The sequence below is a fragment of the Rhinolophus hipposideros genome (assembly GCF_964194185.1).
Source record: "Rhinolophus hipposideros genome assembly, chromosome: 10".
Lineage (NCBI taxonomy): Eukaryota > Metazoa > Chordata > Mammalia > Chiroptera > Rhinolophidae > Rhinolophus > Rhinolophus hipposideros.
Window position 1 is genome coordinate 10439743 of NC_138056.1, and position 72089 is coordinate 10511831.

Genomic DNA, 72089 nt, shown 5'->3' on the forward strand with positions numbered 1-72089 from the left:
ATTCCCACCCTTCAAAAAACAAACAAACAAACAAACAAAAACCATCAGAGGGTAACTTCCCTCAAACCCTCTCCCTACATCTCCCATGGGCACCTCAGTTTCCTCAGGCAGGAGCTTGGCTCAGACCAAACACTGTGCCTGTAAATTTACCCCCTCTGGCTTGTTAAAAAGGAAGAAACCAGACTCTCTCCCTCCAAGATTGTGGTTCAGTATCTCTGGGGTACAGTTAAGGAATCTACACTTTAACACACACACCTCTAGTCCCCTCTCACCCCAGCTCTTTTCCCCCCTCCCCAGCAAAAACTGAGCACAGCACATTGGTTGCATCAGCTAGCTAGCTAGACTGTCTCCAAGGGTCTTTCCAGGAGTAAAAGTCCTGACCTTTGAAGCCGGGGAGCAGGAAGGGGATTCCCACGGTGGGAAGCTGCTATCCCTCCCTCCCCGCAAACCTCCTGGGCTCTGGGCTGAGGTCCTTCTGCCTGGTGCCCTCTCCAAACACGCCCTAAGCTCTCCAGGTCCAACTCAAGTCCAGAAGAACAACTCTCAGAGGCGGAGAGCCTGCCAGATGGTGCCGGTGACCGCCGCTCCGGGATTCCCAGGAGCCGCGAAGATGGCGCTCAGTGGGCTGGGACTGCCCGGGCACTTCTGCCTCTCAGCCGGTGATTGAAAACTCGCGCCGTTTCTGGCCAATGGGCGGCGAGGTTGCGGCAACACCGTGGCGGGGAGGGAAAGGACTGGCGGGGAGCCCATCACGCGGGCCGACGAGTGGAAAGGCTGGGCTCGGGGACGCGCCCGCCCACCGGTCCTGCGGTGGGGACCATCCCGCTGCGTCCCACTCATCCACTCACTGGGGCCACTCGGTCCACGGCCTGCTTCCGCGTCCAGGACCCACCCTGAGCAATCACTTCCCTCCATCTCTTCCCCGCCCACCCGCGTCCGCTGTCGTCGCGCGACTCGCTGAGCGAGCGGGGCGGGAGACTGAGCAGCAGGCACCCCGCGCCTTCCCGGGGCTGGGATTGCGCAGAGGGCGTGCGGGGCGCGCCTGGCGTGGCGGGGCCAATAGGCCTGTCCCCTGGTGCTTGGTGGCCCGCCATCGCAGCCCTTCAGGAGCTGCGCGGTGGGCGGTGGGCGGCGGGCCTGGGAAAGACATCCCGGGCCACAACCTGTGGTCGCTGCGGAGCCACAGAGACCCGCAGAGGCCCCGCCGGGCATCCCGAGGGCCAATGTCCTCCTGGTGAGCTTCACCAGCTTCCAGCTGAAGAAATGGCCCAAAGCAGACAGCAAGCAGCCTGCTCCCGCGGTGGGGTCTAGTGGAACCTGGTGACCCCCATTCGTTCCTTTCCCCCCACCTGCGAATGGGCCAGCTTCCAGGAGAGGCTGATTCACATCAGTCTGCGAAGAGGAAGGGGAAGAAGGCCCTACTGGCACTGTTGGTGTTCAGGGCAGGCATTACTAGATGCAGATCTTGACCCTTCTGATGGAGGGCTCCAGAGTCAGGCGTCTCCAAACTGCTGAGCAAAAAGTGCTCTGCAAGAAGCTTGAGAAAACACTTACTGTTTAAGACCCTGAATAGGAGCAGGTGCCTGCCATATTGGGTGCTATGTTTGAAAAGCTGGCCGGGGTGGGGGGATATAATTGACAGGTGATGATGGTGACCACCCCTTAGTAATTTATGGAAAACTAGATGTTCATGTAAAAGTGATGGTGATGTTGGAAAATTGTGGAAGTGTCTTCTAACTTGGCTTAAGGTAAAATATACCCTGAGAAGTACAATGACTGCTCTCATTCCAGGTGGTCTGTGGAGGTTGGAGATGGTATACTTTAAAAGTATAGTTGTGTGGCCATTGACCTCACCAGCTAGCCCAGGCCACAGCCAGCCCTTGCTGCCCACCAGGTCAAGGCTGGTGTCCTATAGGAAAGATGTTGAGGAAAATTTGCCTATACTTGTTGGTGTTAACTTTTGTCTATTAGCTTTTGTCTGTGCCTGCATGTGAGGTAATGGTTAGCTTAGGGTTAATAGAAGTCTGTGCTGTGATTAGGGGTTGAGTAAATCCCCTCTTTGGTCTCGTGTCCTCCTGAATATGGGAGATATGAGATGAGGTTGTTTTCTGTCTGTTTTGCCTGCATCAGCAGATGAAGAAGTAGCTAAGTTGTATCAGGATGACGCGACAGGCACATCGCCAGGCCTTGTTGCTTAACCGGATGAACTAGCCCTCTGGCCAGAGGGACAGTATTCATATCATTGACTGCCAGACCCTCCAGGAGCAGTCTAGTCCTTGAGAAGGGAGGACGGAACACAAAACTTGGCTCTGGGGTGCATCTAAAGAGAGCTATAAGACAGACCTCAGGTGGATTGGATTGGATTGATTGCTGTTTTAAGAGGTTACTATTCAGGAGATTTGCTGTTTCAGGACTGCTTTTCAGGATTAGATTGTTTCAGAGTAAGAGATCGGAAGTTACCTGAATGGACAGAGAGACTTCTTGTGTAGGTGAATTGTCATCATTTTAACATCTTTGGGAACTTGTATGCAGCTTGCAGCTTGCAGCATCAGAAGACTCCCTAACCTCTATCAGTAGCAACAGCAACAGCAGCAGCATTCTTGGGAACTAACATGCAGCAGTGGGAGATGCCTGGGATTCTCTCAGCTGCAGACCTGACAAGCTTTTGATTCCTGACTGTTCCAGTGCTGTTGTTCCTACGGTTTGGTGAGCTTTTGACATCTGCTGTAATAGTTACTATCCTATAAAGCTTATTACTGCTTTTTGGATACTCCTTACTGATGTTATTTGTGTATTTAGCCAAGAGATTTTTGACCAATAGTAAACATATGTTGAGATCTCTTAAACCTGTATGTATGTGTACTCCTTTGACATGACACTGATATCCATGTATACAGTTTAGTCTTAACCACCTTTACTTTCTGTCATTAGCACCTCGTTTGAATTGCCTTTGTCTTTTGCTATTGCTTATTGCTAAATAGATTTAGATATTGCTAAATAATCAATTAGCTCCTCTCTAGTGTGTCCTCCTCCCTCTTTCTCCCACTCATCATTACATGTCCACTCAGTACAGGGAAGCAGGCTTTCTTTGTTCTTCTTAAAATGGTTTCTCCTCCGATTTGGGAACCTTCATTTGACTGTCCTCCCAGAGAATGTGAAAATACGCATTCAGTTGGTTCTAATTGTGGGAGTAAAAGAGTTGGCCCCTCCAGGGCCTCAATGTGCCCTTAGCCTCCTGTGGATCTGTCGCCTGCCCCTGGTGTGGCATGGTGGGGCACAGCAGTGTCATGTATCTTGTTGTAGAACTGTTGTTAACATGTGACATCATAGGTCTTACTTTTTTACGTGTAAGGACGCGTAATGTCAAGTCCAGTCTTGCTGCTGTCCTGTGAGCAGTTGCTGCTAATCATGAAGCTGGCAGCAGAATGCATATTGGAAGTTCCCACCCCATGCAGTTTTCCAAAGTGGAGGGTTCTCCTGGTCCAGACAAATGGGAGAGCACTGTGGGGGGGACAGGAATCCCCCAGGCCTTGAGGCTGAGAGGGATGGGGGCAGGGGACCTAGAGTTGCCAGCACCAACTGTGATTCCCATTGCCTATTTTCTGTATTCCAGTAGAGTTTGACACAGAACAATAAATAAATAAATAAATAAATAAATAAATAAATAAATAAAGGTATAGTTGTGAATATAATATGAAAAAAAGAGGAAAAACTTTGATAGTTTTATCAAATCACAGTTGTTCCTTAAATCACCCTAAAGTGGTACAGGCGACTGAGTCCAACATATATCCATAGGTGGAGAACCAATTACTGCATTGCATTAGAGGACTTGCTGATTCGTTTTCCTTTGTAGGATCTGGAGATGTTAAAAATTTATGAGGAGCAGGAGGTGGTAGAGAGAGAAAGACGCTGTGCAAAAATCTGACATCTCCTGGGATAGAGTTTGCCCTGCAATGGAACATACCCTAAGGAAGGGTTATGCATGCTATGGGCCCTAAGTACCTTGTAGGACTTAGTAAAGAATCTGGATTTTATTATAAATGTGGCATTTATTATAAACAGAAGGCCGTGATAGGCAATTCAGATCCTCTTCCAGTGACACATGTTGATTGGCACATATAACACCAGGTGCAACGACAATCAGATGTATGACAGAGAAGTGACCTTGTAGACAGTTACTTTCTAGAGCTTTTCTTTCCTTTAGGTCTGACCTACTTCAATTTCTCTATTGGCTCCTAAGCCTCTGAGTTCACATTAATTTTCACAGTTGTCTACTGTGCAGCGTTTTGCTCCTGAAGAGAATGAGAATACTCAAGATTCAAATGAAGTCTTTTATTTTTAAAAGAATTTTAGTCTTTCAATCTAGCTAACATACTTGGTAAAGTATGCCTTCTGTGACATTTCTAAAATTACCATCATTCAAATTTGAATGTTTCTGAAATACATTTGCTCCTAATAGTAAAATATGATAAAACTCTAAAATTATTAGTAGTAACACTAAGGATAACAGGGTGTAATGGAAAGAGCTGCATGCAGCATTTGAATTAGGATCTCAGTGTACAGACTCAAGTGTCACTCTTTAGTTCTATGACCTTCGGAATTGGCTTCACCTGAAATACTTTTGCACCTGAAAGACGGATATCACCACCTTTCCCTCCCTCCAGGTGGCTGTTCACATAAAATGAGATAATGTACCTAGCACAGTACCTGCCACAATTGGATGTTATTATATTTGAACAGCCACCTGGAGGGGTGGTTCTAACACAAATAATAAAGTCACCCTCTTCCGCGTTTCTGAGAGATATGGATTAAGATGAGGGTCTTTGCATGTGCCTCTGCAAGACCTCCATTAAGGCTGCATATCCTCGTATATTAACCACGAAAACATTAACAAGAAAAGGCCACAGTAACTGTGCTATAACGTCTGGATGCATTTATGCGCTAACAGAGCTCACTCGGGGTACAGAAAAAAAAAAGGAGTCAAATTAGGCCCAACTCCAAACGACTCTTTAATAAATCAAGAGAGTGATGCTGTCTTATCCTTCCTTAAACGCAAACAGCACGGTATTAAAATCCATTTAAAAACTTCAAGATTGAAATATTACACAGCTAGCACTGATGCCGCTAATACTTTTTAGAAAGCCTGCGCAGGACAGCACCATTGGCATCAACAAAGATATGCAATGCAAGCCATTCGCGGAAAACACAGGCGAGAGGAGGAAAATAGATCCATTTCGGTGTTCTACACACAAGACGAGGCGAACCGCTTTCAGGATCGCGGCCGCTACCACCACCGACCCACAAGCATCTGAAGCAATTCCGGGCTTTACAATCGGATGTCAAAAAGAAGACCGCCTTGCTGGCATTAGGGGGCAGAGCCGGACGCTCTCCTGCTCCCTTTCTGGGGGTCATAGCTCCAACATCGGTGCTGCGCCGGGCGCGCGCACCCCGGGTCCTGGGCTCCGCCCCCCGCGCCCTGGGCTCCGCCCCCGCGCCCCTCCCCGCCGCGAGCGAGGGCCCCCCCCTAGGGTCGCGAGCCACACCCAAACCTGCACCGGCCCGGGGGCCCCGCCCCAAGCCCCAGGCGCGCGGACCGCGGCGAATCCCCGGGTTGGGGCGCCGACACTCACCGCGCTGCCCGGTAGGCGCCCTAGTCCATGTTCGAGAGTTAGTGTAACGCGGCCCCACGTGTAACACTTGCGGCGGGACCTCCTCCCGGCCCGCGCACGTCGCCGCCTGGGCGCTGGGCTGAGCTCCACGCTCCGCGGCCGCCGCTCGTCCTACGCCGCGCCTCCGGGAGGGACCGCGCCGCCGCCGCCTACCGGGAAGGAGCAAGGAGGAAACCACCCAGGAAAGCGGGAGAGCCCAGGGCAGCCGGGACGCACTGCCTGCCTGACTCTTGGGTAGTTGGTTAGTTTTTAAACATGGATTCTGGGAATTAATCCAGATATATTGAAGTTCAATAGGTCTGCGGTGAGTCACCTTTTAACAAGGGGAGGCATGAATAGACCTGCCTGAGAAACTCAGGCCAATGCTTTGCTAAGTTCCTGATGCGTCAGCATCTTCTGGCAAGCTTGTGGAGCCTGTCCTGAGCTCCCTCTGCTGACTCGGTGCGGCTGGACGGTTGCCCAGTAACTTGCATTTCTCAGGAGGTGATGCCAGTGGTGCTGGTGACCGTATTTAATGCTAATTGTTAATTTCATTGGACAAAAACTACTCAAAGTACTTTACAAATATGAACTCATTTTATCCTCATAAACAACCATAGGAGGCAGCTACAGTTACCCCTATTTCGAAGGAAACTGGCCATACAGATAAACAATTGGCCTCAAGACACAAAGCCATCAGCAGAGCCAGGATTAAACCCAAGCAGCCAGGCAGAGTGACCTTAGCCCCTAATCATAGCTTCTTTATTGTCCAAATCAGGCTTCACGACCGCCCACCCCAGCACTTCCCAGCCTTGCTCCCTTCCAGTCTCGCTTCCCGCCGCTCTCATCTGTTCTTCTGTAACCTCCCACAGCGCCTGAAGCTCCCTTATTCGCAGCTCCTGGGAAAGAGATCACCGCGGGTAGCCCCCTTCCAGAACCGCCCCAGCACTTGCGAACAGAGCCCCCAAGAACCGCGCCCAGCCCTGGGGCCAGCAGTATCTGCTGGCTTTTTTACAGCTGATGGAGTTCTGGAAGTGGCCTGCAGATGGGGCCAGAGGATAACCTTGATGTGTGGGTGGTAAGATTGACATTCATGGTGGCGAATGGCAGCACAAGTGTTGCTTTGCCCACTCTTTTCAAAAATATTTTTTTCATTTATAGTTGACATTCGATATTATATTAGTTTCAGGTATATAGCATACTGGTTAGACATTTATGTAACTTACAAAATGACCCTCCCTCCCCATAAATCTAGTACCCACTTACCCTGTGTCCCAGAAAATAAGACCTAGCCGGACAATCAGCTCTAATGCATCTCTTGGAGCAAAAATTAATACAAGACCCGGTCTTATTTTACTATAATATAAGACTGGGTGTTATATTAATTTTTGCTCCAAAAGATGCATTAGAGCTGATTGTCCGGCTAGGTCTTATTTTCGGGGAAACACGGTAGCGCCATACATAGTTAGTACAATATTATTGACTATATTTCCTATACTGTCTACTTTACATCCTCATGACTATTTTGATTCTCTGGCACCCAAGAGTTTCCTACCCCTTTAGGGGGCTACATTTGTGGCATAGAACGGAGACATGGACGTAGGAGATGTTTCATCATGTGCTCGCTGAAGGTGTACACTTTTGTCCAAAGTTGCTATAGCTCATGTTGGCTCAACCCTTTATTTCCAATTTACTTTCCTCTGGGCAAACCTGTCTCTCCATCACTCTGGGTTCTTGAAGTTTTTGTAAAAGGCATTGTGGTGGCAAATCCAGTGTGCCCAGGAAGTGCCCCAAAGGGTTGGGGAGGGAGGGAGAAAGCCTTGCCTAGTGCCTCCTGAAATCTCTTGGGCCTAGGGTGGGAGTAGAGGGAAGATGGTTCATGCTTCTTCTGGTTCCTACATTCTTGCAATCCTCAGGGCCCACCCTTCCCTCTACCCCAGTTATCTGCAGTCTTTCTTTGCCCTTTGTGATGAATAGCACATTTTCAGTCCCCACAACAGGTAGCAAAGGTAAAGTTCTGATATGCAAAGACATCCAGTAAGACTGAGTTATAGTTCAGAGAGACTCTGATGTTTGTCTCAGCATCTTTTCACTAACAGCATTTGTTGGGTTGGGGAATATATTTTGTACAGATATTTTCTATCTATATTTTCACAGCAACTAAGCAGTTCAGTGTTCATATATAACAAGATTGTCTGATCTGGCCCAAACTAAAAGTGTTACCCTTAGATATACTTCTCATGAATAATTTTAAGGAGGTCAGTGCTCAGAAAGGGATTCACAAAAGCTCTACAACATATGAGTTTGGGGCACAGGGAGATAAAACTTTGGGCTAAGTTTAGGTGAGGTCAGGGGCCAAAGAGGAAAGCAGTGTGTGTGTGTGTGTGTGTGTGTGTGTGTGTGTGTGTGTGTCTGTGTGTGTTGGGGTGGGGGCTGGTGGGCAGACTAAAGGCTGCTAGAGAGGTGCCACGATCTCCCCTGGGCAGACTAACTGCTCTGAATGGTTGGTGACCTTACCGGTTTTTAAACATTTTTATTATCACTCCTGGGCATCATTGTTAAAGTTTTTAAAAATCTCACCCCTTGACTAGGAGCCAGAAGACCTAATCTCCTTACTTGGATTTGCCTCCAAAGAAAGGAGTGAACAGGATAATTGAACACCCTGTCCTCACAGGATCGGAGTCAGCTCCTAGTCACAGGAGCCACAGGCACCTAGGAGTTGGGCACTAGGACCCTGGACTGAATTTCTTCCTGAACCCATTTCTTGAACTAATGCTGAAAGAGGAGTCTTGCCCAACTGCCAGTTTCTGTGTAATATAAGGACAACATCCTGCAAAACTGCACAGAGAGATTATCTGTTATATGATTTACAATGAGTGAGCCATTTACAGATCCCTGAAGAGCTAGTGTGACCAGCAAGGTATAAAGTTGGGTGTGCAGACAGACATGCACTAGCTTCTCCGTACTGAGGTGGTGCAGCCAAGCATGCTCCGTGTTAGGCCTGGAAGTCACTCCTGGATCAGTGCAGCACTCCTGATGAGAACTCATATGCTCTGCCTGCTCTTCGAAGTCCTCATTTTATCACCTTAGAGTCGAGTTAAGTCCTGTTTTATCCTGTACTTGTCATTGTTAATCCCCATTTGAAACCCCCATTGCTAATCTGCTTCTGATTAGCTGCATGACCTTGAACAGGATACCTTCTTTCTTTGAGTCTCAGTGTCCTCATGTGTAAAATAGAGAAAATATAATTTGGTCAGCCTAAAACGTGGGGTCCCTGAGGGTCATTGAAAGATATTTGTGGGTTTAGAAGGCTTCAGAAATCGTATTGGCAACATACTCACATGTAGAAAATAGTGGAGAATTCTAACCAAACATCAAGTGAATGGGAGCTGAAGGCCTTAAATAGGAGCAGATAAAAATGAGAGGAAAAAGATCGGGCAAATTATGTACCTAGTTAAATCTAAATGGACAGTGATAGACTCTTTGAGAATGTATAATTAAAGATTTAAAGAAGGATTCTTTAAATAGAAGTGACTCACTGCAAGGGAAATTCTATGATATGGGAACTGAAATATCCAGAGTTTGGGCTCAGAGGGCCCAGGGTAGAGAAGTAGAGGCATTTTGTCTCACTCATCACACCCTCTCTCTTCTGGATGTGAGGAGGGAGAAAGTAGGGGGATGAATCTTTTGGGAAGATATAGTCTTATTGGGGTGCAAGAGGGAAGCAGAGGGAGAATAGCTGGTACTTTATTTCGTATAAGAGTAGAGAAATTTGAATTCAGCTATGAGCACTAAGAAAAATACTACTGACTGAATAAAGAGTTAATAAGGGAATATGATAGATAAGTGAATTCATACGATTTCTGAGTTGAGGCAATATCTCTTTATACAAAACACATTATTGCTTGAACAGACACAGCGTACTTTTCAAAAGAAAAAAAGAGTATACACGGGAAGTCAATTCATTTTCACCACATTCTCTAGACACTACCTTTGCAAAGATGACCTGTGACTATACGAGCATGGTGCATAGTCACACTGTACAGTCACCGAATGGACATCACTCAGAAGCTGGAGCCCACTCAATGGCACATAACCACAACAAACAGGCATAACTCCTTTTCAGTATATTTTCACAGCAATGGAATAGTTCAGTGTTCATACATAATAAGATTGGCTAATCTGACCTAAAATAAAAATGTTATCCTTTCTCATGAATAATTTAGGAGGTCAATGAGCATGCTCAGAAAGGGATTCACAAAAGCCTACAACACATGAGTATGGGGCACAGGGAGATAAAAATTTGGGCTAAGTTTAGGTGAGCTCAGAGGCCAAAGAGAATAGCAGTGTGAGTGTGTGTGTGTGTGTGTGTGTGTGTGTGTGTGTGTGTGTGTTGGGGTGGGGTTTAGTGGGCAGACTAAAGGCTGCTAGAGAGGTGCCATGATCTCCCCTGGGCAGACCAACTGCTCTGAATGGTTCGTGACCTTACTGGTTTTTGAACATTTTTATTATCACCCCTGGGCATCATTGTTAAGGTTTTAAACATCTCACTCCTGGGCACACAGGCTAGGTGACAAGGCAAGGCTTGGCTGCCAAGAACTTCCATTTGACTGTCCCTAAATTTTCCCTGTGGTAACAGGAACTCCTTCGGGGTAAGGAAAGAAGAAATGGTTCCTTTTGACCTACTGTTTCTTCCCTGTGCCCTAAAAAGGCACAGCAAGTTCACCTTTAGAGACAGACCATTGGGATCAGCTTTAGTGCTGCCCATACTCCTGAACTGAGGCCTTCAGTCAGGTAAAAAAAAAAAAAAAAAAAAAAAAAGACTGTTTTCTGTGTCAAGAAAGATGCGTATGGAAAGCCTGAGACTTGGGTAATATTTCAGGGGACTTAGTTTCCATGCTAAAGCAGGATTGGCCCCGGGTCATCTGATTGCAAGGGCAACTGTCTGAGGCAAATCCGAGGGAAGTGATACAACGTGAGGGGTGCGATCAAGGTAGTGACCTATACACGTCTGTCTCCTTCACAACAATGATACGAAGTAAAGAAAAAAATGAAAATGAACAAGAACAAAAAATATTTGCAGCAGTACAGCAAAAACAAACAAGCAAACTACTATCATTGGGACCAACAATTTTGAGCAGAAAGATAAACCTGGAGGAAACACTTGAGGGCATAGACTGCTATGGAGATAGGAACCGAAAAAATCCTTCAAGTTTGGGGATGACAGAAGTAAGAAGTGGGTGGGCGGTGGCCTAGGATATGCTTTTATTGTGGTCCACCTAGTCAGCCCTCTTTCTTCCATCCTCATGGCCCCGGTTGTCCTAAGCCACATGACAGCTGTGGCATTTATCCACAGGTTAAAGTGGCGAGTGTCACCACTGGGGCTAGAGATGCAGAGCCAGCCCAAGAGATAGCCGATGACCACAAGAAGGGACCGGGAGCCTCTAAACTTAGGAACAAGTGCCCACTTGTGGCAGCACATCCCTGCCACCCCCCATAGTCCCCTGTATGTTTGTAAGCTGTGATAGACAAACATACAGATCAGCAGGCGTTCTCAAATACAAAATAAGGAGATAACCCCAAATCATCAAAATATCAAGTCATAATGATATTGTGTAAATCCAATTTTTTCTAATCTACCTGATCTGTTGCTTTGTATCCTGAAAGTATCCTGAATTCTCCCACTATGATTGTGGATTTACTAATTTCCCTTTTGTAGGTCTATATATTTTGTGGGTGCTTTGTGTTAGGAAGATTCATGACCTCTCGTTACCATGGACTCAAAGGGCCGCTTGCCCGCATGCATCCAGGCCAAAAAGGACACACATGAGCAGGAGTTTGTAGCGAAGAAAGTAAAGATTTATTTAAGGAGTTGATGCCAAGTCTGGAGACACAGGTGAGCTCGTGCTCCGACCCGGCTCCCCAATGGCCTCTAACAGCTGGGTTATAGAAGGGAATCATGGAACCATTAATCATGCTTAATATTGAGTTGGGGTCATGGGCTGTATGGATTGGTCGGGGCTAAGGCTAACTGATCATGGCCCCAAGTTCTGGTGTCAGTCATGGCATTGTTCAGTCCGGTTTCCAGGAGATGCAGTCTGTGGGACCATTTTGCTTTCATGAGTCTGGGGCTGCAACATAACTGAGGCCAAGGTGTTATCTTTGTTTGACTAAAACTTTACTCTACTTTGACGTTTGGTGATTACATCTTGGTCATGGCTGATAGACCTGAAGCTTTCCTCTTAAGTGAATCTGACGCTGATGAGATCCTAATGTCCTCAGGGCTTCATGATGAAAAGGAATGGACATACATTATAAGCACAGGTAGGAGGACCTGGGGAAAGAATGGAAGTGAGTCATAGTTCTACCCGGCTAAACGAAACTAGCTTGGATTAAAGCAGAATGCATGCTAAAGAAAGGAAGTTCAAATGTGGTCACACTCCCTTGTGGGAGGCCTCTGTATTTATCAGATGTTCATCTAAATTCTGTTTTGTCAGATATTGATGTTCTTACCTTGTGTGCAGTTTTACATTGTCTGGCGTATCTTTTTAATCCATGTTGTTTGTTTCAGATGAGCCTTATTGTGGACCTGATGCTTGTATCCCTCCCCAGTTTTCATATTGAAGCTCTAATGCCTGAGGTGGTGGTATTTGGAGGTGGGGCCTGTGGGAGGTGATTAGGGTGAGATGAGGTCATGAGGATGGGGCCTGCATGATGTCATTGCTGTCCTTCTATGCAACGGAAGAGAGATCAGAGCTCTCTCTCTGTCCACCATGTGAGGACATAGCGAGATGGCAGCTACCTACAAGCCAACAAAGACACCTACCCTGCTGGCATCTCGGTCTTGGACTTCACAGCCTCCAGAACTGTGAGAAATACATTTCTATTGTTTAAAACACCCAGTCTATGGTATTTCGTTATGGCAGCCCTAGCAAACTAATACATGCTTCTTGGGTTTTATTTTTAACTCAATATACAAGAGACCAGTATTTTAAGAGGTAAATGAATCAATTCACTTTTATTGTGATTATTATATTTGGGTACTTATTTTTGTCACATTTAAAAGATCTCCTTCCTATTTTCCATGTTTTCTTGTTGTTTCTTTAATCCAGATACATGATCAAGTTTGAGACTCACTGTCTTCTTGATGGAGCCATCTAGAGTCAGGTAAAGGAAGCTGCCAGGGGATTTGTGCTAAGGTAGCCTGAGCCCCAAACACTGGATGAATATCCTCTTCTGAATAGACTCCCTGCCTGAGGCACCATTTTTAAATAGGCAAATTTTATTTGCTTTCTCTTTTTTCACTTCTATATTTGCTCCTGCATTTTGAGTGCCAGGATATAACTATTTGCATTTAAACTGAATCTCCAGATTTTATTTTTTATCTACTTCTCTATCCTTCAAAATTCAAAATGATATCTTTCCTTTCTTTCTCAGACCATGCTTTCATTTGGTCAATATAACATCAGTCAGATCTTAGGAGTTTAACAATCTGATTGGACCGATTTTTACTAAGGTGTGAGTGACAACCCATCACAGTCTTTTACGGTGAACTGGAGTTTTTTAAAAGCTCATTAACTTACATAATTCTTTAATTGCTGGAATTGCATCCTTTAAAATCATTTCAAATATAAACATTAAATTCTGTGGCAGTTTACTTTTTTATGAAGAGATAGGGGCAAGCATTGGTTAACCACCCAAAGCCAATTTTATTAAGATATTTTTGTTTTATGCAATAGCTGCAGTGTCCACAACAGCCTAAGTTCCAGAGGCAGGATTGCAGGGAAGGGCCAAAAGAGGCCATTGGTATGTCTGTATTCTTCCTGATGTTTTTTCTTTCTTTCTTTCTTTTTCAGATCAGGAATTCTGAATTGGTAATATAAGTTTTCAATAATAAACTGCTTATAATAAGTTCCTGCCATGTGTTCTCTCTTTCATCTGGAATTTCCCACCACATTTTTTTTGGTCTGGTACATTCTTCCAGACTCTTACATCCTCACCTTAGTTGTTACTTCTTTTAGGAACCCTCCTGATACCAGATCTTACCCCTGACACAACCATGGCACACACAAAGGACTGAACCAACAACTAGACTCACAGGAAACACCTTCCTGAGGACCACGCTTCATGAATGATTAGCAAAGGATATAAAAAAGGCACTGCAGCAAATACCACCTCCGTAACAGAGGCCCTGAGGCCATCAGGCTCACTTCTCTAATTCATTTTCCACATGGCAGTTGTTGGAAACTAACTGTCTGAGTGGGTGAGGTCAACCTAGGGAAGCCATTTGTTTGGGATTTCACTTTTTATACCTTGCTGGTCACAAACTATGAGACTGACTTCCAGTCTTCAGTGTATTTGTGCATCATCAATCCATAAATAGCAGGTCCATAAATCCATAAATCCATAAGTAAGCACCCATACAGACTAAGTATATTCTATTGACAATTGAAGTTCCTCGTTTGTCTTCCAGATAGTATATTCAATCAATCCAGCTTCGTAAAGAGTTCTGACTCCCAGAAGTAAGAACTGCTTCTGGCTTCCCAGTTACAGGTTTCCTGGTAACCCCTGCCTTCCCCACAACCCTTATCATACATTTTGAAAGACTGAATTACCATCACCTCTCCCTCCGCCAGACTGTAAACTTCTCAGGATTGTGGCAGCATCTTTCAAAATCCTATCTGCATGTTCAACAGTTCCTGGCATATCATAAATGCCCAAGAACCACTTGTGAATGAAAGAAAGCTATATTGTGACTTCTGCTTCAATACCGAGAGAACTCTCCCAAGATGGCTAAACAGCTTCACAGGTCACAGAGGACTCATTTCTTTGGGTAGCAGGTCCATTGGTGCCATGCACATGAGGCCACAGAGAAACCAGACCGCTTTACCACTCTGTGGGATTTTTCATTCTTGGCCTGCACAGAGAGGTAAAATGGAATATTTTCTTGACGCAGGTATGTCACATAATGCTTCATCATCCGTCTCATGATGCCCTTGTTTCGGTATCTCTCCAGGGTGTGGCCCATTACTATTTCACTGGTGGCGTCCATGGCGCTCCATGTGATTGGAGTCCCCTCCGGGCCCAGCATGCAGTAAGCTGGCAGGGTCTGGACGCAGCGCTGGATGTAACGCAGGCTCCTCTCATTCTGCCCCAGATCCCAGAAGTCATTGACCAGCCCAGAATGGGACACATTCAGCCGGGAAAACTTCCAGTTCAGTTCCTCACTGTGGAAACAAACCAAGACGAACAGAACTTTGATCCCTGCTCCTATAATTTCGGGATACCACCCCATGCTAGAGCTCTCGAGCACTCATCTCCTTGATTAAATCCCCACTTTTGCAAAGTTGCTGGCTTTGACAATTGACAACCTTTATTCATCCCAGTGAACACATTTGTCCTCTCCTCACTCCAGAACGGATTTATGGAAGTTAGAAAAACGTGTACGAACTAACAATGTTGAAGAAAAGCCCCGGGATCGGGTAGCACACGTGTTTTGTACCTGTTAGGCGCATCGTCTGGGTGCTCTGCCTCATGCCAGCTTCCAGGCTTGCTCTCATTGGTGGCATTGAGTTTCATTATATCTTCCGTTACATACAGGATTAAGTTCAGATACTCCACTCTTGCTGACTTTGAAAATGCAGCTATTCTTATTCCCTCACCCAGACTTTCTTGGCAACCTGGGAAGAAAGGTAAGAAAGCAATACTGGCAGTGATTCCAAGTTCTCTGCTTTTGTGGAGTATTTGTTATACCACCGATTGCTGTCCCCTCCCAGTCCCCAGGGTTTCTGATTCAGTAAACCTGAGAATTTACATTTCTAACAAGTTGCCAGGTGATGCTTTTGGTTGTGGACCCACTTTGAGAACCACAGCTGTTACCCATTACCTCTGACTTGTTACCTTCGATTTGGAACATTTGTTTCCAGTTAATGACCCCACAATTTTTCAGGACTTCCTGTAATTTTTGAGGCTCTTTGGAGAATATACTGTATCTGTTTATGTATAGATCGTTGTCATCAATCATCTCCTGTATGGAACAGTGAAAGGTGAGATCATTCCCTTGAACGTTTTCTTTAGTTTTCATTTATCGAGAATCTCAGTGTCAGAGGCATGGCGAGGTACTGCAAGTGTTAGAGGTTTGGCAATGAGTGTATTAGGTTGGAAATTATATTGTTAAAGAATGAAACATAAAGTAGTATAACTAATTTAAAAGTATCCTTCAAGAATTTGAGAGTGCTTGTGTAAATGCAGTGTGGGGCCAGAGTCCCAGAGAATAGTTTCCAGGCTCTTGGCTTCACATGGAAATGTGCTGGCTCGCTTATTAGATGGCCATCAGCTGTAATCAGATGACCATCCACTGTGGCTGGGAGACCATCAGCTGTTACCAGCTAGCCATTAGCCACTAATATAACTGCCATGGTTATGCTGGGGGGTTAGTTGGTGGGTTGGTTGGCAGGGAGGCAGCCGGAGGATTGTGGATCCTGTGGAGCTTGCTTCCTGTGTCTCCAACCCAGCCACCAGCAAGAATATAGTGGTATGACTCCCCTGTCTATGGCTCCGTTGGTGTTCCTTTTGGGCCTCACCATGTCCTGCGTTCTTGTGCGGGGAGCGGGAGCTGAGACCCTGCTTGACATGCAGGTTACTGAATGTGGTCCCAAACAAAAACTTACTGTATTCAGGGCAATAGATATTTTAAGAGGCCTGATTTTAAAAGAATGACTGGAAATAGGAAATGTAAATATTCAAGGAATTATGAAAATATAAAAATGAACCAAAATAAAACAAAGGCAATGGTGAATAAAAATTAAAGCTGAAAATAATGAAATGGAAAATATGATTTAGTACAAAGGATATACAAAGTCATAAGCTCATTTCCCACCCCATTCTTCCACCTCTCCACCCCCCGCCCCCACCACTCCGATTCAAGCCATTGTTTCTCAGTCTAGTTGTGTAGGACACAGCTCCCTGGCCCATGCTGGTATTATGAGCCTTGTGCTCCCCTGCCAGCTGCCGGCTGCTGGCCACTCATGGAAGCCCACTGCAGCACACAGCAGCCCACAGCAGTTCATGATTGCTGCCGGCCACTCACAGTAGCACACAGCAGCCCGCGGCAGCTCACGCCAACCTCTGGCTGCTCACGGCAGCCCAGCTCCAGGGAGAGCTGTTGTTCACAATCTCAGCTGTAGAGGGCACAGCTCAGTGGCACATGTGGGAATCGAACCCGTGACGTTGGCGCCACCAGGTCGGCTCCATAAGCTCATTTTTAAATGGCCCCAAAAGGATAAACTCCTAGTAAGACTTTTAAGGAAAAACAAGAGAATAAAAGCGAAAAGCATGTACTAGAGATGTACTAGAGTACCAGTACTACTACATCTCTAGTACTAGAGTACTAAAGATGAGAAAGAAAAAGATAAGGGAACAAGAGAGTTGTAAGAGAAAGTCATAAGCTACTTCAAGGCAATATATTTACTGTTAAAAGACATGAATGATTTCTCTCAAGAATAAACTATTAAAACTGACCTTCAAATAAATAGGAAAGTCAAAGACTAATAGAAATGACTAAAACTAAAATGAAAAATCTGCCATTTAAAAATTGGCCAAAATCAGATTATTTACATTTAAATTCTACATAAACCAAAAATTACCACACAATTTCAATATAAGGCCATGGCAACGTGGGAAGATGCCCAATTCAAAATATACTGAAAAAAAGGAATAAAAGATATTTATTGAACATTTTCACTTATGTATGCAGATACAAAAAATCTGAATAAAATACCCACTAGTAAATCAAAAGAGGAGAAGATGTGAACAAGTAGAGTTTTAGAAAGGCAAGAATGGCTTAGAATCAGAAGATTTTTCAGTGTAGTAGTTAAAGGAGAAAAACTGCATGGATATATCAATTGCTAAAAAGAAAAGTAATAAGTATGAAATAAATGAAAATAATAGGAAAATATTTTGAATATGTAAAGACAGATTAAATGTAATTCCAAATGTGAATTGTTAAAGCCATCTCATTAAAATCAAGAATGAGAATGGAAACATTACTGTTGTTAGTTGGTATTATTTTCTTAGGTTCTACTACATACAATAAGGCAAGAGACTAAAAAAAAATACAAATATGAGAAAAGAAGAAACAAATTATCTTTGACTATTACAGTATTATGTATTTACAAAATCCAAGAGACTGACAAAAACCACATAAACCAATAGGATCTTAAAGAATCTTGTGGCATGTTTTGAAATTTAGAACATAAATAAAAATCAATAGCAAAGTAATAATACTCAGAAATGGAAAAGGAAAAACAATTCTACCAACAGTAGCGACAAATAGCACAAAAGATAAGTTTAATAAATAAGTTTAATGGAAAGTCATTTGGCTTACCCAAGAAAAACATTAAAATTTTACCAAATGTATAAAACAGGAACTGAGAAAATTGAGACACATATCATGGTTTTAGATGAAAAGATTTAGTGTTATGAAAATATTAACCCTTCCACAATTGTTTTAAAAAGTTAATCCAGTTCCAGTTACAATTGCAGTAGGTAGTTGGGATAGTTTGTGGGAAACTGGAAAACTTAGTTTAAGTCCATACAGCTCATAAGCCCATAAGAAAAAAAAAAAAACACCAAAATTAAAAAAATCAACAGTGGAGGGAGATTTTCTTTATCAGGCATTAAAACTTACCATAAAGCCACAGAAATATCATAAGAAATTACTAGAAACAAATAGATACAAAAACATTTAAATGTGTTATGTGACATAAGAGATGTTTAAGTTTCAGTGGAATTATTTATTTAATAAATAGTACTAGCATAATTAGCTAGCCATATGGAAGAAAGCTATAAAAGCTTCTTATTTTTTTATTATTAGTTTCAGGTGTATAAAACAACATAATGATTAGATATTTACACCCCTCACAAAGTGATAACCCCCCCAATCTCCTACCCCTCTGAGATCATATATATCTATTACTATACCATTGACTATATTCCCTATGCTGTTCTCCACATCCCATGATTATGTATTATATATATAAAAATATATATAATTATAGTTGACATTTGATATTATTCTATATCAGCTTGAGGTGCACAGTGCACTACAAGGCAGCTACACAATCTATGAAGTGATCCCCCCGATAAGTTTGTCCAATGCTATGCCCAAATTTTTAGTCAAATGAGAACAGTTCTCAAGGCCTTAAAATGTATGTTTTGTTGTAGAACGGTAATATTCATATGAGTGCCCCTAGTCTTTCTTCCTTACCTGAAGATTAGACTCAACTTCACCTCCTTTGTTTCTTAGCCTTCCTGCCCTCCAACTCCCATCCAGGAGCTCTCCGTCATTGCCATAGTATGTATTTTTTAAAGTGGGGGTCAAAACATTGAGAAAGTAGAGGGAAAATTAAATTATAGCAGAGTAACAGGAAAAAAAGAGGGAGCAATAGAAACATAAGAAGTGCCTGGGCTAGGGCTAGTTGGGGGTATTTAGGGAGGGAAATGAATAAGGAAGCACCAGCAAACTGCACAAATGAAGAAATGCAAAAAGAATGTGATTTTTACATGAGGGCTGTACATCCCCTTCACTGTGTTTGAGAGACGTGTGCAAAGACTAAAAGAATCTTAATTAATGTTATTTAAAAACATATTCCAGATGAAATGAAGATTAAAATGTTAAAAGTAAAAATTACCTTATTGTAAGAAAAAATAGGAAAATATTTGTATAACTGTGGAGTAGGAAAACCTTCCCAACTAGAAAAAGGACACTCAGAAGTCATAGTGAAAAAGATAACATTTGATTACATGAAAATTAAAATTTCTGCTTGTCAGAATCTCCATTTATGGTACTAGACTTACGGGTGACCACTTCATAATTATATAAATGTCTAATTACCATGTTGTACACCTGAAACTAACATAATATTGTATGTCAATTGTAATTGGAAAAAAATTGTAAAAGAGCTCTATCTAGAAAATAAAGATAATTGTAAATTGGGAAATTTTAGCATATACCTCAAGTGTTCATATCCCTAATATTCAAAATATTCTTGTAGAATTTTAATAATCATGCAAAAACCCAGTATAAAAGTGGTCAAAGGATATGACAAGATGATTAGGAGTAAACCCCAAATGCCTGAGAAACATATGAAAATGTGTTTAATCTTTTCATAGGGAGACGCAAATTAAATCTAGAATAAGATGCCATTTTTCATCCATGAGTTTGGAATAAATTGAGGGATAACACCCAAGGCTGCTGAGAATGTGGGGAAATAGTTCTTCCGTTTACTGCTAACAGAAATAAAATTGGAGCAATCTTTTGGGAAAGTAATCTGGCAAGAAACTACTGGACTTTGAAACACAACATGCCCTTTGACTTGTTTATAGACCTTCAGTCCTATTGAGATATATTCCAGGATGTAAACATATGTGTGCAAGGATGTTTACTGAAGCATGTTTGTACTGGAAGAAAACTGAGCAATTTGAATAGAGTAATAGGAGAATAGCTAAGTTACAGTGCATTCACTCTATGGAAAATTACACAGCTATTAGAAAGGAGGTAGTGCTATATTCATTGACCCAAAAGGATGTCCATGCTGAATTAAAGGCAAATTGAAAAGTTATGAAGAAAGGGAGTTCCTTTCTAGTTGCTAGATGGGATGCTGCTCCATTCATGAACTGCTTAATAAAGCCAATTAGATCTTTAAGAAAAAGTTATGCAACTATAGATAACAAATACGCTGTATTTGTCAGTATGAGCAAGACACTGATTATCTCAAGCAGTGGGAAAAGAGGAGAAAGGGGGAAATGAGAGGTTATTAATCTCTTAAAACAACACTGGATTGTTCCACTTGTATCATCGGCATGTATTACCTTGATGATTAAAAAGTAACAAAGAAAAAGTTTAAACCTTGTCTAGATCCCCACCCCCACAGAGTCTTATTCATTACATCTGGGTAAGATCTTAAAACCTGTAGTTTAAATGATCATCCCACTTGACTTGAATGCAGGGTGAACCCTCTATTTTTCAAACAAGAAAACTGAAGTTCAGTAAAAAGATTGTGCCTTTCCAAGGTCAACTAGTAAGTGGCCAAATGAGATATAGGGCTAGCCCAATGTTAGTTCTACTTTTCCTAGCTACTCCTCCAAGGTTTTGAGGAAGTTAACAGACTTTTTGGTTACGTGGTGATGGAAGGAGAACTGACTCTGGGTGGTGAGCACACAATGTGATATATAGATGATGTAATACAGAATTGTACAGTGGAAACCTATGTAACTTTACTAACCATTGTCACCCCCATAAATGTTAATTAAAAATAAATAAAATAAAATTTTCTTTGAGCATTTTTTAATGGAAAATGTTAGTTACACAAAAGCAGAAAAAGTTTCATACATATATAAAATTAACCCCCCTATACTCATGACCCAGCTTCAACAATTTTCTATTTATGACCAATCTTGTTTCAATTGTACCCTCTGTTGTACCCTCCAATGGATTATTTCATCCTTAAATACTTCAGTTGTTCACAGAATTTTGACTTTTTTTAAAAAAAATAACACCCCTGATATTTGTGGAGAACTTACTTGGAGCGTCTCTGAATAAAGTTTCTGCATGTAAATTTGAATTTTTGTAACACTACAAAGTAATGTGGTATTTGGTCAGATGAATAAAGGAAGATAGTTCAACTTCAAAAGACAATTTGGGATCAAGTGATTTTCTATGTACCTTATACTTTGAAGGAAAATTTAAGGAATGTATAAAAACTGATTTGGTATTAAAAAAAATCAGTCATAATTTCATGACAATTGGATTGCTTTTTAATACTGAAAGGAACATGGTATGCTATGGAATTAAGAGAGGTGAATATAGTTCAAAATAAATTGTATTATCTTACATCTTCCCAATTTTTGTCATATAGATATACCATGGCACTTTAATATATTTAGTATTTTTATTTATTACCTCACTTTTTAAAAAAACTAGCCTTGCTCAAAGCAATGAATATGTGACATTATGGGTTTGAGGCTATAGTTATATTTCTCCAATACACATCGTAAATATGAAATTAATTGAAATAAAAAGAAATCTTTGACCATATGTCACCTTTTGACCACATTTAGCATACCACACTTTGAAGAAACTGGGCTATGGGATTTCATATGCTGAGTGTCAGTCCTCACACCCAGATTGCCAGGAAGCCAGGAGACCAAATGCACATCCTTAGGAAAAGTGTCAAGAAGGAAGATGTGGAGCGCGTCCAGCCCAGCCTGGTTCCCTGGTTTCCTCACCGGAGGTCCCTTCATTACTTTCTGTACCCCAGGCCTAATTCGGATTACTTTATTATTTTCAGACTCAGCTTCCGTACCCACAATAAAGCCTACTGGCCTTGGAGCGTCAGTGCACTGACTAGATGTCCACGGCACTGGGAAGTTCATAAGCTTTAGGGCAAAAATAGATCCAGGCTTGCAACTCTTTCAGTTTAATCACTCTTTGTATGACCTCAGCCATTAACAACTGTAATATTTACAATCACGTGCTGTATACTAAGTTTTTGATATACAGCCTCTCATTTAAACTTCGTCATTCTATGTCGAAGGTACTCTTTTTTATTTAAATTAATTTATTTTCCAATTAGAGTTGACATATATGAGTTTCAGTACAACAAAGTGATTAGACATTTATATACCTTATCAAGTGATCACCCTGATAAGTTTAGTACCCAGCTGACACAATACGTAGTTATTACAATATTATTGATTATGTCCCCTATACTGTTCTTTATAGCCTCATGACTATTTTTATAACTGACAATGTATACTTCTTAATTCCTTTCAAGGAAGGTACTCTTATTATCCCCACTTTACAGATGATAAAACTGAGGCTCAGAGAACTTCCTGTGGTCACATAGCTAGTAAAATTGGCCGTCATTCAAGTTTGAATTCAGGTCATATTAGCCAAAGCCAAAGACAAATGCATAAGGGGTACTTTTGTACATGATTGTTAGTTTTGAGGTTATAATTGTTTTAGGATAGATTTCTGGAAATGGAACTGCTAGTTAAAGGGTAAGAATAATTCTGAGATTCTTGATACATGCTGTCCAATTGCTTTCTAGAAAAAATGTAATTATTCTTATATCCATAAAAAGTCCATGGGAGAATACATGATAGTGGTTGTCTTTATTCTTCATAATTAATAGTAGCTGAAATTTGTTGTTCATTTCCACTTGCAAGTCATTGTGCTAGTTGTTTATATGTGTTATGCCATTTAATTCTGAGAATAATCCTCAGACAAGGTATGTTGTAGCGAACTCTTTTTTTAATTTTATTTCTATATTTATTGCCTTTATTTTCTGCTTTAACTTATGGTCTCTTGCAGCCACATGACGTATTATCGCTCGGCATAGTTTTCTCATCTCTAAATTGGAGATATTCACTTGATAAGGTTGTTCTGAGGACATTCGCTAACAGGAGAAGTGTCTCCACCTGGTTGACACATAGTCCTTACAAGTCCCTTCCTGATTCCTGTGAGGCATTTTTACTAGAGGACTTCTGCCTGGTTTTTGTTTCTAAGTGGCTGTTCTGATGTCCAGGACACCTATGTCTCCCTCTAGGCTGGCCTTTTTTCAGCCCCTGTCACTGACCTCCCAATCAGCCCTTAATTTGCATCAGATCAGAGGTGAGCTGCCAGTGCCAGTCTTCTTCTCTTCCCTCTCCTTTTCACGCCTCCCTCCTCTTTCTCCTCCTCCCCCTCACATCCTGCTCTTGTAGCTGAGTTCTATGCTTTGACAGGAAGGGTGGGGATATGGAGCTCATCCCAGGTACCAAGTACTGAAGGCGTGTCTTTAAACTATTCCAATTTCTCTTTTACCTTACACAAGCAACCATGGTGTCTTGGAACTGGGTCGGCTCCCCTTTGGAGCTGACAGGTCCACCTGTCCAGGTCTGTGCGCCTACCTGCTTTTGAGGCCGGACAACGACTGTCCGATACTCAGGCCAGGAGTCTACCAGCACCTCCAAGTTGAAGGGGTTTCCATGGTTGATGTGATAAACAGTGCCATACACCTGAAGGAGGAACAGAAGGGACTAGGAGAGACTGGGAAGGTCGCACGGGCATCCTCAGAGATGGGCACTTGGATGAGATGAGGAAGAGAGAAACGGAGGCTAGGAGAGGGTACCCGGACCAAGTCAGTGATGAGATACATGAGCCCTGTCCCCAGGACCATATCTATGGAAGTGAAGGCACCAGCAAGCAGGTGGAAGAACTCACAGGCGTCCTCATGATAACAAACAGCCAGTGTGCACTAATTGGGTACTTGCTGTATTCTTAGTACATACATCATATGCAATTTAGTGCTGACAATAACTTCAAGAGGAAGGTGCTCATATTATCTCTCTTTCACAGATGAAGGGACCAAGGCACAGAAAGGTAAAGTAACATGCCCAAAGGCACACAATTAGCGAGTGGCAGGGTTGGAATGCTACCCGTCCAGTCTGTCTGCAAATCCTATGCCCTTAGCCACCCTCCTCCACTGCCTCCCCAAGTGAATGACAAAACCTGCAGAATGGCCCAGTTGCCTCCTCCTGAGAAGAAGCAGCAGCTCTAGAGGTGCCTTCCCCTCCATCCTCTTTTGCAGCTCCAACCCCCTTACAGAAGGCAGGAGGAGAAGCAGAATTATGAGCTTGGTATCTTCCTGTCCTCAACACCCCATTTCCCTTCCCCAACCTCCTGCTACCCTCTCACCTTCAGGGATTCAGGGATGCTTCTGGCCAAGGATTTGTATAAGGTCAGCAGCTTTGAGGAATCTCGCAGCAGAAGCATTTTGTGGGGCACTTCAGTCTTTGAGCTCTTCAAGGAGAAACCTTGAAAAGATTAGAAGTAAAGGGAGAGGACCAAAGGAATTACAAATGCACTTTACACATATTCACCAAGTAATCCTCATGTGGATGTCATCATCACTCTCCTTTTGAAGACACCAAAGCTTAGAGAGACTAAGTAACTTCAAGTTCATCCACAAATGAGAGAGGCAGAGTCAGATTTTGAAACCACAGATGAATGAGTCTGAAACCCCTCCACCACCACCATAACAATCCTTTTCTTATATCTTGGTCACCAGATGCCTGACAAGCCTTCTTTTATCATGGATAGAGAATATTAGCCCTTCAAGGACAGTTAGGAAAGGAAACTTAGAGCAGGGCTTGACAAAGATTTTCTTAAAAGTGTTTTAGACCATTTCAGAAGTTGTCTCGGTTTCATTACAAGATTTTAAAAACAAGGAAAAGTTTTGACACGAAACCATTGAAGTTCAGTTGAAACGACATTCGCAATTCTCAGAAATGGGCCAAGAATTTAACAATCATTTGGAGAAGGTCATCAGCGTTAACTGATAGTGGTTCAAAGCTCAGGCTGGGTTCGAATTTTAGCTCTGCCTCCGATTTCTTTGTCAAGTTGGTCTCAAAATGTTTTCTAATCAGTAAACTGGAGATGAGAGGGCATGCTTTTCAGAGGTATGGTATTACACCATGTAGTGCCTATGAAACACTTAGCATCATGCCTGGCACAAAGTAATTACCATATGTTAGTTTTGTGTGTTGGTTAAATTATCAACATGCTATTTTATAGATTTAGGCTTTATATCCAGTGATGTGAAAAATAAAAAATGTGAAGAACTTATCAAGTTGATTAGTGTAAGAGGAAAAACCCATGAATCAGACATCTGAAGCAGTCATTACCAATTAGCTAATATAGATGTTTACATTTTTTTTATACCCATGGAGATGAAAATAGTTAACAAATATGTTTGTTACATATATATTTTCTTTGCTTGGGCTAAAGTCTTGCTAAAGATACACTATGTTCTATAGCTTCATGAAATAGTATGAAAACGAAAGCTTCCTATTGCCTGAACTCAGGATTTCACAATGTTTGAATGTTTAAGTAAACAAAACTGTGTCTCTGACACGAGTCTTTTTTTGCTGTTCTTGTAGCTGTCAGACAAATCTACTGTTGTTTTTCTTCACCTGCAAATACTTTTCTTGCTCTTTGTTTCTTCCCCAATTTATCTAAAATTACCCAATCTCATGTTTTTCACTATTATTTTCTCCTTGAAACTTTCAGTCAAGGTTTTTAGAAGTTTTAATTCAAGATTCACTGTGCTAACTGGTTGTGTCTCACCTAAGCAACAAAGGAAAATTAATTTTCAAGATGTAGGATAGCTCTCAGAATTCAAGGAAAAACTTAACTCCCAAACTTGCTGAGGAATCAGGCAGCCTTGTCTAGCTGGGTATGGAAATCAATGGCTGGTTTCTTTAGGACATTGTTATAAGGATGAATCAGTTCCATCCTCTCCATACATGTGCCACAAGCCTCACGATTCAGCTTCCAAAGGTCTGATCAGACTAGTGTGGGACTCATGCCCACCACCAGTAGGTCAGGGAAGGGTAGAGAACCGTGACTGACAGGGCCACTATAACTATAGGCAATGGGAAAAATGAAGTGTGTTAACAGAGAAGTGGAGAACAAATGCTAATGGCAGGCAAAATTTAATTAATTAATTAATTAAAATAAATAGTTTGCTGCAACATACCTTGTAGGAGTATTCTCAGAATTAAATGGCATAACACGTATAAACAATTAGCACAATGACTTGCAAGTGGAAATGAACAACAAATTTCAGCTACTATTAATTAAGAAGAATAAAGACAACCACTATAAAGTATGCTCCCGTGGACTTTTTATGGATATAAGAATAATTACATTTTTTCTAGAAAGCAATTGGACAGCAAGTATCAAGAATCTCAGAATTACTCTTACCCTTTAACCCAGCAGTTCCATTTCCAGAATTCTATCCTAAAACAATTATAACCTCAAAACTAACAATCATGCACAAAAGTACCCCATATGCATTTGTTTTTTAATAATAGCAAAATGTTGGAAGCACCCTAAATTTTCAAAATATAGGAATGGTTAAATAAATGATGGCATATTTACATCATAAGATAGATACAGATCTTAAAGTTAGGTTTAAAAATATTTCTTAATGGTAATGAAATTTGCCATTATATAATGTTAAAAGAAGAAAGTAGTAAACAGAATTGTTGACTCAATGTGATTGAAGTTACATATGATATATAAAGATGTTAATAATGCTTCACTAGGGCAGTAAAATTTTGGGTAATTTTAGTTTTATACTTTTTTGAATTTCCAGTATAGACAATAATCCTGCATTACTTTTATAATTGAAGAAAACAATTTTATTTAAAAAATGTTTTGACTCTGTATTCAGTGAGCAAGACACGGATTAAATATGATAAAGAGGTTTTTGTTTTTTGTGGGTTTTTTTTTTGCTCCTGATGCCCCCTGCCCCCCACCTCCCCTGTTTTTAAGCCGTTGTTTCTCAATCTAGCTTTAGGACACAGCTCCCTGGTCCATAGCGGTATTATGAGCCTCGTGCTTCCTGGCTGAGGGAGTCAGTCTCCGGTCGTGCTCCAACTTCCTGAGCCACCGGGCTGCCCAGATAGAGAGGTTTTATAAAATTTTTTATGGTAACATTTGCCCTTAAGTACAAAAGTTAGGCTATCCTTCAGGAAAATATTATATATTATATATAAAAATATTATATACACAAATATAACACATGTATATTATATAATGTTACATACATAGATCACGGAAATTTTTCCTTTTAATGAGCTTTCCTCCAAATCTCTATTATTAATATCTTAATCCAAGGCTCTGAGCAAGGTTATGGGTCTTGGGCCCTTGTCATTCACCTTGGACTTGGGGCTGTCCCAATTCCAGAGGAAAATCCCAATTTCTCAGCCTTTCCTCCCTCTTGCCAATATACATACAGACTCTTGAAAAAGAATATACTCAAAACAGTTCTTTTTCTTACATCTACACTTTAAGTTTCTTCAAAGACTTTTTGGAGTTAGAAAAGATGTTGAAAAAAATAAACAAGTGGCATACATTTATTTCTGCATACTGTCAGGCGTATACATACAAGGTTGACAATTAAGTTCGTAAAGTTGTTGCAATGATGTTGCTAACCAGCAGGATTATTCATTATAAATAATGACAACTAGACAAACGGTTAACCAAGTTTACTACTTGGAAGTGCTGAAAAGGCTGAGTGAAAAAGTTAGCCGACCTGAACTTTTCGCCAACAATCATGGGTCTCGCATCACGACAATGCACCAGCTCACACAGCCTGTCTGTGAGTTGTTAGCCAGTAAACAAATAAGTATATTGGAACACCCTCCGTCCTCACCTGATCTGACCCCAAATGACTTCTTTCTTTACACGAAGATACAGAAAAACTGAAAGAGACATTTTGATGACATTCAGGACATCAAGGGTAATAATACCACAACAGCTCTGATGGCCATTCCAGAAAAAGAGTTCCAAAATTGCTTTGAAGGGTGGCTCTACGCTGGCATAGCTTCCCAAGGAGAGTACTTTGAACGTGGCCATAGTGATATTCAGCAATGAGGTATGTAACACTTTTTCTAGGATGAGTTCGTGAACTTAATTGTCCGACCTCCTGTATTGCCCACAGGTAATGTGGCAGACACTGTTGTAAATTGTTTTTCATATCTTAAATTTCTTAGTCCCTAAAGCAACCTTATGAATGAGGTACTATTATTATCTATAAATAAGGAAATGAGGGCAGAAGAGAGATTATGCCGCAAATTACCTAACCAATAAGTAAACAATTTAGGAATCAAACCTGAAAATCGAGTTCTTAATCCCATGCTCTTAGTCACCACACTATACAGGAGAACACAGAAGCAGAAAGTAGGTGTCGTGCAGAGTGTCTTGCGGGGTCTCATCTCCTGCTCCCCACATAAGAACGCAGGATATGGCGAAGCCAACAAGGAACATCCATGGAGCCATAGATAGGGGAATCATACCACTATAGTCTCGCTGGTGGCTGGGTTGGAGACACAGGAAGCAGGTGTCATACTATCGGCAACCTGCCATCCGTTTCTCTCTGCCAACCAACCTCACTTGTTAGCTGCAATCCACCGTGCTAACTGCAATCTGCTCTTGCTAGCTCAGCCACCATCTTCTTGCTAACCCCCATTTTCTGCTATCGTAGCCATGGCTCACTGGTTTCAGCTGACGGCCAACTAGCCACAGCTGATGGCCATCCAATCACAGTTGATGGCCATTTACTATCCGAGTGAGCAATTTTCCATGTGAGGGTGAAAGCCTGGAAACTGTACTCCTAGCTCTGTCCCCACAGCAAAATAAAAGATGCTTTGTAGAATAGTGTATAACTTTTGGGAGTGGGGTATGTTTATTGGTTTACCACATCCCCTTCCTGCAATGACTTCTTTTAGCCACAGCTGTATGCAGCCCAGTAGCCATACTTTGTACCACATTTCCCTGCTATTCTGGCATTATTGCCTGGACAGAGGATGAACGCAATCTGAGTTAAGGTAAAAAATTCTATACCTCAGGGATTTAAAGTAAGATTCGGGGTGTCCTTGTGGTCACAATTTCAGGGGTCTATACCAAAGGGGCTCTGATGTGAGGCTTGTTAGATGTTAGTTTTGGACCAGCAGAGAAAGCAAGTCTAGAAAGAGGAAAAGGAAACAAAACACGCAGAGCGAAACTGAGAGGAGACCTAGGGAAAGCATGTCTTGGGTGTAACTTGACAGATTTGTAGGCTGGTATTCCACAATTGGGCTGGCTGTCCTTGGGTTCCGAATTTCCTTCCAAACTAAGAGATTCCTTCTCAAATATTTCTTCTTTTATTTATACTAAAAAGAAAATAAAAAATAAAGGCTTCTGCTGCCTATAACCCAAAGAATCTTAACTAATGTGCAAAATTCCAGAACCCTCAATAGCTGCTGAAAATTTTTATGTATTTCCTCCAGACTTTCTTTCAGTTATTATCTTTTTAATCATGATTGAGAACGTCCTCTGTTTGCAAGTTGGAATAACTTCCCTTTGCATTTATAGTGGTAATAAAAGACTTTCTTCGTGTTGCCATCTAGACTTCATAAGCATCTTTTCTACTCCTGATAATATTTTGTGGCTTCTTTATTTTCTACATAATTTTTCTTTTCTTCTTCTTGAGTGTCCACAGGCTAGTTAGACACATTCTATTTATTCTTGGTCCATTTAAATAGTCTCTGTCAGTGATATTCCCTCTCTCAGATCCTTTTTCTCTTCTCCTTGCATTTTACAGGACATTGTCTGAGTGTATAAGAGGAGGGGAGTGGCTTGTGCAAATTTATGGCAGGAGATAAGACTTGGGTTTGTTTGGCTGGTAATCCTGTGGTATTTCAAGATCCCATTCACCTGATAGCTTCTTGCCCTTCTGGCACTAATAGATGGGGTACTGATGGACCATCTTTTGAGTCACACGATGCTCCTTGGGAATAGGCTACCTCTCTCTTACTGACATGGTGTACCTTAGGTCAGACCCCTGGCTGCAGACCCTGTAGTTTCCACCATGTCCTTCCTTAGCCCCTCTTACCTAGGATACCTGTCCTGTCCCAATCGACACCGTATCCTTAGCACATGAAAACTGAAAACTGCTGGGGAGGCTGTAAACTTGTTCATCTCCTCTCTGCAGCACCTAGGGCAAGGGTACTGATGGAAGCCCATTAACAATGTCTATTTACCTGTTCTAAATCAGTTATCAAACTACTAGATAATGTTTATGTTCCTACCTTGACAAATATACTTGTATAACAGCACAATTAAAAAAAAAATCTAGCGGGCTGGCTGGGTGGCTCAGGCGGTTAGAGCTCCATGCTCCTAACTCCGAAGGCTGCCGGTTGGATTCCCACATGGGCCAGTGGGCTCTCAACCACAAGGTTGCCAGTTCGATTCCTCGAGTCCCTCAAGGGATGGTGGGCTGCGCCCCCTGCAACTAGCAACGGCAACTGGGCCTGGAGCTGAGCTGCACCCTCCACAACTAAGATTGAAAGGACAACAACTTGACTTGGAAAAAAGGCCTGGAAGGACACACTGTACCCCAATAAAGTCCTGTTCCCCTTCCCCAATAAAATCTTTTTAAAAAAAATCTAGTAAGTATGTTTTAATATGATTAAAAGTTAACAATGTATCAAAGATGCCTGGATTTAATTATGTTGAATATGATTGGCTGTTCTGTATGATAAACTAGTGATATTTAAATGAGTGATAAAATAAGGGTCTATGTAACTTATCAGTTATTATATAGTTATATAATAAAATGCATTTTCCTTACGTTCATTTAATCAAAATTAAATATGGTGTTATAAGCAATTTTTCACATATTTTGTGTTCTTTTGACATTATTGACAAATGAGATAAACTTTCTTGAATCATTATAGTTCTTATATTGATTTTTACTAATTTAAATTTGGAGAAACCTTGCTCTGCTGAGGCAATATCAACTGGTATTAAATTTTTAAAATAAATACCTAAATTTAAAAATCAATCATGAATTTTTTATTTATTTAAAACTTTGTTGGAAGTCATTTTATTATATGACTCTTTGAACAGATGAATCCTTTTCATTAGAGACAATGCTTTGTTCAACTGCTTGTTTTTTTCTTTATTAGTTTCAGGTATACAAAACAATGTAATAATTAGACATTTACACCCATCACAAAGTGATAACTCCCTCCTCCAATCTACTACCCTTCTGACATCATATATAACTGTTACAGTTCCACTGAATATTTCTTATGCTGTACTCCACATCCTGTGAATATATATGTAATATATATATAATTATATGAATTATATATGAATTATATATATATAATTATATATATGAATATATATATATATATAATTATAGTTGACATTCATTATTCAGCTTCAGCTTCAGGTGTACACTGTAGTTGTCAGGCTTTTATATACAGAGGATGCCAAAAAAATTTATACACATTTTAAGCAAGAAAAAAACTATCAAAATTGTAATACTCAATATATGCCAATAACAAAAGATGAATACAAGTCATGTGTATACATTTTTTTGGCACCCCCAATATATTTTTCAGACATTGTAGTAAGGTAGGTTATATGAGATAAATTATTATTGTAGAGATATCTCAAAAGATTTTGATTTTATTATACAAATCACAATCATATTATTATTTTTATATTACTATTTTTACCATCTTTAAAGTAAGAACTAGATTCTTAAAATAAGATAAAAAATTGATGTCATACTTCATGCATGTTCCTTCTACATCTACATGAATACAAATTACAGAGCAATATTAATTATTTAATATTGCAAAATGTGTCTTATCTCCTTTATGCAATTGTTGCAAATACGGTAGTAATTCATTAGACCCTCAAGAGTCATGACTTGGAATACAAAGAAAATGGACACTTGGAGCTTATGTAATAATGTATTGCATTCAAGCTATCTGAGAGGAAGGATTTAGTAAGTTAAGGAATTTGCCTTTTTTTCTTACAGTGTTTCAGTAATGGCACAACCTACAAAACCTTCATGGCATTTGGATGGTAGCCTTTCATTTAAAAAATGTGGAGAAGCAATTTCCAGGGCCCTGAACAGTGTTAGTCCCAAAACAGAGTTTTAAAGGTGTACATTGTACTTACTATGTCAGCCCCAAGAATTGGCCCAAGTGGTGGAGGAGCTCATGTGTTGTTAAAGAAATTTATTTTTGTGATCCCTCTAAAATATGGTGCCCAGGCCTGGGTTCCGTTTTTTCCGGATACATTAGCTTCAAGGTCTCCCTCTGATTTTGATGTACCAAGTGCACTCGAATGGTCTGCACCCCAGGTTGTACAGGGAGTTCCACAATAATCACTCTCTCACAGTTACCAAGTGAAGTGGAGTCAGGAATCTCTCACCTGTGGCACTACCCTTACTCATCTAACACTCCTTTTCTTCTCCAAAGCAAAAACCCACACGGGAAAAATCACAGGTCTGATGGCTAGGCTCCTCCCTCTCCCTTTTCCACCTTCTCTCTCAGAGTCCTAGACCACTGAAAGGGTCTCCTCCTTGTCATATCCCCTTTTCTTCCATTGCGCAACCAATCACATGGCTTTGATGACATAAGCAAAGGGAAGATGTCTATGAGAAGAGTATTCCAAGTTTGGAATTTGATAAGATAAATGGGGGAGGAGAAAAAAAACCTTAGCTTCACAGTCCTGTTTTTGGAAACCAGAAACTAAACATTAATTCCTTCTTCTTTATTGCCTTTCTTTTCTAACAAGAGCCATATCTCTCCCAAACATATGGATGCTCCAGATTAATACTATTTAATAATGACACATATTCATATGGCCTGAAATCCTGCGAACAGTCTTGCAGGGTTTGTATAATTGCCTACCTTTGACAGATAAAGAGGCTAAGATTCAGGTTAATTTGCCTAAAGTTACCCAATGAGTTGAATGGTGGAGCTAAACTACGTTTGAATAAATGACTAAGTGAATGGAATTCTTGAAAACATGTATAAATCAGATGAATACTAAATGGATGACTAGCAAATGTACTGCTATCATATAAAGACACTTCATCAGTGAGGGTTATTGGTGGCAAGCAACTCTCTGGCTAATTAAAGTTAAAAAAAAAGAATTCATTGTGGTGGAAGAGATCTTAGAACAAGCTTTGGGAACAGAGAGTAACTAAATAAAGTTCTGGAGGCCCAGGAAGCAAGAAGTATAGCATCACTCCCTCAGGATTCAGCATCCCCAGTAAAAGTATCTGGCTGATCTTGCCTGGATACCAGGGGCTTGGAGGAATAAATTATTTTCTTGAACAAGAACTTGATATTATTAGGAAAAGGAGATGGATGCTGAGCAACCAGATAAAACAATAAATACTGACGCACGGACAATCATGGCAGAGAAAATAATACTTTGAAAACATGCAATAAGTTTCAGAAAGTGTGCTTAGTACTTCCCTTGTATTATCTTATTTCATCCTCACAATAGCTCTATGAGGTAGAAGTATTATTGTTTATATGTCATAGCTCTGTAACTTGAGGCCATGGGAGTTGAAATTGCTCACTCGACAGTACATAGATCCTGGGCTGCAACCCAGGCACAATCCCCCAAAGTTCTATGTTTTAACTATGATTTTATACTCTCTCTCTACCAATGGTGGGCAGGAGAAACTCACAGGAGAAGGGCGGAGGCAGCAGCCTGGACACCAACTTCCTTTCAGCTTGTTTACTAATCTCCCAGAAATACTGGACCCAGAACCTTGTGGAATTCAGTACATTTATACTAACCTAGCTTGATTTGAAAATATTTTTCTATTTCTCACCCCTTGAATGAAGCACTGTCTTATACTTTTGGGAATTCATTTTCAATAGGAATAGTTGAACAAAAATATCTCTAAGTATTTATCTACTTATACCTTTGGGGGTTCCCTGGTCATTCAGGCTTCCACATGAATGAGGAAACTGGCAGATAAGTGGTCCTAAACAGCCGATGGAAGTGACAAGCAGGAAAATATTGTTTGCCTTCACACCTCCCTTGGAGGCTCTTGGCAAAGGTTTTGGAGCCATGGTCCCTGGAACCAGACTATGTAGATTGTGATCTTGAGCAAGCTACTTAATCTCTCTGTATCTCAATTTCCTTTTCTATGAAATGTGGACAATAGAAATTTTCTATGAAATGAGGACAATGCTTACTACCTCAAAGGGTGGTTGTGAGGATCAAGTAAAACAATGTTAATCAGTTCGAATGTGCCTGGTATATTGCTAGTATAAGTGTTAGCCATGGCTATTCGAAACCTATAGTCAGGCAACTTGGGGACATCTTTGAATTTCTGTCAATTACATTCTCACTGTCTAGGAATTGCATGTCCATAAGTAGATTTAAAAGTCTTCCCTGGCAAATAGCAAATCCTTCCTTATGCAGCATGAGGGGAGGGTAGAGATAGGACTGGGCATATAATAAAACCCGTTGCAGAATTTGTTATTGAGAAATATATTTCATTTTATGGAAAGAATAGGGTTGAGGGAGCCGACTTTAGAAGGTGAGAGACCATGAGAGCCCAATCAAAAGTAAGTACATTCATTAATAGAGAGAGACATTTGGTTTTACAGATGCTAAAATGCCATAATGAAAACCTCAAGTGAAATAACAGTTACCAATTTACATATTTTTCCCTTAACATAATTAAGATTATTGATGTATCCTCCAGTGGGTCAGTCCATAAACCTAGATCTCATCCTTCATACTTCTCAACCAATCACCAAGTTCTGCCAATCCTACCTTTGAAATATCTCAGATCTATCCACCTCTTTCCATCACAATGGCTATTGCACTAGCTCAGAAGGCCATCATCTCTTGTGTGTATCCCTCCAAAAGACGTCTGCCTAACTTGTCAATGGATTCCCTTCATTTTTGTGATTAATTAGGAACTTCTTCACAGGGTTGATAAATCCCTTCCCACCTGACACCCTCTTTTACCCTCCCATCTAGACTCCAGTCATACTTGAGTTCCTCAATTAGGTCCTCCAAAGTGCTGTACTCTTTCTTGCTCTGAGAAGTCCCAGATGCTATCCCTCTGCTGGGAGCGTGGTCCTCACCAGCTCCAATATCCCAACTCTCCTTTACTGGGCTGGCTCGTCAAGAGATTTGGCTTAATTATCACATTTTCCAGGAGGGCTCTCTTGAACCTCACAGCCTAGGACTGTCTAAATGAGTGGGTACTCAACCAGTATTTGTTAAGTAAATAAAGGAACGGCAAATAAATGGTTTATTGTATCTAGCTACATTCAATAAAGATCTAAAGGCAATTATTTCTATTTGTCTTTTTCTGCACAAAAATCAATACAGTTGACTCTTGAACAACATGAGGGTTAGGGGTGCTGACCTTCTGCATAGTCGAAAATTCATGTATAATTTTTTTCTTTTTTAAAAATTTTTATTAAATTTATTGAAGTGACATTGGTTAGTAAAATTATATAGGTTTCAAGTGTACATTTCTATAATACATCATCTATATATTTCATTGTGTGTTCACTACCCAGAGTCAGTTCTACTTCCATCACCAGATATTTGACCTCTTTTTACCTCGTGTATAATTTTGGACTCCTTCAAAACTTAACTACTGATAGCCTACTGATGATCAGAAGCCTTACCAATAACATAAATAGTTGATTAACACATATTTTGTATATTATATGTACTATATACTATGTTCCTACAATAAAGTAAGCTAGAGAAGAGACAATTTATTCAGAAAACCATAAGGAAGAAAAAATACATTTACAATACTGTACTGTATTTATCGACATGTTATCTATTTATAAGATGAACTGTCTGTCAGTCAGTACCTACATCAATATTGTCTTACAGGATACAAAACACTAGATGTTATACGTATTACAGTGTTTCCCTGAAAATAAGACCTAGCCGGACAATCAGCTCTAATGTGTCTTTTGGAGCAAAAATTAATATAAGACCTGGTCTTTTAATGGCTTGAGAAATTACTTATGCAATACTTAGTGTGGGATACAAAATTGTGTCATCTCAACTACACACAGTGCAATCTCAACTATGTAAAAAAAATTGTGCATTTACTGGAAGAAAGTAGAGCAATATTTTTTAAAAAGAGAATGACTTAATAGATGATATAACTATATGCAATTTTATGAACAAATTACTCATATAAAATTACAAATCTGTAAAAATTCTTTGATAGATTGTGTGAACAATTTTTGGTTCAAAAATCGGAATTACTAAAACTGTAAGGCCCAAAGCCTTACACATCACACACCTACATAGTTAGTGCTAAATCCTCAGTGATGGTTTTTAATATGTAATCTGAAGGAAATGAAATAGGTTTGGAAGAAGATATAATGGCCAAGGGTAGGGACTCACTCACTGAAGCATCATGGTGTCATTAAAAGAACTTGGTCTTTGGCTTCAGATCGAGGCATCGCTGCTGGCTAGTTTTGTGACCCTGGGGAAGATGTTAATACTCTCTCAACATCGTCTTCTTTATCTGTGTGAAAATAACTTGCTTTTCTCATTTAATGAATGATGAAAATGTGTGAAGTTGCTCCACATCATTTTAGAAAGTGAGTAAAATTTTGATAACTTATTTTCTCTTTCCTCTTTCTCAAAGTCTCCAAAAATGTTAATGTAGATCAGACTCTTAGGTAGCTTTTTATAAACTATAGATTCCCAAGCATTCTGGGAGAGGCTGATTCAGTTCATTTGGAGAATTCCTGTATTTTTAACAAGCAATCCCAGATGCTCTTGATGTGGACGATGTGAGCAGCACAATTTAAGAAACTATTTCTACCTCTATACCTCTCTAAAACTAATTCCAGCCCCTCCCCAAATTTTGTCTAGCAATTGTTTATTTTTCCTGTGTTTACAATTACCCCTCCCTCATCTATCTCCATTCACTTCAAACAACACAAAGGACAAAATGTATGAAACTCAGTTTTTGTACTAACAGCAAATTCGCCCATGTGTTCTCAGCTTTGCCCAGTCATATGGTTGAAGGCATCGGGCCAGCATTTTCCAGTGAAGTCAAATTTTTCAAGTCTTTTGTTTTCCCTAATGATACTATTTAAATAATGTTGCAGCTGGGCAACTGTCACCAGCTCCTTAACATGGCTTTTTTACTACTGTTTTGGAATAGCCAATCAGGTACAAGTGCTAATGTATAAGTTAAAAACTTCACATGGAAATGTCTTATAATTGAAGAGGTTGCTTAATATAAAACACATTCCCAATCTTCCTGTGACCCCCAAAACCTCTGACTTCATATCACAGGACAGAAGCTCAAATTTGCTCTAAGAAACCAACTACTTCTTGGATCTTTCACCTGACTTAGTTCAAGTTTAGTGTGGATGAGAATATAAGTTGGTGGTAGCTGAAGCCTCTCCATTGCCACAATGAATGACTGCCGAAGGTAGTATGCATACAGGTCTACAAAGAAACTTCAGGTAAGTAGAATTGTTTTGGACAGCTAAAGCCTTGTTTACTCTAAGCTTTTCAATTAATTAGGTTCTAAAGAATTTGTACTTGTGAATTCATTTTTCTTTCTCTTTGCAAACCCTTAAAAGCAGCACTCACCAGAGTCCCAATATTGAGAACCAATTCCTCAAAAAACTGTAGGTCCTGGAGTGAAAAACTCCTTTAAAAACCTACAAAGCCAGTGTGTGTTATTTTAAACTGGTAAGCTATCCAAATCCTTTCCTTGAATGATAAATTATTAACATACATGTACTTTTCCCTGCCTCCCTCCAGATACCCATAGTAACACTATGAGTAAAGATAACAATCAGCATTTAAAAAAAGATGGAAGAAGAAATGACTCTGGGTGGTGAACACACAATGCAATGTATAGATGATAGATTATAGGATTGTACACTTGAAACATAATTTTACTAACCAATGTCACCCCAATAAATTTAATAAAAATTAAAAAAAGGTAAGAATCAGCATTCTCCCAGCCTTCAATTCATGGTTCTAAAGTGTAACTTGTCCATTTGCGTAGAAAACCCCTTCCATCTTTAAATGCTGAACCATATGGCTAAGATGAAATTTTACCCTTTCCTGTTGCTCTCTGACAAATTTCTCTCCGGTCAGCTCTTGTGCCATCCTGGTGATGTCTATGACACCTGCAACACCCAGTCCCTTATTGACTCCTCTATTGACCTGAAGTTGAAGCCAACAGCCATGTATCCAGAACTGATATACTTCTGAAATCCTCACTTCTAATAGGCTAATTTCTGAAGCTAATCTCCTATTCTTTGAATACATTTCCCCTGTCTATTACCATTGCTGTTCTTTGACCTCATAAAGTGCTTTCATCCCTTTCTCTCGCCAACTTTTCCCACTTGATTGGTCTCCATCTTCATTTACTTCCTTCTCTCCCCTAGATTCCACAATTTAAATTCAGTTTAAAATGTTTCATTCCCTTTTTCTCAAATACTTTGCCCCTTATCTTCTTTGCTGCTCTATGACTGGAAAAGTCTAACCCTGGTTCATTTCAATTTGTCTTCTATGCTACTGGTATCTGGATGCTGAGCTCATACATGTGGATGAATATTACTCCCAAATGATGGTTTCCATCTGCCCCTGGTCCTAAGCAATGCCTGGCATTCTCTCCATATATTCGTAGTCTGTATTTTCTCCCACTAACACCAAACCCCATTCAAACCCTAATAGTTTCTCATAAAACTATTCTTTTTTTCTCTACCCTTTCTGGCACACTCTCTCACCCTACTCATTTCCAACAGATGGCTTGCCATTCTAGTTCTTTCAGAAAATAGATTTTTAAGGATAACTTGTCAACTTCCTGCTCTTTTTTCTAACCCCAGGTGCTCATGTACATATACCTAGAATCATACCTAAACTAAAATATTTCTTTTCCATCTTGTAGAAGAGGTATTTCTGTCCCAAACTGATCCTAATAACTACACTTAGAGACATGGTTGAAGATTAAATGAGTTAATAAACATAAATGATTTGAAGCAGTGCCTGGTTAGCATACCCATCATCCCAGACGGTGCTGCAAACATACTGGCTTGTTCTACTATAAGAAAAGGGCATGCGGACTATTTTTACACAAGAAGAAACTAGGAGGTTGGATTCCAAGCCTACTGCTTATATGCTCTAAGAAACAGAACTCAGGGAGACATTAATCAATCACGCAGAACAAACCATCCAAAGGCTTTACTAAACAAAGAGATTCCATTATGGCACAGGTTGTGCCTTACAAAGGTTAAAGACAAACCTGTCCCTATTCTTGTGTCTTACAGAAGTTAAACAAAACTTACCATTCTTCATCTTTTCTCTTTTCTCCCATACCAATAAATTTTCCACAGAAGCAAGAAAACACATGTAAACTCTAGTCTGGGAGGTGGAGGGAGTCTCTGTTCCACAATTAATTAAAGACAGTCATTCGGTTTGTGGGGTAGCCTTTCTTATTTACTCTCTGCTAAATAAACTTACCTTTACTCTAACTCTGTATCCAAGGACCCTCTTTTCCCTGTAACTGTTCTAGAGCTCTGGTTTGCCTGAAAATGTCAATGTTGTGTTAATAAATTTATTGAAGCAAGTTACATATAGCAGCATCTTTGAAGCTGCAGTTTTGTTCAGTTATGTTCCCGTTCTATAGAATCGTCCCCTTGATTAGTTTGAGAGTCCTCAACATTTTCTTCAGAATCACATATATACACAACCTATCATCACACTAAACACTTCATACATTCATGTTGTGACTTGAGGTAATAATCCTCAGGAAAACCTACAAAAAAGGTATTATTAGCCTCATTTTATTGATGAAGAAAGTGAAGTTTAGAGAGAGTCTCAAGGAAAGTGACCTATACCTAAAGTGACCCAGGTAGCAAATAGAGGAGCCAAGGTTTGAGTTCTGGTTTATTTGAATCCAAAAACCATGTTCTTAATCACTGTCCTTCGTTTTGATTTGATTCTGGCTAAACACACACACACACACACACACACACACACACACACAATGGGTACTGGATTTTCCAGGATTGTTACGATGGAAAAAAAATAATGGTTCCCCTATAAGCCATCAAAATTACTTTGAATTTCTTGTATTTGTTGGTGTTTTAGAATATATGGTACCCTTATATAATGCTTTTAAGTATCATATACTTTAATCAGATATATGTAATATAAATATATACTATATAATTAGATACATAGATATTCATGTGTATAAGATTAGAAGTTCATATGTGTATCTTATTTATATACTACTTTGTTTCAGAAAGAGTTTGAGTTGGGTATACACACAAGTATTTATACACAGCCATTCACCTATCCATCTTTATATTACTAATTTGGGATTAGGTCATATATTTTCTTGACTTTATAGCATGAACATTTTCCTATGTCAGTAAGTATACTTTGAAGACATAATTTTAATGGCTGCCTGGTAGTACATTATTTGTTCTATAGAATGGTCATTACCTTAACCATTTCTCCATAATAGATTTTGGATCATTTCTAAATTTACAGTATTATAATACTACAGTGGATTTACTTGTGTTTATATCTTTATAGATGTCTATTATTTGTTCCTTGGGATGAGTTTCTAGAAGTGGAATTATTGAATAAAAGGATTTTCTCTATTTTTAAGGTTGCTAGGATATAATTCCTAGATTTTGACAATTTATACTTGGGGAGTATCACTGCTATTCAAACTTTCCCCTCCTGTGACCTCCTTAGGAAAAAAGGACTACACATAATATGGTTCTTAGTATCTTTTCCAGAAGATCTTTCTTTTATGATGGCTAAAAATACTACTAATACTATGACAACATTAGAACAAGTGTTTCAATGCCTGGGGTGCTTGAGAGGCACCAGGGACAGTTTCTGAAGAGATGCATTATTTTTCATTTGCATCTGAACAGCTGAAGACATTCACTTTCCAGCTCTTGGCTTGATTTGAACAAATGGGCCACGTGGAGATTCATTTCAGGGTACTTCTCACCATGGCATTGTAGTGAGATCCCCAAGGAGCCCCGAGGTCCAGTTGCAGCCCTGGGCTTTAGTTTCTCATTTGTAAAATGTAAGGTTTGGACTAGATAACTGCTAAAGCCTTTTACTTCTGACAATGTGTGGTGTCCTAGGTGATTTCTCCTTCCTCCTCTTGCTGGCACCTGTCTTATCTCTCCAGGTACTTTTGTTTGTGTGTGTGTGTTTTTTCTTAGATCATCTTCCTGACGGAAGGGGGCTGAGGTACTGCCCAAGATGTTAGTGCTTCACGAACCCCAGAAGCTGCAGCTTCTGTATGAATCCTTGGAAAAGCACATCCCTGAATCCTTGAAGGTGAGGGAGTAGGGGGTGATCTGGAGCGAGAGGGATGCTGTACGAGAAGGATAGATCCAGGGCTCAGAACCTTCCCTGGGCAGATGGGAGTACAAGTCTAAAGTCAGAGAGTCTTTCTGCAGGGATGATCTTAACACCCATATCCATTCACCTACTTCACTTCTTTTAGGGCCTCTTAAACATCTTTTGGCTCCCTTCTAGTGCTATCTCTAGTGGATTTCCTTTTCTGCCTCAGGCTATTGCAATGTGTCCCTGTTTTCAATATTACCGTCCTGCCTGCAGCTTGGTGACCGGCGTCATCTATCTGACACAAATATGATCGTATCACTCCCTGGCTTTAAAATGTCAGTAGTGGCCCACGTCCAAGGCTTAAAGTCTATAGCCCTGAGTTGGGTTTACATAGGTTTATCACCAAGTACCTTTTCTACTGCGTCTCCCAACATCCCCTACCATATGCCACATGCTGCAATCACCGAGCCCCTCACAGGTCAGCCGGTATGATAAATTCCACCGCACCTTGAAGTATTCACTCGTGCTTCTTCTCCTACCTGAAATGACTTGCCGTCCTTCTCTCTTTATTTTGCCAGGAAAAGACTTTACGTATGCCTCAGGACCCAACTCAAACATTGTTTCTTCTGTACGCCTCCCACCATTCCTAGATAGGTGGTGCATTTCCTGCTTGGGACGCCACACCACTAAGTGCATACATGTCAGAGCATATGTCCCATTATGATCAGACTATCTATTTCTCTATACATCTACACTTAACTTGAAGGCAGTGACAATTATCACATTCACTTTTGAATTCTCTATACTCGACACACATCTGATATAAAATAGATGCCAAATAAACGGTACGGTATCGTCTGAAATGAAAAAATGGGGAAAAATTGTATGAAGTCTTAAACAACAAAATGAATGAATGTCAGGGTACCCAGTTCCTAATGACTTGGCTATGAACTTGGACTTTCATGGACCCCTACTGGGCCTTTGTACAGCATACTTTCCAATAAATAGTCCAATGAACCATTTTGGAATCACTAGTTCTATTCTGTCAAGTCTTCCTAACCCCTGGTTTTATTTCCCATACCACATCCAAGATTCTATCTCCCAGAAAATCTTTAACCTCTCCTGTTTTGTTTTGTTGTAGGTATATGGTGCCCTTTTCAACATTAAAAATAAAAACCCATTCAACATGGAGGTGCTGGTAGATGCCTGGCCAGATTATCAGATAGTCATTACTCGGCCTCAGGAAGAGGTAAGAGCACAAGCTACCGAATACCAGGCCAGTCACATTCAGGATGTTCAGTGTGACAATGAGAGAGCTGAAGCTGGGGGCTGGGGAGAAGAGCCTTGGCACCCCTGATTCATCTAGGTTTTGGAAAGTCTGCTTTGTGGAGAGGGTAGGACAGCAATATAAGGCATGGGAGTAAACCAAATAGTCAATAATCCATGTCTTGTAAATAACATCAGGATCCCATCTAGACAGTTCTTTTCCACTAAGATTCTGATCACATGTGTACATCTCAATATAGATGCCTATGGCTGGAAACAGTTAGGAAATATTTTTCTTTCCCTGTGACTAAATGAACATAACCCAATAATACTTGAATCAGTGTTGGGTTTGAGATTTAAATCTTCCAAGTGACTAGTATGACCTTGGGAAGACTGCTGCTTTCTCCACTATAAAAAGAGAAGTTGACAAAATTACTATGTGGGAGAATTGTTAAATAATAGATAAATCATGTATATTTAATAAGAATGTCTTCCCCATCTTCCAGGTTAGGAGAGCATAAGTAGTGAATCCCTTCTTTCCTAGAGTAGGGACATTTTACCCCCACCCCATTTACATAGTGATCAGGGGAATTAGAACACAACATCACCTACAGTAACCCCCAGAACCCCCAGGGAAGTATCAGCAGCAGAACTAAGCAGGTATGCAGTGGCAGACTTGGCCTTCTACTCCAGGTGCTGTTGTGGGCTCTGGCATGATGGCTTTTTCTAAAAGTCATCTTTATTCATGTGTACATCGAGTGCCAATCACCATGCCAGCCCCAGAGTGCTGGGTCAGAATTAGCTTAGGTATCCTCTCCTCACGGACCCAGAATCTTGACCCCCAACTGTGTTCCCCATACTTCTCTCCATTCCAGAGGCACCCTTCTCTTTTAGACCCTTAATACCCACTGTTTTTGGTGTACCATCTATTCTAGACAATGGGGCGACTTACTCCCCTCCCAAGGGCATCCAACTTCAGTGCACCATCAGAAAGGGACCACCCTCAGTGTGTCAATAGTGATTTATTTTTCAAGAGATTCCAAGGCCATTTTTGTGTGCTTCTCTCAGAAAAAACAAACAAACAAACAAATAAACAAACAAAAACAAAACCCCCAAAAAAGAGGGTATCAAGCAATTGAGTCTCTAGCACTCCAGATATATGCAAGATCATTTTGTAAATTGTAGTGCTATGTAACTATGACTGCTATTTGTTATATCAGGAGATGAAGGATGAGCTGGATCATTACACCAACACTTACCACATTTTTACCAAAGCTCCTGACAAGATACAGGAAGTCCTGGCATGCCCCCAGGTTATCAATTGGGAACAAGCCTTCCAGATCCAAGGTAACTGGTCTGAGTTAAAATGCAAAGAACCCCTGGTTCATTCACAGCTGATGTGGAAGTGATGATGCAGTGTCTATCTTTCTCCTCTCTCCAGGTTGCCAAGAGAGCTTGGATGAAGCAATAAGGAAGGTTGCAGCTTCAAAATCAGTGCAGGTGGATTACACAAGGACCAAACTCTTCAGGCTAGAAATGCCAAGGATGCTCAAGACATTAAGTGATGGCAAGGCAGATTTGATGAAGCAAGTTAATATGCCCACAGAGGATAAAAGTCAAAAGTGAGATTTGACTTTTTGCTTCCCAAATTCCTGGTAGAATCATTCAGTTGCCCTAAGAGCAAGTCTTGAATATGTAGGCTTTGAGACTAAATTGTGATAAGATACACAGTTCCATGGGGAAAGGAAGGGAAATAAGTTATCTAATGTTTGCTGACCATGGGCAGGGCCTTCATTAGATGAGGTCCTTTACATACATTAACTCATTTTGGTCTCAGAAGAGTCCTCCTGTGAGGGTATCGGACAACATGGTGGCACTGAAAAATCTTTACTAAAACTATTTATTTTTTGCAAAAATACTACACGCTATACAAAGTATCCCAGTTTTCAAAATAAGATGTGAAAATTTGCCCACTTGGATTCTCCACAATCTTCCTGACCAGGTGTAAATATTCTTAACATTTGTTGTGGATACTTTCAGTACGCTGTGAGTTTCTTTGTTGTTTTTTCTTTTTGTAAAAATAACATATGCACATACTGTACTGAAAAACTTGCTTTTTTCCACTCAGAAATATGTACTATATATCTTTCATGTAAGTTCACACAGATACCTTACGTTTATTTTGACAGCTGCATAGATTTCCTTAATAGGGAGATACATCATTATGTACTCCCGTATCAACACACTTTTGATTTATCTCCAGTTCTTCCTTATAACAAAAATTCAGTAACAAATGTCTTTATACATAGATCATTACACAAGTTGTATAAATATTTCTGAAAGATAGACTCCTAGAATAGAAATGGTTGGATCAAAAATATGTATATTAAATGAAAGATATTACCAGATTGGATGGTAAGACTTTGATGCATTTAATATGTGATAGCATAACATATGGAACAACCTAAGTGTCCATCAGTAGCGTCCATTCATTAAGGTATAATCCAAACATAGGAATGATATGCAGCCATTAACAAGAATGAACCAGCTCTATATGAACTGATAAGAAAAGTGTTCCAAAATATATTGCTATGTGAAAAAAAGAAACAAGTAAGGCAGACAGAACAGTGTACACAATATGAATACCTCTAGAAGGTTACATAGATATATTGTGTCACTAGTTGCCTCTGGCGAAGGTAACTGGGCAGTAGGGGATCAGAGAAAGCAGAAATCATTATTGTCAGTTAATTTATGTTTTACAATTGTATTACTAATTCAAAAAAATAAATAAAACCTGAATACTCACACATACAATTGAGTTAGCCAGGAGAGCTAGAAATATTCAAATCTGGCTTTGGCCCAGCTTGTTTCCATGAGAATCTTAACAGAATCATATGCACGGGGGAAAATGGTAAATGGGGATGGCAATCCGGAATGGAGTACTTGTCCTAAGGTGAGTCTTCCTTCCCTCTAAGCCCGAATGCATATCTTAGTATCTTGCCACTCTAGGTTTGCCTATGCTGCAGGAGGAGGGCAGGTGAGAATGCTTGAAATCTTTGAGGAAGCCGGACCAGGATCAGGTCAGGCATGGAAGAGAGCAAAAAGAAAGCCTCACCTATGTATAGACAATTTAGTGCCCAGTGACCTACCCACTGGCAAACATAGAGTGACTTTGAACCTGACAAATTCCTTAAAACTCTTCCTCTCTGTGGATGGGTAAAACTTCTTTGGGATCTTCTACCTGCCCCAACCTCTTCTACCCACAGAGAATGTTGTTCTGATTTTGCAGATGAGAAAACTGAGTCTCAGATATCTTATCCAATTAAAATCCTGATTGTTACCACCCCCAAAATCCAATGTCTTCCATATACTGGTGCTTCTTCAACTTCATTTTGGGGTACTTCCCTAGAGGGATGTTGTGATGGGCTTTGGGGTGCATGAAGTTGTAAGATGAACATGGCTCTCATCCTCCTGGACATGCATTTTATGGATATATCTGTTGAAAGAAATATCATCTCGTATATTTAGATATTTTGTGGAGTAGAATTCAAACTTCAGCAATGTGGGAGGTCGCTGTGGTCTAATCCTTGCTATTTTAGAAACATGTACTCATTTTCCTCTTCCTTGGGGTATTTGCTTGGATTTTTTTGAAGTATACTGTGCTACGTCATGCCAACTTCATGCTGTGAAATGCGTCGTAAAACACATAGGGTTTTGTCCCTCTCAATTATTTGGAAAGATTTGGAAGCAAACATAGAAATAGTACTTTTTGTGTGTGTGCATGTTTCCTCTATGCTGTGAGATCCTCAAGAAAAGGGATGGTGTCATATTTATTGTGTGAAATCCTGATATTTGGTAAATGTTGGCTGAATAAATGCTCATTTTCTTTTCTTGACAGCAAAATAAACGTTCGGAGTATCATGTTGGATCCCTTACATGCAGGGCTTGTGAATGAGCAGTGGGACTTTGGGAAAAATGAAAGGAGCTTGAAATATATTGAACGCTGCCTCCAGAATTTTCCAGGATTTGGTATACTGGGTCCAGAGGAGCTCCCTGTCTCTTGGGTTGTGATGGAACAGTCCTGTGAGTTAAGAATGGGTTATACTGTCCCTAAATACCGAGGCCAAGGCAACATGTGGAAAATGGGCTATTACTTTGTGGAGTATCTTAGTCAGAAAAAAATACCATTTTATTTACATATGGCAGAAAGTAAAGAAAAAGCCCATGAATTACTGAGAATTTTTGGATTTAACATTTGTCCTTGTGGCTGGCATCAGTGGCAATGTACCCCCAAGAAATATTGCTGATTGGTGCCATTGTCCGTTCTGAGTCTTTCTTATTAGTGAAAATGCATCAGTACAAACACAAATGTGGTAATCAAGATTAGCACAAAAAAGCATCCAATTATCTGGGGTCCATGCATTACTTAAGCCACTCTCATATAATATTTTTGTCTTTCTCCTCCTCCATAATATAGAAAATTAGAAGCTTGATCCTTTGATGCTATTCTTTTCCTTTAGGGTGACAGACATTTCAGAATTAAAATCACACAATGTCAGTCATTAATGCCAAGGTAATCCTTTAAAAGTAATATTTTCTACATGGGAGGAAGGTTGGTGGGATAGGTAAGAAAGGTAAAGGGATTAGGAAGTACAAATTGGTAGTTACAAAATAATCACGGGGATGTGAAATATGGTATGGGGAATATAGTCAATAATATTGTAAAAACTACAGTGTCAGATGGGTACTAGACTTATTGGGGGATCACTTCATAAATTATATAAATGTCTAACCACTATGCTGTACACCTGAAATTAACATAAAATTATATTGAATGTCAACTATAATTAAAAATACATATATAGCCACAGGATATAAAATACAGCATAGGAAATATAGTCAATGGCATTGTAATAGTTACGATGGTGTCAGATGGGTAATATGCTTGAGGGGTTATCACTTTGTGAGGGGTGTAAATATCTAATCACTATGTTGTTTTGTACACGAAACTAATAATAATAAAAAATAAAAGCAATAATAAAAAAATAAAAGCAATATTTTCTTCTTTGAAGAAGACTTCTTTCATGAAAGAATCTTACTTTTTCATGCTTCTAAGTTTGAAAATAAAAAGTCTGCTCTGGTATCGTCCCCTTCCTCTTACAAAGTTTTCCAAAGGACCATTCAAAAGCCCTCAGCATCATTGTTCTTGATCCTTGATGCCCTCTAAAGAGCTTTGAGATACTCTACTGAATTAAAATATGTGGCTGTCAGTGAAAGTTTGGTTTTTTGACTAGCTTTTTATTACAAGGGCTTTGTAGGTTGAGTTGTGTGGCTTAACTTTATATTCTCAAGATGATTTGTATATCTATGCTGTGTTAATTTCCTATTGTTGTAACAAATTACCACAAATTTAGTGGCTTAAAGCAACAAAATCTTATTATCTTATATTTCTGGTAGTCAGACATCCAAAATGGGTCTTATGGAATAAAAAATCAAAGTGTCAGCAAAGCCACTTCCTTCTGGAGGCTTTTAGGGGAGAATCCATTTCCTCATCTCTCCAGTTGGTAGAGGCCATCCTCATTCCCTGGCTTATGGCCCTGCATTACACTATCTTTTCTCCCTTTACTTCCATCATCTTCACATAGCCTTCTGCTTTTCTGCATTCAAATCTCCCAACCTGCCTCTTACAACGACACTGATGATTAGACTTGGAGCCCACTTGGATAATCCAGGATAGTCTCCTCATCTCAACATCCTTAATTTAGTCACCTCTGCAAAATCCCTTTTGTCATATCGTAATTTAAAGTTCAAAGATTCTAAGCATTAGCATCTGGATATCACAGGGGTCATTATTCAGCCTACAAAATAACATCAAGTTTATGTTCTCCATGAGTAAAGTCACCTCATACTTCTAATCTGAGACTGACTAACATTTCTATATTCTAGGTCCAGATTCATGGGAGAAAGAACTTACTCTAGTTTGAGATCTGTGTCTATCTAAAATCCTCTCAACTACGACTTAGAGGTCAAGGTCATATGTAACATTGGTGTTCAGGTCCCATTCATGTAAGGGATTTGGGGGAGAAGGCACCCTAGCAAATGTTTACTTAAATCTAAATAAAACAGAATCAATATCTTCATCTTTAAAATGTGCTTGGCCCTTGAAAATAGGTGCCCACTTAGACTGGTAAATGGTGACATAGCCAACCTATAATAATAGACCTCTGTCTTAACAGCTCTGTGACTCTGTGATCATTGTCTGAGCAGCAATAGGCTTCCAGCCACCCTGCCTATACATAGAGGTAGCAACTTAGGAACTCAGCTCCAATCTGGACTCCACTTTTCCTGCCCTAATTTACATTCCAGGACATGGCGCTTCTTGTGATTGATCCCTCTGGCAGCCATGGCATAGCTTGGCTATATAACAAAAGTAGAAAGCTTTGATTTGAGATAGTGTCTATCCAAAGAAATATAAAACACTCATTCAGAAAGATATATGCACCCCTATGATCACTGTAGCACTATCCACAATAGCCAAAATATATAAAGAATGAAAATGCCCATCAGTAGACGATTGGATACAGAAATTGTGGTACATACATAGGATGGAATATTACTCTGCCATGAAAAATAGTGAAATCTTACCACTTGCAACAACATGGAGGACCTAGAAGGTATTATGCTAAGTGAAATAAGTCAAATGGAGAAAGACAAATACCATAAGATCTCACTTACATGTAAAATATAAAGAACAAAATAAATGAACAAATTTAATAAAGATTAAAAAAACAGTACCAAAGTAATCACAAAGACACAATAAAAAGATGAAGAAATGGCTACATGATAATAATATCTTATACCTAGGTACCACTTAATAGGTTCCAGGCAGTATTATAAGTGTTTCATATATTTTAACTCATTTAGTGCTCAAAACTGCCCTGAGAGTTAGGCATGGTTATTACAGAAGAGAAAAACCACGCTAGAGAGTATTACATCTCTTGTCTAAAGCCGCGCAATCAGTAAGTGGCCAATCCAGGAACTGAATTCATTTATGTGGCTCTCAAGCTGGTATTCTTAACCTCTGGGATATAACCTGTGACAGATGGCTAAAGTTTAATAATCATTGATAAATGAGTTGAAGTATGGGTTCCTGACTATTGTCTCAGTTTCCTTACCTGTGATTGGAAATAATGACAGTTTTATTTCGTAGAATTTTGTTAGTATTAAAGGAAATAACCTAAATGAAATGCATGTCACTGTATAGCTTAGAAGAGTAAAACTACTTATTAGACATTCTGCCTATTTGGGTTTGGAATAATTATCATAGACCAATATCAGAATCTGGAAAAAAGCATTCTCTTGGTGACTATGATCCATCATGTAATTCTGTACCTGGATCCTCCCCATTTTGGAGAAATCCACCAGAGAGTCAGCCAGCTTAGTTTATACTCCTTTAGCCAAACAACTCCTACTCACTCTACAGATAGAATTGAGTAAGTCTCAGGTACTTACCCTAATGCCGCAGGCTGCCTTCTAGATTTAGGTTGGCTGAATGGCTTCACTTAGGAAAGTTCTAACGTGAAATGCTGAACTCAGAGATACGGAGTCTTTATAGACATCCCTGGGATCCATTCTAGCATCCTGGATCCCATGCAATACTAAAACTAAAAGATTACTCAAAACTTATTTCTTCAGGAAACACATAGTAAATAAAGTGTGTACATTTTTCTTTGCCTTTGACTTCTGTACCCTAGCTAATAATTATTAAAAGAAGATGACCAGACTCCAAAGCACAAACTGTTGCTAAAAATTTACCAAATTGTTTAATTAAGACTGTGTAGGTTCAAAGACCATCGATCAGCTTGAGCTACTCTGAGCAAAACCAAAATATTTTAATGTGTTAAAAATAAACAGGTCACAAGAGGAGGCACTCGTGCCAATCCCCACCAAGACGTAATACCTGGACTGCAGTTTCAGCCTCTTCCAGGACTGGAACTTTAAACCAATTAGTCTGGAATTTCCAGGTCAGCACTGATGAGATAAAGTGCCCCATAAGACATTCTGACTTTCCCCAGGGGAAGGTGACCTTGACTAAAATAATCCACTCTTTTAACTTTCTTGTCCTGCCATGTTTCTGCCTATAAAAACCTTCCACTTTGTACAAGTCCTCAGGAAACCTTTCTATTTACTAGACGGGATGCTTCCCAATTCATGAATATTCAATAAAGCCAATTAGATCTTTACATTTTCTTGGTTGGACTTTTTTTCTAACATAAATAAAACTATCGAGATGTGTATTCTCAAATACAGGAATGCAGATTAAAACAAGGAAAAAGGATAGACTCTAAAAATGGAAAGTTGCCAGGGACTCGGCGATCATTTTTTCTCCACGCTTTGCTTTCTCCATGTAGTAGCATTAAATATAGTCAGTGTTGTGTAACAATCACCATTATCTGTGCCCAAAACTTCATTATCCCCAACATGAACTTTGTACCCAATAAACAATAACACGCCGTTACCCCTGCCCCCTAGCTTCTGGAAAACTTTATTCTACTTTCAGTCTTTGAATTTGCCTATTTTAGGTATGACATATAAGTGCAATTTTATCATGTTTGTTCTTCTGTGTCTGGCTTATTTCACTTAATATAATGTTCTCAAGCTCCATTCATGTTGTAGCATGTATCTAAATTTCATTCTTTTTGTGGCCGTATAATATTCCGTTGTATGTTTACACCACATTTTGTTTATCCCATCATCTCTTAATGGACAGTTGGGTTGTTTGCACATTTTGCCTATTGTACATAAGGCTTCTAAGAACATAGTGTACAAATATCTGTTTGATTTCCTGCTTTCGGTTCTTTGGGGTGTATAACTAGGAGTGTGATTGATGGGTCTTATGATAGTTCTATTTAACTTTTTCCCAGTTTTATTGAGGTATAATTGACTTACAGCACTGTATAAGTTGAAGGTGTACAGCATAATGGTTTGACTTACATACATTGTGAAATGATTACCATAATAAATTTAATTAGCATCCATAATCTCACATAGATACAAAAAGAGAAAAAAAAATTTTTCCTTGTCATGAGAAAAATTAGGATTCACTTTCTTAACAACTTTCAAATATACCATACAGCACTGTTAACTGTACTTAACTATACAGCACTGTTAATTGTACATTACATCCCTAGTTTTGTACTTGCTGACTGCCTTCATACAATTCCTCCTTCCCCTATCCGCTGCCTCTGATAACCACAAATCTAATCTTTTTCTATGTTTTTTTGTTTGTTTTTTGTTTTTGTTATATATGATCTCACATATAAGTGAGATCATACAGTATTTGTCTTTCTTTGTCTGACTTATTTCACTTAGTATAATGGCCCTGAGGTCTATCCATGTTGTCACAAATGGCAAATGGAAGGATTTTCTTCTTTTTTATGGCTGAATAATATTATAACATATTATATCAGTGTAAATTTTATTATATATATATATAATGATACTATAAACATGCGGTATAGCTATCTCTTTGATGTAGTATTTTTGCTCCCCAGACAGGCTGGGGTGGGGATGGAGTGTAGTAGACCAGGCTCTAAGGCTACACTCTTTGTTTCATGTTTCATGACCCAAATCAGGCCAACCTGTGGCCCTCTGAGTTCCTTGTTCAGATTGCTCTGCAGAAAGCTGCTTGTCAGGACTACTACTTGTACTTTGAAAGTAGGAACTCAGGCTGCCAAGATCTGAGTGCAGAATGTTGCAAGCCCCTTCCCCTACTCCATCATAACCAGATTCCCAGTGGTCAAGCACCAGAGATTCCCCCACAATCCCCATGGGGCAAGACTAGAGTGAGGCTCCACATTACGGGGTGGGAGCACTGGATGTTATCCCTGGGCTCTTTTCCTACTGGAGGAACCGTAGGCTCAGGGGAGACCTCTCCATGTGGTACTGCACTGAGCAGGGGTGATGTCTTGTCCATGAATAGTTGTTAGTTGTTATTCCTTTTTGTGGGAACAAAGTCAGGAGTGACCTATATCTCCATCTTGGTGCCACCACTTCTCTTTAACTTTTTGAGAAACTGCCAGACTTGTCCATAGTGGCTGTACCATTTCACATTCTCACCAGCAAAGCACAAGGATTCTAATTTCTCCACTAAAATAAAAAACAAAAACAAGAAACAAAAAACAACTGTAGCCATCCTGATAATATAGGGAAAGGGTATGAGGACGATTTTTACAAAAGAAAAAACTAGGAAATTGTGTTCCAAGCCTACTGCCTACATGCTCCAAGACTCAGGACTCAGGGAGACGTCCATCAGTCACACAGAATAAACCATCCAAAGGCTATTAAGCAAAGAGGTTCCATTATGGCCATTCCTGTAGTTAAGCCTACCACAAACAAGCCATAGATTGTGCCTTACAAAAGTTGAAGATAAACCTGTCCCTATTCTTGCATCTTACAGAAGTTAAAGATAAATTTACCATTGTTCTTTTTTAGTCCTTTCCCCCATACCAAGGAATAGTCCATAGAAGCAAGAAAACACATATGAACCCTAGCCCAGGGGATGGAGAGGCTCTGTCTTCCACTTGTGATTAGAGACAGTTACTCTGTGGGGTGGCCTTTCTTTTCCTTTCTTTCTAACTCTCTGCTAAATAAACTTACATTCACTTTAAACTCTATATCAGCGCACGTTTGAATTCTTTCCTGTGTGAAGCCAAGAACCTTCTTAAACTAGGGGCTGAGTCCCCACTCTGGGAAATTCGATCCATAGGCATCACTAGTAAGTAAGAAATGTTATTTTGTCGTGGTTTTGATTGCATTTCCATAATGACTAATGATGTTGAGCATCTTTTCATGTGCTTATTGGTCATTTCTAAAGACAGGCTTTTGAATCATAGTTCTAAATTTTTACATTTTTGCCATTCAAGAGACCACCTCAGATGGAGAATTACACGTCTTAACTCACTACTCCAATTCCTGAGTGTAATCTCTAAACGGACCAGCCAAGTGCTCTTTGCTGGCCCAGTGAATTATGGCAAGTCTCACAGCTCAAATATGAGACTGCAGGGTAAGTACCAGATCCCACCCTGCAGTATAGCAAGTATGGGAGAGAGAAAGAAGTTAGCAGAGAAGAAGAAATTATTCTGATCTGGAAATAAGTACCAAAAACAAACAGATTTTTTAAACTTATTTTATCTCACTTCAATTAGAGTAAAACCACTGAATGCAATAATCAACAAAATACCTCAATATATTAAACTATATCGAGTATATATATATATATATATATATATATATATATATATATATATATATATATATATATATATATGCTGACTCTCCTGCAGAAAGCAGTGTGTTCAGCTGGACTTGCTTCACTTTTCATTTTCAGATGGGCATGGGGAACAATTAGGAACGTTCAGTCTTTCTCCTTATTCGTGTTATAAGTTAAGCACGTCTTTATTCTGCCAGGGCTTAATAAGTCCATCCCTTTTGGAGAGAAAAAAAGACAAGGGAATTGCTCATCTTTGTTGTTCCTAACAATTTATGCTTCTCTTCCTCAATTTTTTTAGAAAGATTCTCCAGGGAGGGAGGGAACTTTGAGGCAGCACTTTTGGGAGAATAAAGAAAGCATTGGACTGTTGGTGGAGGGGTATGGAGAGCTAGTGGGAAAGCTTCAGTAAGTTGAGAAGTGCATCACATTTTTCAGTAAGGTGAAAACCATCACTTTTCTTAGCAATTTCCCTTACTTATTTGACATTTCCACAAGGGAGTGACAAGACAGACAAAGTCAGGGCCTCAAAACAGTCTATAAAGAGAGATTATGTCACATTATATCTCAAAATACAACACATCCTAATGATTAAGAGATGATGGCTTGAGGCTCAGAGACTAGGTTCAAGTCTGCAGTTCTCTCTCTCGTTAGCTATGTGACTCAAGATAAGACACTTAAACTCTGAGTCTCAGTGTCCTCATACGTAGAATGGGACAATAATATCAACTTATAAGAATGTTGTCATGATCAAATTAGGTAAAATATGCAAAGTTTCTAGCATATAGAAAGTGCTCAAAAATGGTTGTTTGATGATGGTGTTGTTATAATAGATATTGAATAAGTATTAGCATCTTTCTATCCCCACTAAACCCCCAAGTTCTTTCTTAGTGGCCATGATGGGTGCTAGAATCCTGGTCATAACATGTTTCAGAAGCCTAAGTTCCCCTCAATTAATTAATTTATCCATCTATATTTCTACTCGTTCAACAAATAAATTTTAAGTCCTGGCTAAAGTCATATATTATGCTTGATCTTGGGGATACAAAGAAGAATAAAAGATAGTCTGGGATTAAACAGCCGACCATCTCATGAGTGGGCTGGCCTTATTTCTGTTTCTCTCCTCAGTTTTCATGGAGTATTTTTTCTGCTTTTTCTACTGCCTTCTAGCTGTTTTTACTTAATTTCCACCTTTGAATTTCCATAGTCTATGGAAATTCCATAGTCTATGATGGGCTTTTTAGGGCTCTCTGCTAAGGTCTACTTTCTTATTTCCATCCTCTTCTTAGGTTGAATCGATTTCATGGATTCAATAGTGGGTATTGCCAACATGCACAATTCTTCACTCCTTTCCCCCCTGACTGCCAGACCACAGTAAATAACTACATAACGGACATTTCCACCAAACACCTCAGGCACCTCAACCAAACATATCTGGAATTGAGCTCAGCACCTTCTTCTCACATCCCATTAGCCAGGGATCTTTATATTGGCGACTGGTATTACTGTCACTCCTTTGCTTAAGCAAGAAAGCTGTGAGTCATCCCTGGCTTCTCCTTCTCCCTCCCTACCAAATCAAACCCATTACTAAGCATTTTTTTGGTTCTACTTCTTAACAATATATTCACTCCATCGATTTTTTTCCATCCTCAGTGCAACAATTTTAGTCCAAGAAACAATGATTTCCTACCTGAATTTCCAGAACAGCTTTTAAATTAGTCGCCCCATTTTTCACTCCTGCTCTTCAAAAGTAGTCTATTCACTGTAGCCAGTACAATATTCTTAAAATGTTAATCAGTTAGTTATTTAAATATCTTCAGTGCCTTCTCATATCCAAAGTCTTTTGGATTTCTTTACATTCCTTACATTCCTTCCAAGTCACTATGTGAGGCAGTTGTTACGTCACCTCTCTCCCTCACTCTCCGCCCTCTGACCATGCTTGCTTCCTACATTTCTTCAAGTAGAATTTTCTCTTCAGTCTCAGTTCTCAGTTGCAGCTGTAGTTCCCTTTGTCTGGCTAACTCCTACCCACTGTTCAGTCTCAGCAAAATGTCACTTTCTTGGTGAAGCCTTCTCTTCTGGGAAGCCTCCAGAGAGTTTCCCATGTAATATGTTCCTATGGTACACACAGCTCTCTTTTATGACACTTGTTACGCTTATATTGACTTGTTCAACATTTTTCTTTTTCATTGGAAGTCATGAAAACCCAGACCATATCTATTGTCTACCGATATATCCCCAGAATCTAGCACAATTCTAATCATGTAACAGGTGATTAATCAGTATTTGCTGAATAAATAAAAGAGACTTTCCTCTGAAGGATGCCAAGAAGGAATTATGAAAGAATGTGTTGGCATGTCTTCCAAGGCCAAGTTAAAACTAGGGGACTGGTCAAAGAACCTGGGATTGGAGTGTTTGGAGAGCATGGGTACAACAGATGTGAGAAAAGGCAAGGTGTCATTATAATTATCAGAGTTCCTGGAATTTGACTGAAATATGATTAAAGTCGGGGGAGATGGTAGCTTATGGAACTCAAAAAAAAAGGGGGAAAGGAAAATGTAATGACCCCAGACCCCTGGAAAGGTTGGGATTGTTGAGGAAAACCTATGATGCTGTAGGGATCACCATGGCTCATTGTCAAAGTGACCTTGTTCAGGCAAGGAAGTTTTTACTTGAGGCAGAGAAAGATCTAGCATTTGGTTCAGAATTCCAGTGAGGAAATGTACTAGCCCAGCTAGAGGATTTGGGGCAGTGGCACTTGACCCACAGCTAATACATGGGACCATGGAGATGACTGGAGACGATTCTCATAGCAGCGGCAGCCTATGGCCAACTTGTCGTGGTGTGTTCCTCTGAAATTTCCTTACATTCTCACCAAAATGGTACTCTAGGGAATTATATGAGTTTCTAATATGTTTCTAATAGATCTTCCTCTCCATATTTGGAGTAATACAGCCCAATTTACCTGCAACAAATAACGTTGCCTGTTATAATGGGCCCGAGGGAAATCAAGACTTCCCCTCCTCTATTTTTCTTACTATTCCCTTTCTACTCTCTTATCTTTTTTTTTTTGTCTTCTCTTGCCCTTCTCTCATTTTTTTCTTCCTTCTTTCCCCCCCATTCCATGCCAGGTTCAACAGCAAGGCTGAATCTAGGCTCCCTGCATGGTGGGGCTGCGGCACTGTCTGTTCTCCCTGCATGCAGCAGGTCAGTCTTGCTAAGAGGCTTGTGAGTTCTATGTGCTCGTGTGCCCTCTGAATTGGGCTCTATGGCAGCCCTGGGCTCAGGCCTGGCCAAGGCTGAGGCCGCAGGTGTCCATTGCTGAAAAGGCCCCAAAAAGCTATAGACAGATAAGTCAGATTATTTAGCAATATCCAGGAACACATGGGGGCCACAATGTTTCTCATGATATTCTGATGATGTGATCATACTATAAAACCCTCACTTGGCTGTTCTCAAGCTGATGTGTGAGGGGCACACTCCTACTCATAACAACTCTGGGTAGAGACGAGCAAAGAAAATGTTGACCTGATCTCAGTCTGAAGCATCTACCATTCAACCCTCAAGATAATCAACTTGAGGATAATGAGACATACTACTACTACTACTACTACTACTACTACTACTACTACTACTAAGAATAAGAATAGAAGAAGAGGAAGAAGAAAAAGAAGAAGAAGAAGAAGAAGAAGAAGAAGAAGAAGAAGAAGAAGAAGAAGAAGAGGAAGAGGAAGAGGAAGAGGAAGAGGAAAGAGAAGGAGAAGGAGAAGGAGAAGGAGAATATCTTTTTTGAGCTCATGCTGTGTGTCAGTATCAATGCTAGATGCCTTATTTCTATTAATTTACTTCTACCCATTAAGATTTAGCAACGTAAGCAAAGACTCCAAAGCCTAGAGGCGATTTGGATTGCCTTGTGAACTGATTTGCCCAATGTCATGAGGCTTCCAGTCTTTAAAATAACAGAGGAAGAACACTTACTGAGCACTTATCGAATGACAGGTTCTACTCCAAAGCACTTCACAAGTATTAACTCATTTAGTCCTCACAGTAACCCTATGAGACAGATGCTGTTATTACCCCAGTTTTGTATATAAAGAAAATTAAGCATAGAGAATGGCAAATGCAGGTCTTTCAAGCCAGACTAACTAGATTTACGCCCCATTATTCTTATCCTCTATTCTATACAGGGATAAACGTTTACCATTTAGGCTTTCTTGGTTTTTTAATTTGAGGCTTAAGTAGGAGAACGAATGTATAATTCTTGTCACACAGTCTGTGCTTAATTAAAGTCCATGACACATTCACCATTAATAAATACCCCAACTAGATCAGTTTCCTCTGAGATATGTTCTCGTCGTATGCTGTAGTTCTCCTCCATATACCTTATCCCAAAGTCAATGAAATACTTGTGCCATTATTTGTTAAATGCTTGTCCCCTTCCCAACACTGGAAAGTAAATTCCATGAAGGCAAAGAATATGTTGAAACTTTAGTCCCAAGATCTAGCCAGTGACTTATCAGTTAATTCCTGCTGAATGAATGAATAATGGACGAATATAAATAATAAGGAAGGGAGGGAGGGAGGAAGGAAGGAAGGAAGGAAGGGAAAAAACTTCATAGTGTAGTTGTGAAGATGACATAAGAAAAGATATAGCTAAGCCTAATATGTAGTGTACAGCACAGGGAATATAGTCAATAATATTGTAATAATTTTGCACAGTGACAGATAGTCACTAGACTTAGTGTGGTGATCACATTGAAAGGTATGTTAATATCAAGTCACTATATTGTACACCCCAAACTAATATAATATTGTATGCCCACTATACTTTAATGAAAACTTTTTTAAAAAAAAAGAACTCTTAGTCTGTACATCACATCTGAACAGCAGCTGTGTCTTGCTTCTGCTGCAGGTACTTGTGAAAGGGGAGGGGAGAAAAGAGGTATTTCCCAGAGAAATTCACTTATCTTCCAATTCTTAGCTGGCTGGTTTCACAGCTCAGAGTGCTTTGAGTAATGGCAGATGTTTAGGACCAGAAAGCAGTTCCCCCTCATTGCTTTCTGCTTCCCCATTGAAGCAGAACGAATCAGAAGGCTACTGTTGGATGTGGATAAGAATTTCTCAGCCCACTTATGTTGAGAATTATGCCAGAGGAAAAGAAATCTCTTTCATATTAGAAACCTGCATCAGGCACCTACCATGTATAGGGCAATATCCTAGTTCTGCGAGAAGTTCTCGACTTGCTAAAGTCAGGCTTTTGTTCTGAATTGGCAAATAAATGTGTACAGATTTGGTAGATGGGTAACAGAAAATAAAACAGTCTTTGGGGAGGAATATGCTGGTTGGGTGACACTTATACAGCACATTGTGTAGATATACCATGCAAACTTTATCTTATTTTTATCCTTAGTAACATTCTAAGGTAGTCAGAATTTTTCCTCCCATCAATGATAATGAGGGAACTCAAGTGCTCTCATGTAAATTTCAAAGGGACAAGGTAGAATCTAGCACAAGGACTACAACACAGATGACATTAAGTGTTAATTTAAAACCATAAAAAAGAAATGTGATTTTAAAAATCTCAGCTGGACTGTCATTTTCTACCCCTTTCATTTTAAGGCTCTCCCATATGGTAAAATAATGATAGATAAGTATTTATGTAAATTATCTTTATAGAGAGACACTGAGATTCTGTCCAGTACATTCCCATAAGTTAATCTTGCTTTACAAAAGTTCCTGGACACCAAAAGTCGACCAGGGATGAACTTGAAAACAACAGTCAGGAAAGTAGGTAGCTAAATGGGTTTTGACAACAGTCACTTTCTCCTGATATTTATAGGGGTTTGCAAATCCAAGTTGAACACAATTTGAGTCTAACAAGAAAACTTTTCTCCATATTTCCTAACAGAAAGAGTTAGCCAGTGCTTCCCAGGAGTATGGCAATTGGAATCTAACACCGTCCTCTTTTCTATGGCCAGTTCTAGTGCAACCTCCGTTAAGGACCCGATAACCTTCCACTTGGGAGTAATACCTCCCTCTTGTGAAATCTCATAGGGTTTAGGCAGAATACTTGATATACCACAGCCTTTGTCCACCATTTTTAGTCAGCATCTTATGATCCAATTGTTTTAATAATCCCAATTTGATACAGTGAATCAAAAATATAGAAATATTTTTTACATTCTGTAGTAATATACACTATATACACCAGACCCTTAGGTTTAAGGATGGGATAGGGCTCAAAAAGAGGTGAGGATTGGGACTAGAGTAAAGGGTAATTGAATCAGTTTTAAATATTATGTGGTAATAAAAACGAAAAGAATAACGATCTATGTTTTAGGCCACAGCACAATGGCTGCTTTAAAATGTCATAAAATCTATAGCACTTTAACTGCACACATATGAAGTAATTTAGTTCTTTCTACGTGGCATTTTTAGTTATGTTCATGTTTTATTTCCCTTATTAGATCATGAGTTCTTAGACAATAGAAAATCTATCTATTAATATTCTAATTTATTCTAAGCTCATAGTAGCTCAGATAGTTGCTCAGAGAGCCAGTCAGTGTCCAAACAGAGAAGTCGAACTGGTTAGTTATAGGGATTCAGCCTTCTGTAGGTGTGTGTCCTAGTTAAGCAGCTTCTATAAGACTGTTTCTTCCCATCTGACACTGAAGATTGAAGTACTCAGGGAAGGTAGTTGGGAAAGGAAAATGAATTTAAAGTGGGAGGCATCATAAACAAGCTGAAATCCACAGCACAAGCTGGAGCTCACCGGGACAGATATGTTGCCAGTTCTTGTTGACTTTGACCTTGAGAAAATGGGTGTCCTGCAGAAGCTAGTTCCTTCGTTAGGAAGCTAAACACCCTATCCCAGATGACAGAGAAGCTGAAGGCAAATCCAGGGGACAGTGAAGTACTTGCTAGCCCAGCCACTGCCTCATGTCACAAAGTTAGCTACCAAATGCCTTTTGCTTCCATTTTGCTCTCCCAATCTCCCGTAGGACCACCCTAACTGGAAATGTGCAGGGAAGGGAATTCCAGGAAATCTAGTCCAGCCTAGCCGAGGTGAAACCTTACCAAGACACTACAGCAAGTTCTCAATCAGTATTTATTGAGTGAAGGAATAAATGAGTGAATGAATAGATTGATACTCAGATTTGTAGGCTAGTCACGAAGCCCACTGAACTTATAATGAAGCTGTACCAAAATATTACTAAAGAAACCCCACAAAACCCCAAACAGTAAGGAGAGAATTTATCTGAAAGGATTATTGTAAGAGGAAGGTTCTGCTGTAATAGAAAGAGGGGGACAATGTCAACCCAGAGAACACTCAGACCATAAGATCTACAAATATCTGAAAGGTCAGGCAGAAACAGCTCTCCTTTTACAAAGAGGAGGAAGCAGGGTGCATAGAGTATCATTGTAATAAAGATAGGCTTTCTCTTGCTAATGTTGCCCCAGGCTGGGGGGGTGGGGGTGGGTGGAGTCAAAGTTCAGAGTCCTGTGTAGAGGAGAGAAGCTTAGTTAAAGTTTGGTCAACTCTGTGAACACTGTTGACACATCAGAATTTTGTTCTGGTCCATCAGTGAGGTTAAATCACCAAGCTAACCATTTATGAGGGAAGCATAAACAGGATTAGAGGGAATCTTGTGGGGGAAGTGGGATGAAAGAACTCAGAGTGTTTTACCCAGAGTTCAGCCTCTTCTTGGTAGGGGCTAAGAAGGGAGTTATACGAGGTGTGATCGAAAAATACAGTGAATGTTTAAATAAAAAATGTATTACAGTAAAAGACACACTGTCATTAACCCCCCCTCAAAATACTCCCCCTCACTTCAAACACTTATCCCATCGTTCTTGCCACTTTCTGAAGCAGTTCTGGAAGTCCTCTTTCGTGTCTTTACTTCATCTTCCACTATGACAACACTCTGTCACACATTGCTTCCGATATGGCAATTTCTGTCAAAATGAAAACATTACAGTGTGTCCTCATCCACCTTATTTACCATACCTGGCACTGTGCAACTTCTGGCTCTTTCCCAAAGTCAAAATGACCGTGAAGGATAAGTATTTTCAATCAATTCAGGACATCAAGACAGACACTGCAGTACAACTAAAGACACTCACGAAAGGTGACTTCCAGAGCTGCTTCAGAAAGTGGCCAGAACTATGGAATAAGTGTATTTGAAGCAAGGGGGAGTATTTTGAAGGGGATTAAAGGAAATGTGTCTTTTACTCTAATAAATTTTTTAATTTACACATTTTTTGATCCTGCCTCGTATGCTGACTCAACCCAAGGGAATGAGAGACACTTAACCCACCTTTAGTTAACAAGCATTTGTTCTGAAATGCCGGTGGTGATACACAGTTTAGTTAATCACTTATGAGACAAAGACTAGGAATTTGGAGGGTCAGGGTCTGTTTTTTTCATAGGTAAACAATGGGGACATCTGTGAGTCTTAAGTCACTTCTTTGCAGTGAGCTGTTTCAGCAAAGTCAGCAGAGGAATTTCTTTAACTATTGCTGGTTTCCAGGATGACAGCACTTGGGTAAAAATCAACATTGTCAGATGTCAGAGAATTGCATCTCCTGAAATATACTTTGACCTCAGCCTTTTGGCCTGACTTGAGAACTAGCACCACAAATCCTCTTGCTTTCCTGATTTAAAGTGTATTGTTGAGGATTTTAACTACATCAATGATTCTGAATATGGCTGCACAAGAAAGTCATTTGGAGAAGTGTTGGAGAGGATGTGGATTACATGGAACGCTCCTACACTGCTATGGGAATATAAAACAGTGTAGTCACTTTGGGAAAACAAGTCGGCACTTTCTTATAAAGTTAAATATATGCTTATTATGTGTATATGATCATATAAACGCCCTTGTAAGCATTTACCTAAGAGGAACAGAAGGGTATGTTCAAATATTTGTGCATGAATGTTCACAGTAGCTTTACTCATAATCACTCTAAACTAGAAACAACCCAAATGTATTTCAACAGGTGACAAGATAAACAAACTCGGGTAGATTCTTGCAATGGAACACTGGAAAAAAACCAAACCTTTGATATACGCAACAATTTGAATTAGTCTCAAAAGCATTTTGATAGCAAACTAAGAATAATTTCAGAAAGTTACATACTAAACAGCTCCTCTTATTTGATATTCTGTAATGGAAAAGCCATGGGCCAGAAATCAGATTAATGATTGCTAAGAGCTAGGAGTAAGAGAAGGAGATGGATTGCAAAGGGACTTAAGTAAACTTTTGGGGGTATTCAAATTGTCTATATTATTATTATGGTGCTAGTTATGCAAATTCATGTTTCTAAAAACTATCAAAGTATCTACTTAAAGTTGGTAAATGTTACTGTATGAGAATTATATCTCAATTAAGCTGAACAACAATAATAAAAATAGTCTGGAGAACTTTTTAAAATATATATAATTCCAGATTTCATATTCCCTTAAGACCTTCTAAATAAAAAATAGTGCTACGGGAGAGTTAGTATGTCCCTAGGCAGACAGGGAGGTCCCTGGTGGAATAAACAAAGACAGTCATATCCTAAAACTTCAGGTTTTAAAATCACTCCTTCGCTCCAGGACATAATGTAACAAGGCCTTGAGGTTAATCATAAAATTCATTTTGGCCTGACAAATGGAGCAGATCTGATAGATAAGAGTGGGTTACTCTGCTAATTCCTTTAGGATGGGCAAGCAGAACAAACCTGGTAGACAAATTTCATTAGAAGGCGCCAGTTTCCTTCTTTAAACAAGTCCCCTTCTTCAAACAGCTCCCCTTCCCCAAGCAGGCAAGAGAAGGTATAAAAGTAAGAGCTTTTGCCTCAGTCATGGGCACCCCCCAATTCGGACCCCCCCCCCCCAGAAGCTGTAATCTCTTCTCCTGCCTCTAATAAATTATCCTCTTTTTAAAACTTTTTGCCTCTCCCTGGTCTGTGTTTCCATTCTTTGGCTTTACGAGACACGATCTGGGCCCACACTCAGAAACTGCTGGCAGATCCAACATCACCTACATCAATATAGCAGGGGCAAGTTTAAGTAATTTTTAAATTTTTCAGATGGCTCTAACACGTAGTTCAGTTTGGAAAATGTTTCACTACATCATTTATTTGTCTACTATATAAGGGCTCATAGAAAAAGATTTTTTTCTTTTTCTTTGGCTCCAGAAGCAAGAAATTATATGCTTTATTTAAGTTATAGTGATAGCAATAATTAAAATGGCTGACACACACTGAGGACTACTCTGTGTCAGTCACTCTGCTAAAGATTTAAAATTTATTATCTCACTTACCATATGCCACATTACATGGATTACCCCATTTAATACTCAGTACAAATTCTTGCGCAGAAGAAGGGTTTTTTTTGGATGACAGGGTGGGTTGACTATTGCTTCTGCTAATGATAATAATAAACAGGGCAATAATAATCATAATCATTAATTGAGTGCTTACTATGTCTCAGACACTGTTCTAAGAACCTTACATGTATTGATTTATTTGTCACAACTACTCTATGGGACAGGTCATTGCCATTTATAGATGAGGAAGCCAAGGTACAGAGGAGTTAAGTAAATTGTCCAAGGTCATACAGCTTCTAAGTGGCAACATCAGGCTTGTCATAAATGAAAACTTAATCTATAAGATGTTCATATATGCTTAGAGAATATTCTCGTTTGTTAATCTCAGTGAATCCTTAATTATTGAAATTCTGGGTGATATAAAAATTAAAATTAAAATTTCAAAAATATTTTTAAACGTTTAAAAAATATTGAAAATAATTTCAGAAAGAGGCACCTGTGCTTTCTGCCAATCTTATCCTTCATTGGAATTAATGAGGAGTTTAGTGAATGGGGCACCAATGAAGTGGCTTTGATAAAGGCCAGACCAAAAGCTAGAACTGCTTATCATGTCTTCTCATTCCTGGATGGTTGTCGATCCTCTCTTTAGCCTAAGGTACCTGCCAAGATGTTCTGATTACAAGGCCCACAGTGCTGCAGATTCTAGAGAAATCGTTGAGGAGGAGCTTCCCTGAGTCCTTGAACGTGAGAGTGGAGCATTCTTAGGGAATAAAGGACTAGCAACTGCCTATGAAAGAGGTGAGAAAGAGAATAAGTGTTCACTGAGCACCTGTTCTGTCAGGCATTCACTCACTTTGCAACTCGTTTAGGTCACATCACCTTGCTGCACATCAGGTGTATTATATCCATGTAACCAAAGAAGAAAGGGAGGCTAGTCATATGACTTGACCAAAGTCACACCAGTAGTGAGTGGCAATGCTATGATTTGAACCTACTGTTCAAATGATTTGAACCTATCTTTGCTGTGTGATGACCCAAAACCATCTCCTTGTTCCCTACCAAGAATTATGTTAGATAACACTGGGAGTTATTCCAAGAATTGCAAAGTTGACTGAAACTAACATATTGATGCTTAATTTATTTTTTCTAAACAATCAAGTGACTGATGAAAGGTTAACTATTATGATTCTTCTTTGAAATTAATAACAGGTTGTTGTATATTTTGTCAAACCTGAAAGGATAATGTTTAATTTGTGGTGAGACAGAAATTTAGTTTTAGAAATGGATCAATGATCTTGTACCATAGAGTTTTTTTTTTCTTTAACAATATATGGTGCAAAGGGACTAAAATATTACCAGGGATAAAAAGTGTCATTGCATTATGATTAAGGTATCAGTTCACCAAGAAGACATAAAAAATGCTGAAATGTACCTAACATGCTAAACACCTAAAATGCTGAAATATACCTAACAACAAAGGCTCAAAGTACATGAAGCAAAAATTGATAAAACTGAAAGAAGAAATAGATAAATACACAAGTATAATTAAAGACTTCAACACTTCTTTATCAGTAATTTATAGAATAGACATAAAACCTCTAAGTACATAGAAGAACTGAACAATACTATGAGCCAGTTTGAACTAATTGACATTTATATAATACTTTCCTTAATAACAGCAGATTACATCTTTTTTTCAAATGCACATTAAACATTTACCAAAATAGACCATATTTTAAAGAACTTTAAAGGAATTGAAATCATATCAAATATGTCCTTGAACAATATGAAATTAAACTTAAAATTTTTTAAATCTGAGAAGTGTCTAAAAATATTTAGATAGTTAGAAATTATACAACATACTTCTAAATAAACCATGTTTTAAAATCAGAGGAAAAATTAGAAAATATTTTAAGTGAATGAAAATGGAAGAACAATATATCAAAAGTTTTGGGATATAACTAAAGCAGTGATAAGTGGGAAATACATAGTATTAAATACTTATACTAAAAAGAATAGTGGTCTCAAATCAATGCTTTAAGTTTTCACCTTAAAAACTAGAAGAAAAAAAACCACCAGATTAAGTTAACCCCAAAGCAAACAGAATTAAGGAAAATGTAAGATAAGAGCTAAACCCAATGAATTTGAGAGGAGAAAAACAATTGAGAAAATCAATGAATCCAAAATCTGGTTCTTTGAAAAGATCACTAACCAAACTGATCAAGAAATAAAGAGAGAAGATACAAATTATCAACATCACGAATGAAATAGGGGACATCACTACAAACCCAATAGACATTATAAGGATAATAAGGACATACTATTATCAACACTATGCCCATAATTTTCACAAATTATGGTCTGTGAAAAGCACAAATTACCAAAGGCCACTGAAGAAGAAATATACAACCTAAATTGTTTCATATATATTGGAGAAAGTGATTTCATAATTTAAAACTTTCCAACAAAGAAAACTCCATGCCCAGATGCTTTTAGTGAGAATTTCTACTACACATACAAGTAAGAAATCATACCAATTCTTGCAGAATAGAACAGAGAAGAGAATACTTCCCAACTCATTTTATGAGTACAGAATTACTGATACCAAAACCAGAAATGGATATTATAAGAAAACTATAGAACAATATCCCTTATGAACATAGATGAAAAACTCCTCAACAAAATATCAATTCAACTCCATCAATATATTGCAAGAATAATATGTCATAACCAAGGGGAATTTATCTTGATAATGCAAGGCAGGTTCAATATTCAAAAATCAATCAATGTAATTCATCATATCAGCAGACAGAAAAGCCATATGATCTTCTCTTAATAGATGTAGAAAAAGTATGTGACAACATGCAATATTCCTAATGAAAATAAAACTCTCAGCAAACTAGGAATAGAAAGAAATTTATTCAACCTGATAAGAAGCATACACAAATAACCTGCACCTAACGTAATACTAAATAGTGATAGACTGAAGATTCCCTCTGAGGTCAGTAACAAGGCAAGGATTATTCATCCTTATGATTTCTACTCAACATGATATTGGGTATCCTAGCCAGTGCAATAAGAAAAAAAAAAGGAATATATATTGGAAAGAAAGAAATAAAACAGAGTTCATTCTCTGAGGGCATGATTGTTTGATGTAAAAAATCCTAAGAAATCTACAAAAAACAAAAAGCTGCTAGATATAATACTAAGTTTAGCGAGGTCATAGGATTCAAGGTCAATATACCAAATACAAAAATTGATTGTATTTTTATAAACTAGCAATGAACAATTGGTATTCAAAACTAAAAATCAGTACCATTTATAACAGCACCAAAAACAGAGACAACAAAACCCTTAGGTATAAACCCTGTTAGTTTACAAAGCTTGCCTCTAAAATAAATGCCATTTGCTTTTGCTGATGAATCATGCATCTGGACTCCATAGGGAAGCATGAGCACTCTGTATGATTCAGTATGCTGATGGGAAATCTGGAAGAAATAACATGATATCCTACCTTTTGTGCTCTGACACCTTGTGTAGGGATCTTTTGTAGACTAAGCCACAGGCAGTTAGTATAAACTAATACACCGATCCTTCTAACTATCGTAGGGTAGGATAACTACCCAGGAGGCAGGGTTTGGAGTCAGACTGCTTTGATTCCACAAATTCAGTTTTCTGGGTAACATTGCAAAAGTTAAAACATCTGTGAGTCTCAGTGTTCTTGCTCAAACTTTTACAGGGTTATCATTACTTCACAGAGTTGTTGGGAAGATTAAATAAAACGATATGATAAAATTAACAGCCAACATGTCTTGAACACTTACTAAGTATCAGGAAGTACACCAAGTGCTTTACATGAACTCAAACATCTTACTTGAATCATAAAAACAGAGAATCACTGCCTCTCAGACTTGAATTAATTCTCAGACTTGAGCCAGTTTACAGACCTGGAACCCCTTGAATGAAAGGAAGAATAAGTACCCTTGAGGGAGAATCATGCCACTGTCAAAAATGTATACTGTCCGTCTTCCTCCCCGTCTTCTCCAAAGGGATCTACCACCTTTAATCAGGATGACTGCGCATTTTCAGGAAAGGAATTAATCAGACTTTCCTTTACTAGATATGGATTAAACGCTTGCCTGTTCTACCTTTAATTACTACCAAAAAGAATGACTCCAGATCAACTGTGCTAAAACTAAAGTCATCTGGTTTGGTAGGATCACCTAATATTTGTCTATGCTAATTCTTAATGGCCTTCAACTGGCAATCCTAGTCAATGAATGAATGCATCCTACAGCTAACTACCTTTTATTTTTTTTCGGAGGGGAAGGTAGTAAATCAGTTAGATTCTCTGTGCACTAAGATGGTTTCATCTTGAGAGGCTGCTTTAACGTTTTCTAGGTTAAATTTTTTTTTTCTGCCTCTATAGGGCAGATTGCTGGGATTTGAATTATTCTTTACTCCTTGTGTTAAATTGATCTCAACTTTTGTGAGACAACTCTCGACACTACTCTTAGCCCAACTCTATTGTGAGGCCAAGTAAGCCTCAATATCAGCTCCTCAACTTTAATGAATAATTGGTTTTTCTCTCCACTCAATTGATTCTTTGATGACATAGATTTTCCCATAAATAGAAATCCAGACTATTTCTATGAATGGTTTTTGTTACAAAGATGTAGCTTAAAACCCATCCCATTCAATACTCACTAAAGTCTCATGTGAGAGAAATATTTGTGTCATGACCTGAAAAACTGCCTATCAATTTCTCCAAATAGTGGATACAAAATCGGTTTATGTCAACTCCAATTCATTCCATTTGTAGTGGCTGCCTGGATCACTATGTTCTCACTTAGTGATGCTAGCACATGCATAGAAAAGAGAAGTGATCTCACCTAGTTTTAATCTAGTGCATATGAATGTTACTGGTCCCAAACACCAATGTTCAAAATTTGTAACCTCTTTACTTTTCCTAAAAAAGTTTCTATATTGAACCTTTGCTGATGGCAGAAATTTAATAATTTTATAAAAGCTCAGTAAGTCAAAGTTTGCCTCCTCCTCTTTCTCCTGAGTCTGACATAAACACGTCATGAATAGGGTGTAAAAGCACAGGCTGAGGTGTGGTCCTTGGTCATTGAAATGTTCATCATTCCATTGGCCCTTGGTTTTCGGCATCTTCTGTGCTACCTGCTAAGGCACCATGTTTCTACTGCACTTAGGTCCTGATGTCCTGTCTGGCACGCACGGCTGCTTCCCGTCTCCCCACAACCACAGGGCCCCTTCCATCTGAAGGGTCTCTCTTTCTTTATCTCTTCAGTGAACAAATGTTTGTGGAAAAGGTTAAACAGATTGCCCCGTGTGTGACGCTCTCGGACTTTGTTCACCAAACCCGTGCTCATAACACTATGCAGGCAGAAGCTCATTTAACCTTTCCAGAAAGTCATTTGGATATGTGTAAGGGAAAAAAAAGTCTTTAAACAGCAGTTGACCTTTTGCCCCTTCAAATAGCACCCCTTTAAAATATTCCTTCAAAAATTCATAATAACAGGCATATCTGCACAGATTTATACAAAATAAATGTTCCATGAAGAATAAACTGTTAAAGTAAAAAGTTTAGAAAAAAAGTGACATGTCCAGCAACAGAAGATAGAGAAATTAAATTAGAATTCTTTCATATAATATTATGCAGTCATTAAAAATGATTATGTGGTCAGAAGCATGACGGGATAAGAGATAGCCCTGGTCTCTCCCACTGAAGTTACAAGTTGAATTGTTATAATTCAACAAAGGAGTCCCTGCTCAACACATAGACATGTGTGAGAGATCTGCGCATTGAAACAACTGAAGGTAGGCCACTGGGGTGAGCAGGGGAGGAGGAGAGGGAGAAGAGCAGAGACAGGTGCTCTCACTGCGGGTCATAGGAGAGGGGAGGAATCAGGTTGCAGCATGCACTCTCTGCAGCCCTAAAGATCAGAAAGGTAGAATAAACATCTGGCCTGAGTGGTCATCACACACTGTGGCTTAACCCAGTGACCCAGGCAGAGATGGAACACAGAGGTGTGGCAGCTGTGGCCAGCAGCCACCATTGCCAGGCAGAAAACAAAGCCATGGAATCTGGCTGCATCCCCTTACACTCTGAGAGCTAGCAGGAGACCAGACAGAAGCTGTGGGAGGGAGTGTCAGGTTACAGAGCACACTGTTTGCAGCCCTGAGAGTTAGAGAGGCAGGTTCTAGAACTGGAGAAGTAGAAGTTCCTTCCTGAGCAGCAAACATACGCGGCTGCCAATCCCGCCAGTGATAGGGGTGGAGATACAGAAGTGAGACAGCTAAGGTCTGGCAGTTGCCATTACTGCAGGGGAACAAAGCCACTGTCATGTGGGGTGGCCTGCGGGGTTTCAGCTCCTGCTCTCCACATAAGAACGCAGGACATGGTGAGACCAAAAAGGAACACCCACGGAGCCATAGATAGGGGAGTCACACCACTATATTCTCACTGGCGGCTGGGTTGGAGACACAGGAAACAGGAGCCACACGATCTGCAACCTGCTGTCCACTTCTCTGTCAACCCACCAGCCCCACTTGCTAATTGCAACCCGCCCTGCTAACTGCAATCCATGCTTGCCAGCCACCATCTTCTTACTAGCCCCCATTTGCTGCTAGCGTAGCCACGGCAGTTATATTAATGGCCAATGGCTCACTGGTTACAGCTGATGGCCAACTAGCCACAGTTGATGGCCATCCAATCACAGTTGATCGCCATTTACTACACAAGTGAGCACCTTTTCACGTGAGAGCGAGAGCCTGGAAACTGCACTCCTGGCTCTGTCCCCACAGCCACAAACACACTATAACGTCTCTCCCAACCCACCCCACCCCCCACCCATTGCGGCTGACCCCAATAAGGGCATCTGGGACACCTCTGGCACTGCAGCACTGCCAGTAGCATCTGGTTGCAAGGGGAGGTGCTGAGATTTCACAGGCTCAGAACCACATCACTCATCAAGTTCCCTCACAGGGGTGATGCCCTGAGACCTAGGCGATCTGGTCACAGTGGGGACGCCCACCTACCCAGGAAATACAAGGCATTTCCCTCCACCCCTCAGAGATCTGAGAAGCCAGAGCAGTGCCAGGGAAAATTTAAAAACTTGCATTTCAGGGCCACCTAATGGAAAACAAAAGGAAGATCTCTTCATATCAATCTGCTAAATAGAGAAATGTCACTCTAAAAAAAAAAAAATGCAAGGCACACTTTATTCCCATAAATGCTTAGGCAGAGAAATAATCCATCCAATATAATGAATCACCAAGGTAACAAGGCAGCTCAAAAAGAAAAGGAAAAATCTCCAGAAAATAAACTTAAAGACATGGAAATATGCGCTTTAAATGACAGAGAATTCAAGATTGCAGGTCTGAAAAACTTAGTGAGATACAAACTATGACTCCTTCAACACAAGACACAGAAAGGAAGGCCTGGATTCCATAAGAACTGGCACCAGATTTTCTGCTTCATGTAAGGTCCACCTTACAAGCCTCAATTCAGCAGTTTCTGGAGGAGACTTACCTAAATTCACTCTGTAAGATACTGCTGAACTGATCACATCAGAGGGGAATTTCTTCATTGAGAAATTGTTCCTGGAGACACCTGTGAAGATTGGTGTAGAGGCAGCTCCCCAGGTGAGGAGTCATGCCTTTCTCCCTCCACCTCAAAAGAGATAATCATTGCTTTGTGACAGTCTCTCCACTTTAGTGACACAAAATACTCACATTGTGTTCTGCTCAATATCATACACCCAAGGAAAATTAACAAGTTCAACTTACAAAACATA

The 72089-nt window shown here is 39.7% G+C and overlaps 3 protein-coding genes across 12 annotated transcripts in view; 1 reads left to right on the plus strand and 2 right to left on the minus strand.

Annotated features, from left to right (window-relative positions):
• Nucleotides 1–5894, minus strand: part of FAM111B (FAM111 trypsin like peptidase B) — an 11141-nt gene extending 5247 nt beyond the window's left edge. Inside the window, exon 1 of one of the 3 annotated variants that reach the window (XM_081062393.1) lies at nt 5631–5894. The gene's annotated coding sequence lies outside the window, so the exon portion shown is untranslated. Of the gene's footprint in view, nt 1–381; nt 880–5630 lie in introns of those variants that run through there. The other 2 variants (XM_081062395.1, XM_081062394.1) reach the window with 2 other exon arrangements.
• A 5594-nt stretch (nt 5895–11488) lies between these two features.
• On the minus strand, nt 11489–56187 carry LOC308503255 (glycine N-acyltransferase-like protein 1). 8 transcript variants are annotated; one of them, XR_013994160.1, is made up of 7 exons: nt 55644–56187; nt 24388–24506; nt 23601–23708; nt 15549–15675; nt 15151–15328; nt 13961–14875; nt 11489–11982 (listed from the first exon to the last, which is right to left on the minus strand). XR_013994160.1 is itself a non-coding variant. In XM_081062411.1 (6 exons), the coding sequence occupies exons 2-6, from the start codon at nt 24463–24465 to the stop codon at nt 14470–14472; spliced, it is 897 nt and encodes a 298-aa protein (XP_080918537.1). In that variant the 5' UTR covers nt 24466–24506; nt 55644–56187; the 3' UTR covers nt 12642–14469. The 8 variants fall into 8 exon arrangements, 4 of the variants coding, with proteins under 4 accessions (XP_080918537.1, XP_080918538.1, XP_080918539.1 ...); XR_013994161.1 differs by lacking the exon at nt 55644–56187 and adding an exon at nt 50197–50431 and having other exon boundaries at nt 14270–14875; XR_013994162.1 differs by lacking the exon at nt 55644–56187 and adding an exon at nt 50197–50431 and having other exon boundaries at nt 14264–14875.
• On the plus strand, nt 41332–46991 carry GLYATL2 (glycine-N-acyltransferase like 2; the record flags this gene model as incomplete). Its single annotated transcript, XM_081062661.1, has 5 exons — nt 41332–41409; nt 42560–42667; nt 43905–44031; nt 44126–44306; nt 46583–46991. 5 exons carry the CDS (start codon nt 41332–41334, stop codon nt 46989–46991), a joined length of 903 nt encoding a protein of 300 aa, XP_080918787.1.
• Nucleotides 56188–72089: the final 15902 nt, after the last annotated feature.

Excerpts from the sequence above, each read along its gene's own strand:
- LOC308503255 (XM_081062411.1), bottom strand. The coding sequence starts at position 24,465 with ATGCTTCTGCTGCGAGATTCCTCAAAGCTGCTGACCTTATACAAATCC. Across the intron at positions 15,676-23,600 it reads TTGTCCGGCCTCAAAAGCAG|GAGATGATTGATGACAACGA; the intron begins GTAGGCGCACAG and ends TGTTCCATACAG. Across the intron at positions 15,329-15,548 it reads ACAAATGTTCCAAATCGAAG|GTTGCCAAGAAAGTCTGGGT; the intron begins GTAACAAGTCAG and ends CTTTCTTCCCAG.